Source organism: Camelus dromedarius, chromosome X, assembly GCF_036321535.1.
Source record: "Camelus dromedarius isolate mCamDro1 chromosome X, mCamDro1.pat, whole genome shotgun sequence".
Classification (NCBI taxonomy): domain Eukaryota; kingdom Metazoa; phylum Chordata; class Mammalia; order Artiodactyla; family Camelidae; genus Camelus; species Camelus dromedarius.
Window position 1 is genome coordinate 61,988,650 of NC_087472.1, and position 71,640 is coordinate 62,060,289.

The 71,640-nt window shown below is 50.7% G+C and overlaps 1 long non-coding RNA gene across 1 annotated transcript; it reads right to left on the reverse strand.

Annotated features, from left to right (window-relative positions):
- Window positions 1-30,959: 30,959 nt before the first annotated feature.
- On the reverse strand, window positions 30,960-52,681 carry LOC116150824 (uncharacterized). Its single transcript, XR_004134621.2, has 3 exons — window positions 52,579-52,681; window positions 32,465-32,575; window positions 30,960-31,447 (listed from the first exon to the last, which is right to left on the reverse strand). It is a non-coding gene; the product is annotated as an uncharacterized LOC116150824 (long non-coding RNA).
- Between the last annotated feature and the right edge of the window lie 18,959 nt (window positions 52,682-71,640).

Sequence of the window (71,640 nt, forward strand, 5' to 3'; positions counted from 1 at the left end):
GGGACGGGCAGGGGAGAGGGGAGGAGAGGGTCTCTGCTGGCCCCTCAGTGCTCAGAGATACCCCATGAGCACAGCAGCCAGATTTGCCAAAATGACCAGCAGGCCCCAGAGCCTGACAATGGGGCCAAATCTTGGAGGCAAAGACTCTCCTGGGTGACTGGGGGCGATGTGCGGCTCCATCTTTGGAAACTTTCCCTGGAAAGTAGGCTCTAGTCAGCAGGTTCTCAGCACTGGCTTCACATTAGAATCACCTGGAGAAGAAGATAAAAATGCCCACGCCTGGGCCCCATCCCAGAGGTTCTGTCCTAATTGATCTAGGCTGGAACCCAAGCCTCAGGTGTTCCTAAGGTGCATGCAGAGCTGGGAATCCTTGCTTTAGAGCAGAATTTCCCAACATCAGCACTATTGACATTTTCGGCCAGATCGTTTTTGTTGTAGGGGCTGTCCTGTGCATTTGCGGGAAGTTTAGCAGCATTCCAGGCCTCTATCCACTAGGTACCACTGGAAGTTACCTCCCTCCCCAGCCCCTCATTTGTGACAAGCAAGAATATCTCCAGGCATTGGAAATTATCCCCTGGTCGGGGCAAAGTAGTCCTTGATTGAGAGCCACTGCCTTGGTGTCAGGGACTGCCCTGAGGTGGGAGCAGCACACATTTTCCACAGGGGTGGAACCCCCTTCAGGGCAGCCCCAGAGCCCTGTTGTCCTCCTCTGAGCCCTTCTGGTGGTCAATGGTGACATAGCTTCTCTGTCCTCTGGGCCTGGCCCTGCTCTGGGGAAGGCCAGGCGCACACAGGGAATCTGACCTCACTCTTGACCCTGGGGGACACAGAACTGAGAAACCAAAGGTCACAGCCTACTTGGGGATCCAGGGACCCTGGGTGCGCTTTAGACTTACTCTGTGGCTTCGTGCACAATTTGACAAACATTTCTCAACCACCTGCCAACCACCAGCCACTGTGCTGGATGCTGAGGGCCCAGCAATGAACCCGACAGACACAGACCTTGCAGATGGTCTAGAGCAGGGTCAGGGACCTTTTCTGTAAGGACCACATGGTAGTCATTTGGGGCTTTGTGGTCTGTCACACTACCCAACTCTGTCACTGTGGTGTGAAAGCAGCCTTCAACAATACGTAGGGGAATAGGCATAGCTGTGCTCCAATAAAACTTTATTTACAAAACCAGCCAGGAGGCCAGACTTGGCCAGCCTCTGGTCTAGTGGGAGAGACAAACAGGTACCCAGGGATTTACAATCCAGGATGAATGATATGATATGCAGGTCTGCCAGGCAGTGAGGGAGAGTGGGTGAGGGAATCAGAGTCCACAGGAGGGGCATCTGACCCAGACTGGAGTAGGGGTAAGTCTGGGAAGGCTTCCAGGAAGAGGTGGCACCTGAGTTGAGTCCCAAAGGACACATATAGAGTGATGTATAACCTGAGCCCCAGAGGCTGAGGAGAAATTAGGCAGGTGAAGGATGAAGGGATAAGTATTCGGACAGAAACAGCAGCCTGGGCAAGGCTCGGGAGCAGAAGACGGCCTGGCACATCCAACATGGCAGGGAAGGAGGAGAGCAAGGTATGATCTTGCAGCCTCTTGAATTTTATTGTCAACCACTGGGGTTTCTGAGTGTGATGGTGACATAATCTGATTTGTCTTTGGAAACATTCCTTCTGGCTATCTTGTGGGTAAATGGGCTGGTAGCTGGGGTGGCGGGGAGAGTAGAAGCCAGAAGAGGGGAAGAGGCACCACAGGCAACAGATGATGAGGCCCGGACCAAGGTGGAAACCGTGGAACTGGAGAGAAGAAGGTGAATTCAGCCTGGGTTGGAAGTAGGGTGGGCAGGACTTGGTGGTTGATTGGTTGTGATAGAGGTCAGAGGAGAAAGATGGGCAGGATGCCTCCAGGATTCTGGCAGGGATGTCGTGATGCCATCCATTGAGAGAAGGGACATCGGTAAAAGTGCAGGCTCGGAGAGGAGGACAGCTGATGGCTTTAATTGCGACATGTTGAGTTTCAGGGAGGGAGGTAGGGAATATCCTGGAGGAGATGGCCTGTAGGCAACTAGAAATACTGTCCTTAAGGCCTGATCATAGATGTGCTCCCTTAGGGAGAGAAAGGCAAAAAAGAGAGGGGAAGGGCAGGGAAGGTCTAAAACACCGAGGGCTTCCCATAGGAAAGAGACTATGAAACAGTGGTCTAAGAGTTGGGGAGAATAGCTGGAGACTATTGGGGCCCCTTCCTCTCTCTGGTTCTCCTAGGCTCCTTCTCAGAGCACTGAAAGGGTTTCCCTCCCCCATCTCCAAGATCTCTCCCATTCTGCGGGCACAGCCTCTAGAGCCAAAAGACGAGAGTGCGGCAAAGCCTTCTGGGGGCATAGGAAGCCCTTCAGCTTTCAGGAACCCGAAGAGGCATCACAACTTTGAAGACGAAGGAAGCTTTCCACAAGCCCGGGTGGTGAGAAGGGGTGGAAGTGGGAGGATTCAGGCAGGGCAGGGCGGAGTACACGTTTCAGGCCAAAGGAGCCTGGTGGGAAAAAAAACCCAGGAGGCAGGACAATGCAGGGAGTGCCATGGAAATCCTTAGCATCCGGTGTGTCACAGCAGGGGCCCAAGATGCTGGGGGGAGGCTGGGAGGAGGTAGGGTGATGCTAATGAAGACTGAAGGGACACTGAGTACCATCTTGTGAGTTTGGATCCTGTGTCAATCCCACAGCTTTGTGACTTTGAACAAGTTACTGAACAGAACCTCAGGTTCTTCATCTGCACCAAGAGTTGCCCTCCCGTCTGAGGAGAGGATGAAAGAAGAGCCTTTTAGGCTGTGGAGTGGGCGTGACTTCAGCCTCTGGCTGGGTTTCTAGAAAGATCCCATAGATGTGAGACAGGAGGGAACAGGGCAGGGCACAACCACTCAAGTAATGACAGCAATTTAACACCAAAATGGTGGAAGATTCACCTCCTAGCTGGCCTTGAGGATTAAGAGGATTGACTTCTAATAGACCTTGAGCTTCATTATATGCTCATTGTAACAGCATGATCAAATAACATGCCCGCAGGCACCATGACAGCCCCAAGGCTAACGGCAAAAGGCCAAAGAATGGTCGGTGGCCCAATCTCTGGGAATCCCAGCCCCTTCCCCAGGGCAGTTGGATTGATCCTACCTGTAGGCGTGTGAAGCTACTGGAGAGCATAAAAAGTGACACCACCACGCCTAGTGGCCCTTTGCGCTCTCTCTCCCCTTTGGAGATGGCCGCACTCTGTCTATGGAGTGTGTACCTACTTTTACTTTAATTTGAGCACCCAATTCCCACACCTCTTTTCTTGTCTTACTCTTGCCTTACTCTCTATGTAGTATGTATCTCTCTAAATAAATCTACCTTAACTCAACGGTGGCTCGCACTTGAATTCTTTCCTGCGCAAAGCCAAGGACCCACACTTGGCGGGGCACGTCCCAGGGGCTCAACTGAGACCTGGGACTTGGCCCTCCTCATGCCCCACGTCCGTTTTCCTGCATCAGATGGGGAGTGTCAGGAACCCCCGGATGACAGCCAGAGCTGACCACTGAGTCACTCATGGGGACCCTGGCCCCCACCCCTGCTGCTCCTTCCTGTCTCCAATGACAACTAGGTCTCCTAGCCCACGAGGAGTCAGGAGAAAAGACTATAAACTAGGCTCAGGACAAGGCTGACAGAGGCCCCCAGGCAGTTTCTATTCCCACCCATGCCAGCCACCATCTGCCTGCCTTGGAGAGAAGGAACAGTAGGAGGGGCCTTTCATGGCCTGGGTGTGTACTGTGGGCCTCACCTGATGCTTTTTCACAACTGAGAAAATTGCCAGGCAGCCAGGCAGCAGCAGGACCAGGACCAGAACCAGTACCAGTCTGACTCCATCTGACCTGTCCTTCCCTGGTACATGCTCCCTCCAGCCCGCCAGGAAGCCAGTAGCTGCCCACTTTGCTGGGACCCAGACAGATGATGGTGGACTCACTGAAGTGCCCTTCCTCTGACCTTGAGCTCAGGCAGTGCCAACTTCCCTTGTGTTGGGGTGGATGACAGCTGGGTGGCAAGAAGACACAGAGAGATGCGCCATGTCAAAGCAAGCATGGCCAGGATCCCCCAGCCGCCTGCCAAGGCAGCTGCCTCCCACTTCTCGTGCAGACAGCTGGGAATACCCCTGTCAAGTGACCGGGCTCAGCCACCATCCTCCTTCCCCTCAGCCAGCCAGGAACACCTGTGCCAACTGACAGGATACAGTCATTTCCTACTGCCTCAGACAGATCCCCACGTCACCCCTGCCAGTGGATAAGATAAAGCCGCTTCCTCCTGCTTCTCTTAGACACTAAAGGATGCCTCCAGCAGCCACACACAGACGTACACGACATTGATGAGTTATACACAGACCTGTGAGAGACACGCAGAGCTCCCAGGAACCCTGGGAAGCCATAGATACAGGTGCCAGCCTCCCTGGGGCTTGGGCATTGATGGACACCAGTACTACCAGGCCCACATGCCAGGTCCCTTCTGTGGGCCACCGTAGCCGATGCAGGGAGGAGGCTGCCTGAGTGGACAGGAGTAATCTAGGCCCCTCCATGGCCCAGTCCACTCTTCCAATTCGAGCTGCGGTCCCGTGTATTCCCAAATACATTCCCATATGCCCTCACTCTAAGCTACCTCAACACACAGGTTGTGATACCAACTCTGGGCAAGGCCCTGGGCTTGGTCGTGGGTAACAGAAAGGAATCATAAAAGCCCCCCACCCTCACAGAGCTCACAGGCTGGGGGAGAACCTCTAGGTGATAAATCCGATGGGAAATTAGGTTCAGCTGCAAGAACCATTGCATGCGGAAGGAGCAAGGTGATGTTCTGGTCCCCTGCAGCCTTGCCAGACCCCACCAAGGGGACTGGGTCCAGTTATGGACCCCACACTGAGGGGTCACAGATCAGGCTCTGTGAGAACAGTCAGAGCTGAAGGAGCTATTTGGTTTGAAGAAAAGTAGACTTCGAGGAACGTGAACTCTGAATTCAGACCTCTGAGGAGCTGCCACAGGGAAGATGAGGTGTGTGGTCCTGGGAGACAAAGCTATGATCCATTGATGGAAGCCACAGGGAGACCAATTTCAGATGAAACTTCTAACAGATGGCTATGCAGAGAATACAGAATGCCATTCAAGGAAGTGAGCTTCCCATCACTGGAGGTATGCAAGCAGAGTTTAGGCAATCACTGTGCAGGATGCTGCAGAGGGGACTCAAGCTCTGGGTGGGGGCTCAGACTGGATGGCTGCTAAGGGTACTTCCAGCCTCTAGAGCCCATGATGCTGGGATTCTAATCCAACCACTTTATGCTACAGATGAGGAGACTGAGGCCCAGAGAGAGGCAGGGTTATGCTCAAGGTCACACAAAGAGTAGTACTCAGAAGACTAGACCAGGATTCCTCACTTGAAATCTTGGATCCTTGACTCCTCAGAAACTTTCTTGGAGGATCCAGAGGCTCCCCTCCCCACCCCGACATCTGGGTGGCCTGACACCCTGGTCTTCTTTCCCAGCTCTGGGCTTAGCTGATGGATGAGCTCCTGGTTGGACTGCCTCTGGCTCCAGCTCCAGCTCCAGCTCCACAGATGGACACTCTCAGGCCGGCTGGCTGAAAGGAAATCCACATTTGACCTGGAGCCATATGTAAAGCAAAGTGAAGTGGGGAAACTGGAGATCCAGAACCTGGAAGGAGACCAGAACCTGGGGGCCAGGCTGGTTCCCACAGACCTCGCCAACCCCTCAGTGCCTAGGTGTTGCTGAGTGAGGCAGTGAGCATGTTCTGGAGTAGGGGCATTGGAAAGTCCAGTGGGTAATGCTCAGGGACCCCTAGACCCCAGTTGAAATTCCAAAGACACGGGATACCTTCCTCATTCATTTCAAGCTCCCCTAGACCTCACCATGGATACACCGCAGGCCCTTCTTCCCTAAACATAACTCCACAATCCAGCCCTTTCCCTCTGCCTTCATCCTGCCAAACACAGAGGACTTCTGTCCTACCAATCAGGACACAAGAGGGCAACTTGCTAAACTGAGAAATTAGTTCTGTGGAAGAGCTTTTTCTTCTTGTCATTAAGAATATTGCCCCCCCCAAATCTATCCATGCAAGCAATCCTTCACATGTCACAAATTATAAAGCAGAGGTTTGGGGGTCGGAGAGTAGAAAGGGTTTGGCCAAGGTGACCCAGTGACAGGATGGAACACTGAGCACTCATCTCCCGGTCGGTGGAGATTTTCACACCATCCCTTCATCCTGTTCAGGGTGACAAACTGCTTTCTATGGTCTCCCGAGTCCTTTGCAATTACAGATGAGGTAAGCATGATTACTCTCATTTTAAGAAAAAGGAACCTGAAACCAAGAGACTCTGGGTGACTTTCCAGCTCCCTTTTCTTAACAACCAATTATGTAACGCATGTTAATTGTGGGAGAGGAGGTACAAAGGACAATGACTGAGAAAAGCCACCCTAATGGTGGACTTTTAGACACCATTTCAGGCCCAAGAGGGAGATGTGTGGAGTAGTCATTCCAAAACACCACACTATGGATAAGAGCCTAAGAATCACCTGAAGAATCAACAGATACACGTCTTTGTGTGTGTGCACATATGCGTGGATGTATTCTTGGGTTCTGTTCTAAATGACTGTGATTCCATAGCCATTAAGTTGGCCCAGGAACCTTTATTTTATTTTATTTTTTTCCCTGTTTAAAGCAAAAAGTCCCCATTGCACAATTTGTTTTCATCAAAGGATTTACTTTTTAATTTCATGAATGTATTTATTATGAAACATTGTTTGAACTTGAGCAGGTCTTTTTCAATGATATATTATGAGCATAAATTGGTGAACAGAGACAGACAAACCAGGTTCTCTGAGAGACCATGTATATGTATTCAATAATGTTGGCTAAACAAAATTTTCCATGAGGTTCTGTAAACAATGGATTTATCGTTTTATAAAGTAACAAATATCATTAGTGGTACTTTTAAGCATCACTAATTTAAGCATTGTATTTTTTATTTTCAATGAAGGAAAAGTTTGGAGTAATAATGTAAAATAATATATTTTATTCCTATTCTTTGTATCATAAATATTTCATGTTAAATAATTCAACTAATGATTTATTTGGATTTTTGTTTAAACAGCCAAGTGATAATATTGTTATATCATAAAATTCAACTATTATTTATTTAATTTTATTATCTTCCAATTGATTTGTGTATCTTAGAACCAAAAGTCTCTCTTTATTGCTCAGGATAATTAGGAATATTGGTGGGCTTATGTTTTAGTAAAAGGAACATTTATTTTTAACAAATACCTCAGGAGCGTCTGATGCATAGCCAGGATTGGAAGCAAGAGCTTTAGGAGAGCCTTACATTCAAAGGGCGGGGCTGAAATCTCTGGTGGACACATGTTCACATGGAATTTAAACTCCACTCCTAGTGCTAATACGAGACAAAGAGTGTGTCTGGATATTGGGTAGCTAACAGCCATTTGCCACCATTTCCTCTTTTCTATCAGAACCAGGCTGGGCTACAGGGGTTGAATCTTGGTTCATCTAAGCCTATTTGACTTGCCTGGAGAGTTTTTTAAAAATACCAGTAATCCGGCCCTACCTCCAGAGATTAAATTGTTCTGGGAGTACTTTCTGGGCACTGGTAATTTTTCAAAGCACTCCAGGAAATTCTCATGTAGAGCCAAAGCTGGGAATACTCCTCTGAGCCAGTCCAAGTAATTTCAACCTTCTGGGTTCAGCTTGGGTACGTGACACAATTCTGGCCAATGAGAGGCCTGGACAGAAAGCTGCTGAGGGATTCTGGGGAAGGTTGCCTTGTTTTGAAAAGGAGACAGAAGGGAAGGTTGTTATGTCTTCCAGTCTTTGGATTTTGTTCCATTAGAGTGTGATACTCCCAGCGGCCACAACCACCTCACGACCATAAGGGGGCAGGCCTAAGGACAAAAGCCAAGGGCTGAGAATGGTGGAGTGGAAAGATGGAAGGAACTGGAGTTCTAGATTCTGAATAAATCAATCATTAAAGCACTCATCTTTAGGACTTCCCCTGGGGGACAGTAAATTTGCTTATTGTGTAAGCCCTTTTGAGTGTTTTGTGTGTTACTTGCAGCCAAATGCCATCCCCGTCTAATGGAAGAGGAAACTGAAGATCAGAGAGGTTAAGTTACAAACCAAGATCTCAGAGGTAGTTAGTAGCAGAGCCAAGACCAAGGTTATACCCTTGACTACTAGCAAATATACACACACAGGCACATGCACACATACCCTGGCCCTCAAACCCTAGGTGGTATCGTGTAGTAGAAAAAGCATTGAGCTATGAGAGGAGGCCTGGGGTGGAGAGATGGGGATAGAGGCCACTTAGTGGTGATTATCAGGTCAAGCATCCTGTGGGTGTTCCCTGCCTCCCAGCAGGAGGGTGGCAGCTGGTGCCTGCTCTGGCTCCATCAGCCATTAATTACAACTTGACAAGAAGATTAATACACAGGGGACAGTTTTAATTAGAGACTCTTGGAACGTTAGAGCTGGCACAGCCCTAAGGAACCAGGTATGCCAGTCTCCTTATTATATAAATGGGGAAACTGAGGCCCATAGAAGGGGAGGGATTGGCCTAGGGTTCTTGAGGGAGTCTGTTGTTCAGGAGTCCAGGTGCCCGGTGTGACTCCCTGGCCAAGCCTCTTTCCTCTGCCCTGGGATGCCTAATATATGGGACAGCTTTAATTAACTTATTATCCCATTCAATTTGTCACTGATTCTCAGGGCCCCAGCAAAGGCCTACAACCAAAGTTCCCTTTTGTGCAAACTCTGCCTGGCCCCAGGGGGCTGATGGGATCAGGACAACCATGGAGGAGCCCAGGGCAGCTGAGTTTGACACCTACTTCCCAGGGTTTGGCCCGGCCAGGGCTCTGCACCTGGGAATGATCAGCCCTGGAACATTTCACCTTTTCCTTTTTCACAGGAGGGGTGGAAATGTCACTAATCAGTTACACCAACCTCTTAGTTTGCAAAATGCTGTCTATCATCTCAGTAGATATCCACATCAACCCTGAGCTTTACGGTTTTCTTCATTTACAGAATACCTCCGTGATTTTTTTTCGAAGAAACATGTTCATGGTAAGAAAATTCACACCATGTCTAAATGTATATGGCAAAAAGTTAAGTTCTCCTCATGCCCTAGCTCTGTCCCCAGCACAAGCACTGTTGACAGTTTGCCATCTAGCTCTAGGCTTTACACATGTGCACGCACACAGACACACAGACACACACACACGTTGCATTTCCCCCTATTGTCACAATCTGTCCCACCTTGAAGGGAACTCCAGGGCACAGCAGGAAAAGGTCACGGCAAGATCCTTCTCAGAAGCCTCCTGGAGACTGATTGCCTCTCCCTCATGCAGGCGTCTAATCAGGGCCCCCAGGTAGCCCATGTGGTGCCTGGTGCCAATTTGAAAAAGGTGCCCTTCTGGGTAGACAGTTGAAAGAGTGCCCCTCCTGAGGGCAGACGTTACTCTACACCAGAGCACACAGCTTGGCAGGAGGAGCGAGAGCATCTTATCCCTTGGCAGAGCAGTGACTCTGCCTTCATGTCCCAAATGTCCCCCATTTCTGCCACTTTCTGCCCACAGCCACTGTCACTGCCCTAAGTCAGGCTCCCATCGTCCCTCCTTGGGATTTCAGCTGCCCCAGCCTTCTCCCTAGTGTCCCTGCCTCATATCTGCCCCTCTGAGTCCCCTCCTCACCTCTCCCAGACAGATTGTTCTTTTAGGCAAAGCAGATTATGTCCCTCCTAGGCTAAGCCCCTCAATTACTGCCTCTCGCCTCAGGATCAAGGCTACGCTCAAGGGTGGCACTTAAAGACTTTTACACATCAACTCAGCACCCAGGCTCTGTACCAGCTGGCTTGGCTTGGGTATGAATCCTAGCTCTGCCACTTTCCAGCTGATGATTGCCTCGGGCAAGCCATTTACCTCCCTGGGCCTCCATTTCCTTATCTGGAAAATGGGACTGCTAATGACAATAATAGTATCTACCTGGTGGGATTGTAGGGAGGGAAAAAGAAGGTAATTCAGATAACAGAACTCCAGACAGTACCTATGAGCAGAGGCCCCAGCAACACAAGAGCACTTGCGGGTTGGGTCCCAAAGGAGCCTCAGCCACAGCTTCATGCAAGTCAGAAAACAGAGCTGGAGGTGGAAGGAGGGGTAGAAGGTGTTGTGAGAGAGGCTGAATGTGACCTTGTTTCAGGAGCTGAGAGGAAGATCTGGCCTTGGGTAAGCACTTCATGTAGAATGACAAAACTGTAAGCACAGGCTCCCAATGTCCCTGTAGCGCCTGCACCGGGTCCTAGGAGGGAGGGAGGCTGGAATGCTCCAGGGGCTCCCTGGTACCTCCTCAGCCTCAGTTTTCTCATCTGCAAAATGAAGATTCGAATGACTTCACAGAGTAGCTGTGAGATTAAGGGAATAATGGACAGAACCCTCCAACATAACAGCTGAAGCATCATAGATGCTTAATAAACACTTGGGAAGGGGAGGAAAGAGGAATGTGCAAACACCCAGGCTGGAGCAAAGGGCCAAATGCTGCCTCCATCCACTGGCCCTATAGGGAGGTGACAAGATGGGACACACCCCAGGTACTGCAGGAGCACTGCTGGGTTTCTATTGGAGCCAGGGTGGTGGGCAAGGAAGGGGTTTGGCTGGCCCAGGACACATCAGGCACCAGAAGGAGGGCAGCTGGGCTCCTCACATCTCTAAGCCTCAATCTCCTTATCTGTAAAGTGGGGATAATATAATCATGCCCACAGGGCTATTGTGAAGCTGAAATAAACTAATGAACAGAAAAGTACATCATACAGAAAGTGGGCAGTTATTGGTTTCTCATCAATGGAAGAAGTAATTTAGAATCGAGGTTCAGAGCACTGGCTTTGGAGTAAGATAGATCTAGGTAAAAGTTGGGGCCCCACCTTCCTACATATCTAGTCTTAGGCCAGTCACTTATCTTTCCTCATCTGTAAAATGGGAATAATAATAGGACTTACTTCACAGGATTTGGGAGGAAATTCAATGAGAGCATTTCTATACATTTCCCAGCCCAAGTAAACATTCAGTACATATGATTTTTTTAAGATAATATTATTCCCCAAGGACAGAGCCCAGGTCTTCAACTTCTAAATTTCTTTCCCCAACCCCACCATTTAGCCCCAGTCTCTGCATACATCTGGTAATCAATAAATTCTTGTTAGCTAAGAAATCCTTAGCTCCCCATCATTGTATGGCATTATGGACTATCAAACCCGGAGGGACAGTTGGAGATCATTTATGCTAACCACCTCATTATACAGATGGGAAAACTGAGGCTCAGTGAGCAGAAGTGACCTGCCTCAAACAAAGCGCAAGACTGTCACAGCTTGACCCAGAACCAAAGCCACCTGACCAGAAGCCAACATCCCACTCCCACCAAGGTAGCCCCTTCTCTGAAGTTCTTTCTCAGTGGGAGAGATGTCCCCCAAAGGCAGGGGGACACCTGCTATGGCCTCCTCAGAATCCGGCCAGCTTAGGACCTATTCATCTCTCTTGCTTCTCTGGCCTTGCCCCAGGCCACACCTAGCTGGCAGCCTATCCTTCCCTCAGCCTGCCCTCCCTCCACTCCGAGCACTTCTGCAGCCTAGGCAGGGTGGTCCGTAATTGCTTCCTGTCCTCACAGGCTCTGTTTGTTTGCTCTGTGGCTGCTTCCTCACACCCCAGCACACACCGGAGGCGCTGACCAGCAGTGCAGGACTCCTGGGGCCTGGCCCCCAGCCTGGTCTCAGATGTTGGGCCAGCCCTCCCCAGACCCACCACCTGGAGCCCAGGAACCCAGCAAGGCCCTGGAGACACCCTCCCACGGCACGTCCCCCAGCTTCCGCCTCCCCCACCCCTCCCTCCCCCAGCAGCTGGTCCTGCCCCCAGCTGGGGGAGAAGCCAAAAAATCAACAGGTGGCAGTCAGGAGGGAAGCTCTGGTAGGACTTGGACTGAGGAGGACAGGGCCCCGTTCCTCTATGCCACCCCCACTCACAGCTCCAACCCCATGGGACTCAGGCAGTAGGTCCAAATGACACCACCTCACAGCCAGACTTTGCAACTCTGCTGAGGCTGGAATGTGTGTGGGGGAGGAGGTAAGGGGAGGGTTACTAAGTTTGTCCATGAAGATCTCTGAGTCTAGGATAAAACAGCTCAATACACTGAAACAATGGACCTGGGCTTCAAACCTGCCACTCACTGTGGGACATTCAAGCAAGTTACTGAAATTTTCTCAGCTTCCATTTTCTCCTCTGGAAAATGGGGCTAATATACTCTACCTCCTCCCCAGGGTTGTAAGGTTGACATGAGCCATCCTGGGCCCACTGGCTGGGATGTGGGGTGAGTGGGGACAGTGACCAACCATCCTGGTTTACCTGGGACTGAGAGGTTTCTCAGAATGTGGGCCTTTCAGTGCTAAAACCTCCACAGGCTGGAGCAAACCAGGATGAGTCGGTCACCCTGAGTCACTGTTAGATGAGAGTTTGTTCCTGAAAGCAGGCCCCACTGCCTACCTCTGAAGACCCTCTCACTTCTCCACCTAAATCCACAGCACCTGCTGTTCCTCAATTTGAAAGTCTCTTCTCCCCAGTCTGCCCTCCATGCTTCTTTGGAAAGCTTCGGGGACTCACGTCCTTCAGCACCTTCTTTTACATCCCCTTCCTCCGAGTTAGTGTCCACGGACTCTCCCATGCTCTCCTGCCTTCTCTCCTTCAGCCCCTCGGCCACCAGACCCTATTCTCTCTCCCCTGAACTATGGTCCCAGCCTCCTCCAAGCCCCCTACATCCCTTCATCCCCCAACCACACACCCCCACATAAATGATCTCCTTTCCACTTTGTCTAAGCACCCAACCCCACCCACACTACCACACACATGCACCACACAGCATACACATCACAGGACACCCACACTCTGTCTGAGTCTCAGTACGGAGGATTTCAGTTTGATTTAGGAACCTTCTGACAGTGGGATAAGGCCTCAGAGTAGGTGAGAGGGGGAGGTTGAGAAACTTTACCTCTGAGGGTAGGGATTTTAAATATAGAACAATTGCAAAGGTTGAGGTGTTATCTGGACGGCTGCAATGATCTCTAATGCATTCTTGCATCTACTGCCTTGCTTCAAAGGCCCCTGGGGTGGTTCCCCTCCCCAAAGCCCCTGCCCTTGAGGCCTAGGCAGCCAGGCCAGGAGAAAGAGAACCTAATTCCACTTAGTTGGCTCCAGGCCGTAGATACTGCAGGGAAGTGTGTGCATAGTGTGTGTGTGCGCGCGCACACGTGTGTGTGTGTGTGTGTGTGTGTGTGTGTGTATGGGGGGGGAGTTGTTGGTGAGTGGAGGAGGCCGGGTGAGCAGTCCCTTGTGGCCTGTTCTTTTTTTCCAGCTGGGGAGACACTCCATGGGCTGAGAGGCTTGGAAGGCAGGGGCATGAGCATGGAAAGGACACTGCTGTCTCCTTGGGGCTCCTGGCCGCCAGCTCACACTGCCCCTCCTCAGCCCCCGAGGAAAGCGCCGTCAGCAGAATTCCTCACGTCCTGCTGCTGGGGCCATGTTTATCCAGCCCAGCAAACCTCCCCAGAAGCGTCTAGTGGCAGCCTCCAAAACACAGCCTCAGAGCAAGCTAGAGAGCCCTAGGGAGGGAGGCCCGTGGGAGAGACAGAGACAGAGAGACAAAGAGTGAAACTTAGAGATAGAGGGTGAGAGACAGAAGCTAAGAGGGCACCCCTCTGGGGCAGCAAGATGGAGATGAGGGAGACAGGCAGGACTCCGGGACTGAGATGGGAAAACAGACTATGAGGAAGAATGGGGGTTGTGCGGGAGATGATGACAAAACCAAGACAGCAGCAGACAGAAACGGAGCCAGGCAGAGAGCATAAAGAAAAAGGAGCAGAAGGGAAAGGGAATAAAAGGGATGGGAGCCGGAAGAGTAGGGAGTGGGGAGACAGAAACAGGGCTAGGGTGGTCAGAGAGAAGTGAGAGGCAGAGGGGTGGGCCGGCTAGGGGCCGTTGCGATGCCCCCTCCATGCACAGAAGCAGGGCCAGCCCAGCCCCAGCCCCAGCCCGGGCTGTTTGCAGAAGGAAGCCAACTCTGTGGTCAGGGCGCCCCAGGCCCGGCGGCGGCCGCCCCCTGCACTTAATGAGATTCTTGTTCGGAGCTGCGGGAGATGGGGCCGGGCTGTGGAGGCCCCGCAGCGCCTCTGCTCTCACCCGAAGGGGGCCTGGGCCGGGGCTGGGGCCCTGGCGGCTGAAGGGGCTGTACAGGAAGACAACCAGACAAAGCCAGGCCGCCGCTGAGGCCACAAGGCATCGGGAATCAAGGTGATGGCGATGGCATAGGGGCCTTATCACCTCTGCAGAGTTCTGGGGAGGAGGGCGCAAGGGAAGGGACATGGGGCTGGTCAGCTGGCAGGAGGCCGGGATTCAAATCTTAGCTCCATCCCCCTCCCCTGGCGAGGTGACCTTGGGCAAGTGCCCTCCTTTCTCTCTGGACCTCCATTTCTCCATCTGCCCCCATGAAGGGCAAATTCAGGCAGGTGGGGACCATGGAGAAGCAGAGTTTGCACCCTGGCTAAGAGGACAGCTGCCACTCAGCTCCAGCTGTCACCTTGTGAGAAGGCGGGCCCGGTGTTACCAGATTGTCAGGTTTTTGAGAGGTTGTAAATCGGGATTTTTATGTAAAAATCTCCTGAATTTTAAATGATGGCAGCTAATTTCTTCTCAATGTAGGGACTATGTGAGCCAAAGAAAACACTTTGAGGGTCTTAAGTGGCCCGTAAGGTACTTGTTTATGGTAGTCTCAAAGGCCCACACCAGCTCTGACAATTGCCAAATCTGTGGCTCCACCACCATCCTGAGTGGAGTCCAAACCACACCCAAATCTTATGCCCTTGGGGAATGGCCAGAATGTACCACCAGGAGGAGGCTGCCTTGCCTTGGCATTGGTGGGGAGGTCGGGGGGAGACATGACACAAGAAGCTAGGCTTCTGAATGACCTGTTTACTGGCCGATGATCTTGCTTCCAAAGTCCCCATGTCTCCCTACCTCAGCTGAGCCCTTCAAGGCCTTCCTTAGAGAACACATTCTGCCTGTGCCTGAACTAAGGACCAGGCAGGTACTATGCAAAGCTGGAACTACCATTTGCCCTCAGGCCTAGGCTGAAGAGAAGCAGTGCCTCAGAGCCAGGTCTGTCCTTACTCAGACACTCTGACTCCAGGGCTTGGTAAGCACCACCCTGGCATGGGATTAGGGAAGGTGGAAGGAGGGAGCAGGGAGGGGAGGAAGGGGGCGGAGCAATCTGGTGTGTGTGTCCCCACCCCTTCCCACTCCACAGCCCTCGAAGCCCAGCCAAGCATGACTAGGGTTAATTGGATACCCCCAGCTGGAATCATAGAATCATAGGGCTGGAACGGACCTTGGAGGTCATCTGTCAGGGGAAGAGGAGAGATTTTAATTACTCAATTCAGCTGGGTTGGAAGCCCCCCCCAGGCCCCACCCCCAGCCCAGGTTGTTTATTGAGGAGGAGGGAAGACTCGGAAGAACTGTTAGGCTGGGAGCCTCTGAAGGGTAGGGCCTGGCCACTTGGGTCACATTCCTGTTAGCATTGCCCCTACTCCCTGTAGTGCTTCACTTCGGGGTGGGCACATAGCCCTTGGCTGAATAATTGACTAACAGGCAGGACTAATGTTACCATGAGTGACAAGACCCTGAACCAGGAGGCAAATGACCAGGGCTCTAGGACTGGCTCCATTCAAGGTTACCCAGCTAGGAAGAAGCTTCATTGAGCACTTTCCCATGATGCCTCTTTTCATGAGACTAAGGCAGGAACCTCAAGCGGAGCCAGGAGGGAGGGGCCAGCCTCCTCAGCTCCCACTCCAGCAGATTCTGAGCCCCTTCAGGCTTCCTGGCCCAGCTAGTACTTCCCAGTCTTCTAAGCTCCATTCTCAGTGGCATCTTAAACAAGAAAGCATCCCTTCCTGATTCTCTGGACAAAACCAGGGGAAAAAATGAGTCAGTTACAACTGGAAGGCTTAAAGTCAGACACCAGGGAGAACTTCCTGAAGGTGGAACCCCACAGATGCAGCAATCTAGGTGGACTCTGGAGTCTCCTGCCCTGGAAGCCCAATGGGGGATGGGGAAGTAACATTCAGAGCCCAGCAAAGGCTGGCTGAGTGATTTTCCTACTTGGATCCCTCAGCCTAGAGCTCAGCATCAGCAGGTGGTGGGGGTGGGATCCCCAGATTGTTGAGGGGAATCAGTTCACCTCATTTCCTATCTACTAGTCTGGAGCTAATGGCACATAGGAATGTTCCTAGTCTAGTCCTGAGGCTGCTGATTAGGGGTGGGAGCTCAAGGCCACCACAGCCTCTCTTTTCCCATAAGCTGTCTGAGAAGCACAGATGAGACAGACAGACTCAGGCCCATCCTCCGTCCTCACTATAGAGAAGCCCAGAAATCAATGATGGCCCCTTGGCTCAGAGCCCAAAATGGGGCTAGGCTGGAGGATAGAGAAGAGAATGGTGGCCATGACCACAGACACAGTGTGGAGGCAGGGTTGGGGGTGGAAGTGGGGGATGGGGGAGCCACATGTCTCCATCCCAAGGCAAAGTTGAGTGAGAAAGACACAGAGCTCTCTTGGGAACTCTCAATGTCGCTTTAAGGGGTGTCATAGTTACCTTGTTCTCTGCTTTAAAAGTCCTGAGGGTTTAATAACACTTTTAAGTGGCATCTTCTGTGGGTAAGTTCCCATTGGCTATAGGCCCAGCCTGTGTCATTTCCATCCCAACCCCTTTCCCACAGCAAAGAGGTGCATTTATCCCAGCCCATGAATCAAAGCTCGAGCACTCTGGAAGTTCCTCTTGATATCTATCCTCCATCCTTCCTGCTGCAGTACCCCACATTTTTTCCTCTTGCCCTGCCCCCAAAGGGAAATGAAGTCCTCCTAGGTTCCTGAATGGACAAAGCTCAAATTAGAAAACCCCCTGCTGTTCAGGAGGTCATCCTGGCACTCCACCACCTGTCATTCTCCACCACTCCCATCCCCAGCACATTCCCTCCAGAGAACTGGCCTAGGCTCCGGGGACTCAAGGAAGGGCCTCGGATAAGTCAGGCTGAGGACCCATTCCTGAGGATAGCAGGGAGAAGGGAAATGAGGGAGGGGTGGAACTTGGTGGCCTTTGGGCTAAGTCAGATAATAAACCTGAGCCACCTGCCATTTGAGCCCAGAGTATAAATCGGCTAATCGGTTTGAGACTTGCACATCCGCTAATGAATTTCTCTTTATTCCCAGAAGGTTATCTCCGGAGCTGCCTCACTGGCAGGGGGCCAAGCAGGGAGTTCCTGGGGCTTGGGGCAGCTCTTTGCATCCTCCAGCCCCGCTTCTACCCACGCAGCCCCTTTCGGCCCCTCCCAGCCCCTGTCCTCCATGCCGCTTGCTGGGTCAGAGAGCTCACAGGGAGAGGGGAAGAGAGGGGATCAAAGGCAACCAGTGCTCCAGGGGCCCCAGACAATGGCTCCCAACCTGGCCCCTCTCTTTTCTCTGTGCCACCCCAATGCCCAGCTCAGCGGCTTTTCTAAGTCTCTCTGAGAGGCTCATAGGAGTGATGGATAGAACACTGCCTATGGGCTGAGGCCAACCTAATTAGGCTCCATCCCTGCTCAGCCTCTTGTCTCCCGCATGGTTTTAAGGGACTAACACAACCTCTCAGGGCTTTGGTTACTCCATCATGGAGACCATTATGCCTGCCTCATGGGGTTGTTTGAGGATTCAATAAAATCATGTCAGAGAATCCCCGAGCCTCCTGCCTGGCACATAATAGGTGCTCAATTCGTGAACCTTATCTCTGTCTTCTCCTCTAATATCATCCAGAGAGAGGGGCCAGCCATTCATGGCCTCCAAGAAGGAAATATCAAAACTGGAAGCTGGAGGGGAGGTGTAGCTCAGTGGTAGAGCACATGTTTAGCATGCATGAGGTTCTGAGTTCAATCCTCAGCACTTCCATTAAAAAAAAAACCTAATTATCTCCCAAAAATTAAAAAAAAAATTTAAGACTTAAAAAAAAAGGAAGCCAAATGAATCTGGGCAAGAAATGAAAATCTTTCTGTTCAGGCCTGCCACCCCACCTCCAGCTTTGACTTTTAATGTCAAAGCAGCTCCCCCTCCTACCTGCCTGGACTTCAGAAGAGGCTGTGGGCCCCAGAGGTGAGGGCTGGATGGACTGACCTCTTCACTTCCAATGCATCTTGTGGCCTCAGGACTATGGGCACAGTTCTCTGAGTAACTCCTGGGCACACGGAGGGTACCTAGGCAAGGCCCCAAGTCACCACTCTTGGGGAGAGAGCTCCTCCAGTGTCAGGAGGTTACGGACGGCCACAGCAAACTGAGGCCTCCCCATCAGACCTCAGGCCCGCCACTCCCTGTTCGTGAGCTCAGCTCCAGGGTTGTTTCCAGGTGTGCCTGGTGACGCTGCTGCAGGAGGGGCAGGGGTCAGGCTCCCCAACTAAGCCTCAAGCTATGCAGTTGATGTGGCTAAAAATGTTTTCAAACCTTTGGCTTAGAATAACCTCTCGTGGGTCCTTTCTGCTGTAACATGCTAAGATCTGATTAGGGCCTTGCCAGGAAGTTCATCTACTTATCTAACCTCTACCTTATGCATCTTCCGCTTCTGCTCACCCATAATCTTCAGAAAAGCTAGACTAGAACTAACTCATCTTCACATCCCATCCAGCAACGTGGAAGAGATAGGCAGTATGGACTAATCCTTTCTCCCTTCCTGCCCTCAGTGTCTCCATCTGTACCATGGGAAGAAATGGATTCCATATTTTCTGAAGGCCCTCCCACAATCAAATTCCTTGTGCAGGCAAGAGAGCCAGTCTGAAGGACTGGCAGGAGCTCCATATTAGATGCTGGCTCTGTCTTTATAAAGCTAAATTGAGTAGCTGGTTCTGAGTCAGGAGAAGGTGAGCCCAGTTCTGCCTAACCCCAGCCTCTGATGGGCCAGCCTCCCCTCCCTGTGACTCTCCCAGCAGGTGCCGAAGTCAAATGCACATTCTCCAGGGTGTTGATAGATACAACCCAGGCCCACAGAGGGCTCTCTGCAGCAGTGCAGCCCAGTCTAGCCCTGCTCTAGCCAGAGGCCCCACCAAGCCAGGGCAGCATGAGAGCCCAGCTGGTCCTCAGTCCCTGAGGAGAGAGATCTGCTAGAGGAAAGTGGTGAGGACTGCAAAAACAAGGAGGTCAGAGGAGGAGTTCCCAGCTCCTCCATAGCTAAATGCACCTTCCTTCCACCTACGTCCATAGAGACCTCAAGACAATCAGAGCTGACAGGGGATATCTAGTTCAGTCCCCCATAGTACAGATGAAGAAACTAAGGCCAGAGACAGGGGGAGGGGCTGCTCCAGTCTCCTGACCTTCCTGCAATAATAATAGCTGATGTTCACGCTAGAATTTCGGTGGCTTAAGTCCTGGCATATGCACTGAATCCAGGCATGCTCAGTGAGGTCACACAACAGGGCCATGAAAGAGATTCTACTATTACCCCCATTTTATGAATGAGGAAGCCAGGGCTCAGAGAGGAACTGACCCGCCCAAAGCAAGGCAGCCTGGAAGAATCTGGCTTTGAATCTAGGGTCGTCTGCCACCTAGTTTACATTCTTAGTCATTATTGTCCCAGGGCTCCTCCTGGATTTATTCCCACCTCTGTTCCTGCCAGGTCATGGACCTGCTGATGCACCAGGTACCAACAGAAGTCTGGCAGGACCTCAAAGCTCTCCAAGCTCAGATCCCTATCTTCAGGGTGGAGTAAGGGGCAGTGCAAAGAATATTTAATGATACAGAGAAATGCTTATAAGTTAATAATATACGGGAGATTCAGGGTACAAAAAAGAATGGCCAAAAGAAGACATCCAAATGGACAACAGGTATATGGATAATGCTCAGTATCACTCATCATCAGGGAAATGCAAATCAAAACCACAATGAGGTATCACTTCACACCTATGAGGATGGCCATTCTAACAACCACAGCAGAAAATAACAAGTGCTGATGAGGATGTGGAGAAATTGGAACACTTGTGAACGGGTGCAGCGTTGGTGGGAATGTTAAAGTGGTGTAGCTGCTGTAGAAAGCAGTATGGGAGGTTCCTCGAAAAATTAAAAATAAAACTCACATATGATCCAGTAATTCCACTTCTAGGTATTTATCCAAAAGAATTGAATCAGAATCTTGAAAAAATATTTGCACCTCCAATGTTCATAGCAGTATTGACAATAGCCAAGACATGGAAACAGGCTACGTATGCATCAACAAATAAATGTATCCAAGCAACTGTGGTAGATACATACCATGGAGTATTATTCAGCCTTAAAAAAGAAGGAAATCTTGCCATTTGCAACAACATGGAGGAACCTGGAGGACATTATGCTGAGTGAAAAAGCCAGGCACAGAAAGACAAATACTACATGATTCCATCCATGTCATGTATCAAAAGTAGTCAAACTCTTAGAAAGAGAAAGTAGAAAGGTGATTGCCAGGGAGTGGGGGGGAAGGGGAAATGAGGATGTTGTTCAGTGGGTATAAAGTTTCAGTTATGCAAGATGGGAAAGTTCTAGAGATCTGTTGCACGATGTAATGCCTATATTAACAATACTGTACACCTACAAATTGGTTAAGAGGGTACGTCTCTGGTTATGTGATTTTACCACAATTAAAAAAAAAAGAAACAGAATGGGCAGTGTGATCTCTTGTGTAAAAGAGGGGATTGTCTGTATATGTGCAGAAGAATAAGAACTACTAGAAAGAAAGATACCTAAAAGTTAACAGTGGTTCTCCCTGGTTAGTGGGATTAATAGGTAGTTTTCTTGGTAATAGTCTCTTTGGTTTTCAGATTTTCTAAGGTGTATATGTATTGCTTTTATCATGCTCCTCTCCGTCCTCAGAATGAGAAAGACAAAAAGAAACAAACCAGCCAAGAAAACTGGCAGATGCTTTGGAGCCTGACACACGGAGGCTCGTGGCCGTGCCTCCACCAGCCATGTGACTGTGGACAAGCCTCCAGGCTCTCTGAGTCTCAACCGCCTCCCCTCTGGGATGCGTGTAGTATCGTATTTCCTTGTCTTTGCTGTAGAGCCAACTTATATTTTCTTTTAATCCTTCAAGGGAGATCAAGAACAAAAGTGGAGAAACTGGCATCCTTAGCCCCAGACAAAGCCACCAGGATGCAAGCAAGTGCTGGTGTGACCATCAGTCTCAACCAGAACTGCTTTCTCCTGCTAAACTAAGAGAAAGGGGAGGATGTCGCTGGGACGTCTTTACGGTTTCAGTTTACCAACATGGAAAATGAGCACTGTGAGCAGGTCCGACCTCAGGACCATGGGGCTGGGGACGGGGGAGCTCCTGGGCTGGGCAAAGCCTTCTGCCCCTCCATGGGATCCACCTACTGGGCCACAACAGCCCTCCCCTCCAACTCAGAATAAAACCTGTGCCCTGCTGGAGTAGGAGTGGGAGGGGAGGGGAGGGTGGGCCTCAAGATGAGGTGGGAGGAGGAAGCACAGAGTGCATTGGAAAGGACCTGCATGGAGCGACCCTCACTTCTGCTGAACCCTGCCAGCCAGGCAGATGCTCTGTCATCTTTGATGCCATGCATGCTCCAGGTCCCTGGTGCCCTGGGCTTCAGCTGTGTAATCTCTGTGGGTCGCTCTCCGCCAGCACCACAGGACGACAGGGCTCTATCAACCCTCCTCAAACTGCCCCACTCACTGCTGGGAACCAACACCAGCCCCTACTACCTTCCTTTACTTTGTGATGGAACCTTCAGTTGCTAGAGTAGGGGGCAACTCTGTGCCCCATGGTGGCCAAGATGCCAGGCTGCCTAGAGGAAGCACAGCCATTAGGGTACCGAACCCCGACCCTGCAACCCTCCAAACACCTGTAAGCGGACTGGCAGGGCCTCTGCGGTGATTCTGGCAGTCCCTCCTCCTGCAGGCAAGCTAAGCTCTCCTCCACCCGCTGGAGCCTCCCTCTGCTCAGGACCGAGCAGGCCTTCAGAGCTTTCTTACATCCCCCACTCTCAGACACCCAGTTGTGTTCCCTTCCAGAGACTGAGAATCTAACTTTTTAGCCTCTCTCCAGGGGGAAAATATATATATATAAATAATAAATAATATATAAAATATAGATATATATATATATATATCTCCACATGGAGAAATTCTCTGCTGGCATGTTTCTGGACATTGAAGGATCTCATTTTCTCCTGCTTTTCCTTAGATGAATTGTAGAACATTAGAGCTGGAAGAGATGATTACATTCAACTCCCTGACCCCAGCCCTCCCCAGCCACATCCATTGTACAGAAAGACCTACTGAGGCCCCCAAAAGGGAAAGGCCCCACTCCAGTTTCGAAGCCAAGTGGTGGTTGAGCTGGAACCAGAATCCAGAGCTCCCAAGTCAGGCCCTTTCCTTAGCCCAGGTGGCCTTCCTCACCCTCAGCCCTAGGGCCCCCCTTCTAGGGCACTCTCAGCCCTGCTGTGAAGCAGCAGGAGGCTGGGGAAAGCCCCGGGGCTTCTCCTGGCCAAGGAAGTCAGCGACTCTGGCATGCTGACCCCATCTCATCTCTCTCCCCTACCCCGAGGGGCTCAGTCCTGCCCAGCGCAGGTCTGCACCCCCTAGTCCTCCACTTTCCTTCTGCACCTCACACCTTGGTGGGGAGGCAGCTGGAGGAAAACTGAGTTGCTTTACACCTCTGGTTCACAGCAGCACTGACAGTTGCCCTTTCTCTCCACCTCAGCGCTGTCTCGCAGGCTCTCCCCACCTCTCTCGCTCTCTCTCAAACATACAGTATCGCTCTCCCCCAAATCTTGCTGTCACCTTCGTCTCAGTCTCCCTGTCTCTGTCTCACATACACAAACACACGCTGCCAGTCTCTCCCCATTCTCAGTTTGTCTGCTTTGGTACCCTCTGCTTCTCCATATCTCTTCCACTGTTTCCCTTTCTTCTGCTCTCCCGGTCTCACTCACTTGCTGGGGATGGGGCAAGGGAGGGGCTCTCTCTCGGTCTCCTGATCCATTGTGTACTCTCTCTGCATTCCTCTTTCTCTCTCTCTCTTTCTCTCTCTCTCTCTCCATCGTTCCATGAGGGCTGAGGATGACCATGGCCTCATCCCTCCCTGGAGTGAGCAGGGGCATCTGGAACAGGTGCAGGTGATGCTTTCAGAGCCCCAGACTCCTGCCTGGGGTGGGGGATCCAGCTGAATGAGGGCAGGGAGGAGGCAGCACTAGGCTCAGCTCTGCTTGGGAAACCCCCTCCCCCATGTCAGGCCCTTCCTGAGTGGAGTCCTGGGAACCGTCACCCCAATTAAACCCCAGGGCCTACCGAGAGGGAATAATGTGCCTGGCACTTTGTTGGCCCCCAGAGGCCTGGGAGTTGGTGCCATCCACTCCCCACTTCACAACTGGGTGAGGGCTCTGATAGCGTCTGAGTGGACCATCCCTGGAAACCTCTGGCGGGGGTGGGTAGAGCAGAGAATCTTCTGCCTGCTTCATAGACAAGATCCCCGAGTTCCAAGATGTCAAAGGACTTGGCCCAGAACAGACAGCCAATGATAGGTTTAGAGCCAGGGTAGAAACTGCTGAGCAAAGATCAGTGGCTCTGAAATGTCCTGCTCGAACTCTGCTTGGACCAAGGAGTGAGCAGGAGCTCTCTAATGCAAAGGCTTTGTCAATAAACACTGAGGCCCCACTTTGAGTAAGAACCCAGGGAAATGCAAAAACAGACATGAATACACTCTAATATCTGGCAAGAGTTTGACTATTTCTGAAGCACTCTCTCATTCGCCACCTTCTTAATAACCAAAGTAAGTGGCGATTAACCTTATGCCCAATGTCAGCTAGGGAGTAGATAGCAGAGAGAGGGTTAGAGCCGTCCTACAACCCTCAGTCCTGGGCTCTGTCTGCCACCCCCGCCCCTTGGCAGCCAGAAGCCCAAGCAGCCCAGACCCTCTGCCACTGGGAAGGTTGGTGTTGGCCATGGTTGAGGTTACCCTAGGGCCAGCTCAGGCTGTACTCACAGAACAAATCTCGGTCCATCTCAAGCAGGCAAAGCCCAGTGGACAGGGTAAGAGGGCGTTCTCATTCCAGGACCCAGACCCAAGGAATTGGTCACTGCAGTCTCGCTTGCAATTCTGAACGCAGCCCAAACTGGCCTAGAGCTGGCAGAGGAGCTGCTGTGGGGAAAGGACAGAGGCCTCCTCTCTGAGACCAGTGCCAGGGAGAAGTCCTGCCATGGCCCAGAGACCCCTGGCCTTGATTCCTGCCCCCATCCTCAAACTCTGGTTTGTAGAAAAAAAGTTACTTGCTTACTGCTTCTTACTCCCCTCACTGTAATGTCAGCTCCATGAGAGCAGGGCTTTTCGCATTTTGTTCACAGCTCCATCCCCAGTGCCAGCAACAGTGGCTGGCACATAGCACGTACTCAATAAATCACTGAGTAATTATTCAATGAATAAATAAATATGTTCAATATATGCATATAGTAATATGTTGCTATAATGAAAAACCATTAGCAGATGAATATATGTATGCATCTGTGTGACTGAAACATGCTAGAAACCAGAAATTGACACAACATTGTGAACTGACTATACATCAATAAAAAAAGAAAGAAGAAAGAGAGAAAGAGAGAAAGAGAGAAAGAGAGAAAGAGAGAAAGAGAGAAAGAAAGAAAGAAAGAAAGAAAGAAAGAAAGAAAGAAAGAAAGAAAGAAAGAAAGAAAGAAAGAAAGAAAGAAAGAACTGAGTGAATAAATGAACAAATGTTATACAAGAAGCCCTATAAGTAGGGATAGGGAGGGTTTCATAGCCAATGATTGGCCCACCTCCTTCTCCTGGGCAGAACAGGAGAGGGCAGCCTTTTAGCAGAGTTCAAACTCTGCCCACTCCAGAGCACCTGGCACAGCTCAAAGGAGAAGGTGTAAGACCCCACCTTCTCCTGAAGGCTCGGACCAGCCTAGAAGATGAGGAACGAGGGACTTCCTGGGTGTTCCCACAGAGCACAGTCAACAGCACACCCTGTCCTAACTCATAGCCTTGTAAGGTGTCTGGCTGAGCCCATTCCACAGTGGGGGAGACTGAGGCCTGCAGAGAAGAGTCAAGGAGCAGACCAGGGTCACTCTGGGTTGGTGTGGAGCAAGGCTTGGAGGCCAGGGCTCCTGGCTCTCCTGCTGGGCTCCGGTAGGAGTCAGAGAAGAGAAGGAAAAGGCAGGAAGGATGCCCTCAGGACTCCCCATCCTGGGTGCCCTCACTAGACCTACCATCTTTGGCATATTTGCCACCCTCTATTTCAGACCTGTATCATACTTCTCCCTCCCTTAGCAGCTGTCATAGGGGCCAAAGTGGCTGTGACTAAGGACTTCCATTTCTGCCCAGGCCCCAGGCTTGACCTTCTCTTGTCCCAGCCCTAGCCACACATCCACACTTTCCCTCTCCCCTCCTCAGATGGAAACCCTATCTCCCCTCACACTTGCTCCCTTTATATCTCTCCGTTTAGTTTTATGGGGCGGCTATGGCAAGAAAGAATTGGGGAAGGGGGTGCTGCGGCTCAGAGACTGTCCTTTATTAGTTCTCTCTTCACGGGAAATGAGGGGCTGCAGCTGGCCGGCGATATGGGTGGGGTGAGCTGGCCTCTGGCTGCTGGGAAGACTGCACATCTGGGGGTGGAGGCCTGGAAGGGAGGCTGAGATGAATTACCTGTGTGTGCTGGGGGAATCAATTGGGCATGCGGGCACGCTGCCTGCCCTGCTGGAATTAGGGAGCAGGGCTGAGGGCGCCAGCTGGAGACCCAGGAGCAGGCAGAGTCCCATAGATGGGGCAGGGGGGCAGGTAGTGTCAGAGCCTTAGGGAGAAAGCCCTGCCTCCTTGAAAAAGAGAGTTCTTCTCATACTCAGAGGATCATCTCAATAAATGGAGCCTGCCCTTCTCCATGGCAGTCTTCTAGCCACACCATCAGACCCCGTATTCCCCATTTCCCTGCCCCCCTATCCCAAAGCCACTTCCAGCTAGGCCCTCCCATCTCTGTTCCTCTGCCCAGGTGGCGTGGGTGCTCCATGATGCATCCTGGCTCCTTGCCCGACACACGCATGAGCACACACACAGAGGCACAGACACATACGCACGCATTTTCGCTTTCTTTCTCTCAAAACATTCCTCCCTTCCTGCCCCATTCCAAGACCCTCATCGACAACTCTGCCACTTATTAGCTGTATGTGACCTCGGTTTTCCTCACCTGGAGAATGGAGCTAATTCTTCCAAAACAGACCGTTTTGAGTTTTAGAAATCATTAAGAGGTACTACGTGGCCCTCAGCGTGTGTCCATTGCTGGCCATGGGGTGGAATGGGCAAAGCCTGGGCTTTGGAGTAGACAAGAACAGGGTTCAAATAAAATGTCTGCAACTTTACTAGTTGAGTGAACTTAGATATGTCACTTTTGATCTTCCTGGACCTCACTTTCTTTATTTGTAAAATAGGAATAATAATACTCACCTTGTAACATGGCTCAGAGACTCTATAGTGAACAAGTTGGGAAGAGCAAGCCCTTTCACAAGTTGGGAAATGTGCTGCCAGGAGGTAGGGCCCTGTCCCCCTGTCCTGATGATCCCTTCCTCCCTGCCCTCCCACCTGGGGTCCTGAGAGGCCTCAACAGGAATGTGTCTCCTTAGATTCCAAGGCACCAGGAGAGCTAGGAGGCAGCTAGGGGTCAGGAAGCCAGGTGGGCTGACTGGGGCCTGAGCCTTGAAGGTGGCTGCCTGCCTAACTGCTGGGGACAGTGGAGATAGCCTCATCCTTCCCACACCTCCCCACCCCTGCCCCCATCTCTGCAGCCTTGAGTTTGTTCAGGTCCCTTGCTCTCCAGGAGGCAGCCTCCTCTCTGACATCATCTGCAGTCAATTCCCCTGAGGGCCATCCCAATTTTCATTTCCTCTCACTAATCCTCACACACAGTCCCTTTGCACAGCCGGAACAGCCTCTGTCCCGGGGCTGGCCCCGCTCACCAGATACTTGTTGCAGCTCACAAACCTAGGTTTCTCAGCTGAGAGGGCCTTGCAGAGTTCATCATCTCCCGTCCTCTTCCTCCAAGGCAACGATGGGGATGGGACATGGTAGGGGCGGAAGGAGGAGAGCCAGGACCCCTCCCACCCATCCAACACCTCTGTGGTAATTAGAAAAGGGCATCCCCTGTTGGCAGATGCGGTGGGCACCAGTGTGCACATGATTGGTAAAGAGAAGGCAGACTGGATGTTAGCCCCCATTCATACCCTGGGTCAGACACCCTTGTGCAGTTTGCAACCTGTACAACCATACATGGTGACTCTGGAAGACAGCCTGAGCCTTAGAATGCATGCTCAGAATGCCTAGACTGGGCTGTTTTAGAGACCTTGCTGCAGAAAAAGCCAGGAAGATTATACTAAGTTCTGGAACAGTTCAAGAGATGGAAAGGCACCAAAGGAACATCCTCTGTTCACTTCATGGCAGGCTGCGTCCGAAACAAACGTGTGGACAACAGGGCCGTCTCTGGGTTTCTGGCGGTTAGAGAGGGGATGCAGGGATAAGGGCAGGCTGCAGGGGGTCAGAAATAAAGTTCACAATGAGAACCAAAGAAGTAAGCCCTGGGGTTCTGTTTGGAGAACAGGAGTCAAGGGTTGAAGTTCCGGCAGTGTGGTTAGGGTTGAGGATCAATGGAAGAATGGAGAGGTCGGTGCTGTTGGTCTGAGGAGAGGGCGAGCCAGCCATCCTGTGTCAGGTCAGATCACTATTAGAGTCGGGTCAGTGGGTGGTGGCCTACCAGGTCTGCGTGAGAGCGGGTCCAGTTTTCCCAGTCCAGCAGTGCCCGTTCATCTGCCTCCTTCCTTCTAGCCCCAGGATCCCAAGGTTGTAAACAATCATTAGGACATTAGAACACACCGGTTTAGCACTTTCCCATTCCAGCTCCCCTGTGCCTTGCAGGGAGAGAATCTCTAGCCCTTTCAGTCTTTACCCTGGCAGAGCTCCGTTCATCTTTCAAGCCTAGTTCAAATGTCACCTCCTCTGTGAAGCCTGCCCTGAACCCCTGCCCTGATATCCTCTCAGTTCTCATGGCTTCTTGGACTCCGTCACCACACAGATCACACTGCACTGTATCTCTCAGTTTTCGGTCTGTCATCCCACTTGACTAAGGGCCCCTGAGAGCAAGGCCTCTGTCCAATTTGCCTTTGAGTCCCCAGGGCCTGGCACTGAGCCTGGTGCTGGGAGGAGCTTAAGAAATACATAGCAGCTGGATGAATGAAGCAAAACGAATACGCGTCCACACACAGGTCATAGGTTGCTGGGTCTGGGAAGCGCAGTGAACTTGACAACTGAGTCAGGGAGTAGAGATCCCTGACTGTTCTCACCGCAGGCCTCCAGGCCATGTCTGATCAGAATGAAGACATGCAGCAGGGGATGGGGGATGGGATGGGGCAGTGGCCTGGGGAGGGTGATTTCTGCTCATCCTTGGCCCATTCTCCTAACTGTTTTCCCTCCATCTGGCCTCGAGCTCTGGACAAGCTCCAGGAAGCCAATGCAGAGGCTAGCCAAGTGACATCTGACCCACCCTTCTGGTGGGCACCATGCCAATGTCCTGTCTTGCTTGTGATGTCAGAACACACCCAGCTGCCCCTTCTTCTCTGGCCATCTCGGAGGGCTCCATCTCTCCCAGTACTTGAGTTCCTAAAGGGCCCTGACTGGGGGCCCAAGCCCTGCTCTATATGGCCCCTCCCACTCCCTTCCTGCCAAGCTGGGATTGAGACAGCCTGACCAGGCCAAGAGAACTGAGGCCAGGCCCCCTGGCCTCTTGGATTCTTGATGTAGCTTTGCCACAAAACTGATGGATGACTGTGGTCCAGTGTCTGGCCCCTGCTGACCCAGTATTGTCCCCGCTGGTGTGTGAAGGTCCCTGAGAGGGACAGCGCCTCCTGGGAAGGCCAGAGGGAACCCACTTGGGTGCAGAAACATGGCCTTCACCACACCCGGGGCATCTGGAGAGCTTTTAAGGAAGGGATCAGGACTGGGCACGGATGGTCCCACAGGCGGGACTGAGGCAAGCAGCGTCCAGCGCCCATCCGTCCACCCGCCACCCGCCTGCCCGCCCGAGCCTGCACCCGCCTGGCCACAGGCTGAGGAGGCATAATCATGCTGGGCTATTTCAGACCTATTATCTCAGCTCAGCTTCTGCTTCCTGAGCAGGCCCCGAATTAGCCTGGCGCTTTGTTCTCAAGTGCATTTGTCAGATCGCTTGGCCTGTACCTCGGGAAGGAGGGAGAGGAGGGAGGGGAGGGCCGGGGCGGAGAGGGGGCGGAGAGGGAGCCGGAGGAGGAACTCGACGCTAATTAAGTCTCATTAAAAAAAAAAAAGACGACAATGAGGAATAAGGAGAAGAAGAAAGAGAAACGAAGTGGAGGGGGAGGGAAGGCTTGCTGAGGAAGCAGAACAGCCGCCGTGAGACACACACACACACACACACACACACACACACACACACACACACACACACACACACACACACACACAGAAACGCCCAGGCACACACACGCCCACAAGAAGACACACAAACACACAGAGCTCTCCTTCCTGGCAGCCTGCGCCCCTCTTCCCAACACTCAGCCCTGTCCTGGCCCAGCCTGGCCAGGATAGAAGTAGGCACAGAAACCTGGGCCTCCCTGCCGTCAGTGCCCAGGGCTGCTGGGCTCAGGATGAAGCCCGGCCCTGCTTCCAGTCCTGGCTCCACAGATCAGGAGCTCTGTGGTCTTGGTCAAATCCCCTCTCAGGCAGGACCTCCGTGTCCACGTTTGTCACAGGAGGTGAACCCTTAGGCCCACTTCGCAGGGCTGGTGGGATGAATCAGGAGCCCTCTGTGCAGAGCCTGGGCACAGAAGGGCTCCTCTGCTCAGGCATAGCTCCCCCACCACTGGCCTCTGCCTCTGGCCAGTGCCCTCCCAGTCTCAGACCCAGCTGAGCTGTTCTCAGAGCGGAGGTAGCAATGCCCCATGGCTGGGGGCCTGCTGGCCAACCTGCGCTCCTGCCTCTGTTGGCCTGTGCCCCATCACCAGCTGCTTTAATGGAGTATTGCTTGGGCAGGGAGGCCTCTGTGTCTCTACAAAGGTCCCAAATATTCCTAATGAACTAACTCTAACTTGTGCTCTCTCTCTCTCTCAGATTCTTGGTCTCTTAATAACCTACCTCTCCCAAGGCATCCCCCTCACTGGCTGACCTCAGCCCTCCCATCTGCAAGACAAAGTGACCTGCACTCCCCAACCCACCCCGGGACAGGGGCTGCCTGCTGTCTCCAGGCAAGAGAGTACTTCACCCTACCCAGAGGGAGGGGGCCTTTGCCAGCTCCCAGCGGGTCTTTCAAAGATTTAACTTCAATCTGTGCCTTTGGGGCTGGCAGTGACACTCTTCCTTGAGTTCAGAGGCATGAATTAGATGCCATTTCCAAAGCTCTTGTAGCCAAGCATTCCTAAAAACCAGCTTGGTGGCAAGAACCTTCATTTGGGAGTCAGATGGTCCTGGATTCAGATCTCTGCTCTGCAAATCACTAGTCATGGGACCCTAAGCAAGTTACCTCTCCTTTCTGAGCCTTGGTTTCCTCCTCTGTAAAATAGGGTTCATTTCACAGGTACCTCGTAGTATGCCTGCAAGGATGACATGAGATCATGTGCGCAGAGCACTTAGTACTGCGCCTGGAACATGCTAAATGCGCAACATATTGGGCTATGTTTTAATTGAGATGTAATTGACATAAAACATCATTAGTTTTAGGTGTACAGCATTATGATTTATTTATATACATCTGTATTGTGAAATGACTACCACAATAAGTTTAGTTACCATCCATCACCACAGTTACAATTCTTTTTTCCTTATGATGAGAACATGGTGGGCTATTATTATTACCTGCCCCCACTTCCATTTCCCCAAATCTCCCCTACTCCATCTGGCCCAGCCCAGACCCAAATACCCTCAGAGCAGCCCAGATACTCCTATGCCTGGTGGGGCAGAGGAGGCGGAGGGAGTCCCCAGTCAGGGGAAGTTGGGCCAGGACTGCAGGGGTCCATGTCACCCCCAGGCACGTCTTGGGGATCCAAGATCACAGGGGCCTGGGCACTGAGGTCAGGGACCGGGGCTTCAGCATCAGGAGTAGTCAGCTCCGGGAGCAGGAATGGGATGGCATGGGGTCTGGTCCCCTGGCTGCCAGTCTCAGATTTGCCCACGACTCCATGTGCCCTTGTCTGAGTCCCTGCTTCTATAGGGGTGTCAGCTGGCACCCCTTCCCCCAGCGGTGAGGCTGCAAGAGCTCCAGGCTGCAAAAGAGGAGGTCACTGTTAAGGCTTCATCTGGGCTCAGGGAAGTCAGCTGGCAGGCCCCAGTCCCACCGCCCTCCCCCCGCACTCCTCCACTCCCCTCTCTGACAGAGCTTTTTCTCGAAGCCACTTCTGCAGTGCACCCTTCAAGCCTTCCCCCCACCCCACATTCCTGTGCAAGCCTTCCAGCAGTCCCAGACTGAGCTGGGGGCTCGGGTGGGATATGCACTGTGAGCTGAGTTCCCATTGTCCACAAATCGGGACCAGCTGTGAGCAGCCTGAGAGCCCCGGGCTCGTGGCCACCCCCACTCCCACTATAGTTACAGAAGAAGGGAGTGGAGGGAGCCCACCGCCTGCCCGCCTGCCCGGGGCTCCCCCCCGCCCCAACACACACAGCATGATCAGCTCCCTAGCCAGAACAATCAAGCATTATGAATAAAGATGTGCAGCTGGACAGAGAATTCCTCCACACCCACCTGGCCCACCCAGCAGCTCCCAGCCTCCCTCCCCCAACCAGACCCTCTCCACCCAGGGGTACCCCAACCTGGCATGCGTTCATGCAGAGACCAGTTTCTAGGGGCACAGGACTACCTCAGTCTGGCACTGCCTTCAAAAGAGCAGCCTGGTCCTCTGGAAAGAGGTTGCTTGACCCTGTCACGTCATAACTTGGGTGGGCTTGTGTACAAAGCTGCTATGACCTCGGCCATCAGGACTGGTGGGGAAGGAGGAGGCCAGACCCTGGGGAAGCTGAGGCCAGGAACTTGATTCCAAAGCAGGAAGCTTGATCCAATGGGGTGTGGACCCTGATCTTAGTAAGCTCAGTGTTGGGGCAGGTCCAGTGACAAGAGGCTAGGGGGTGGGTGACGGTCTGTTGGTAGCAGAATCATAGGATTCTAGATATTCTGCACTAACAACAGCCTTCTAGTCAGGTCCTGAGCACACGGGAAATTGCAACCAAGGCTTTGTGTGGGAAGTGGGCTTTGGACAGAGCATCAACCCTGGGAGAAAGAGACGTACATGTTCCACTGGACAACATCGTAGTTTGGACCCATGTCTTCTTGGGGATGGCATTGAAGCCACAATGGACATGTTTGGCTCAGGATTCTCTCCAAGCCCCAGGCACTACAGCTGATAAAATAAGAGAAGTTTCAGATCCTTTCCCATCACACTGCCCCTCTCTCACTCCCACCCCTATGTCTTGCCTCTATCCCAACCTCCATTCCCTATGCCTAGCCCCAAAATCCGGTGGGACTGAGGTGGCCCAGGTCAGAATTAGCTTCAGACCTGAGGGCTGGGTCTCTAGGTCTATGATCTCAATCCCGGCTGTGCAATGAAATCACCTAGGGAGCTTTAAAAAGTCCCTAAGCAGCAGAGCATGCCCCAGACCAACTGAGTCGAGATCTCTGGGGATAGAATTCAGTCATCCATCACTATAAAGTCCCCCAAGTGAGTCTAACTGTGCAGCCAGAGTAGAGACCACTGTGCCAAAGAAGAGCAGTTAAGAACAGGAGATCTGTATGGGGAGGGTGTGGCTCAGTGGTAGAGTGCATGCTTAGCATGCACGAGGTCCTGGATTCAATTCCCAGTACCTCCATATAAAAAATAAGTAAATAAAGAACAAGAGTTTGAAAGCAGAGACAATCAGAATCCCAACCCTGCCACTTCCTTGTGTAGAAGATTACCCAACCTCATCAAACCTCAGCTTCCTTATCTGAAAAATCTGACCTCCATGATTGTTGTGAGGATTACACAAGAAAACACACACCAAAGATCTTAGCATGGTACTCAGTAAACATCATGATTAGCCAGAAGGGCTGATTCAGGCAGAAGCTGACACATAAATCGGAAAGCATTCCTTTTCATCCAGAGTCTTGTAAACTTAAGTTACAGGTTGGCAATGTCAATGGTGGCAAATCCATCAATGGTGAAGGCATAAAGTATCAGGATGGAGGCATTAGAAACCATCAAGTCCCATCCACTCATGTTACAAAGATGGAAACCAAGGTGTAGGAAGGGAAGGAGACCAGAAACCTGGTCTCCCAACTCTTGGGTCCATGTGTGTGCTCAGGTCAATACACGTTTATCTACTATGTAGATAAGTACTGGGCACTGTATTGTCATGGAAGAAGCATGGAGGAGAATATGTTGGAATCCCTGCTCTCAGAGGGCTCAGAGCTGGGCTTGTAGATCTGTCAATTACAAAGGATGGGAAGTGGTCAGTGCCATCTATATAGAAAGTTCTCCACTTCTCTCCAAAGAAGACTTCAACAGGCAGAGATGGGCCATGGAGGTGTTTCAGGCAAAGGAGACATGGGTAAAGACATTGAAGGTTTTGGAGCAAGGGTTAACCTTTTTAATCTTTAGGAAGAAGAACTTAGCTTTTGGGTAGAGGCTGGAGAAAAAGGTAGAAGCAGGGAGGGGACTGTAGCTCTAGCTCAGGGTTCAACTGATGACGATAAGATTCAGTCCTGGGGTGGAGGGTATACAGTGATAGAGCGCGTGCTTAGCATGAACAAGATCCCGGGTTCAAACCCCAGTACCACCATTAAAAAAAACCAGAGAGACACACATTACTATATTTAAAATAAACATCAAGGACCCACTGTATAGCACAGAGAACTATATTCAGTTTCTTGTAATAACATATAATTGAAAAGAATTTGAAAAGAAAAAATACATATATGTGTACATGTATAACTGAATCACTCCGCTGTACACCTGAAACTAACATTGTAAATCAACCACATTTTAATAAAAAATTTTTTAAAAAAGATGCAGTCCTTCTGTTTCTTCTCCAGTCCCCACCCCTCAAGGCTGATAACCTCATCTCATTATGCATCGAGAAAATGAGCACCATCATACAGAAACTTCCTTTTATCCCCATAAATTCCACAGCCCCCTTGCTCCTTCTTCCTCCATAACGGTGGAGGACAAGGCCCTTCTCCTGTCTCAAACCAGCCCTTCAAACTGGACTCCAGAGCCTACCCTTCTCACCTTCCCAAGGCTTTTTTGGGTAGCTCTTTCTACTCTCGGTTTCATTCCCTTTAACAAAGACACGTGTTCCATATCTTCATTCTTAACAAAAGTAAAGGGAGGGGAGGGTAGAGCTCAGTAGTAGAGGGCAGGCTTAGCATGTGTGGGGCCCTGGTTTCAATCCCCAGTACCTCCATTAAAAATAAAATAAAGGGGTGAGGGAAGGGAAAAGGAATATTTTTTAAAGACAAGACTTTCCTTTGATCCACATCTCCCTCCAGCTCTGGCCCCACATCACTGCTTTCCTTCCCCAGAGGATTCTACCCTCCCCTCTAGCTCTGCTTCTCCACTGTCCACTCATCTGTCAACCACTGCATTCTGGCTTCTACACTCACCCCTTACCGAAATCACTCTTATCAAGATCACCAAAACCTGCCAGATTACCAGATCCAGCAGACATTTCTTGGAGCTGACATTACGACAGGCCGGCCAGTGCAGTGGTTAAGACAGGGCTTCTGGAGCCAGCCTGCCTGCGTTTGAACCCTGGCTTTACTGCTACCCAGCTGTATGACCTTGAGAAAGATACTTAAACTCTCTGAGACTCAATTGCCTAATCTGTAAAGTGGAGGCGAGCAGCACAGCACCACCATCGTTGGGTGGATGTCAGGATTCAGTGACGTCATACCTCTTCGGCAGCTGCACCCAGGGCTCCACATGAACTGGCTCCATCCGTGGCCTCTATCTGACCTGACTTCTCAGCAGGCATCCTAACCCTTATCCTAATCCTAATCCTCCTCCTTCTGTAAAAAGTATCTTCTCTCAACTCTGGGACATTACACTCTCCTGATTTTTCCCCCACACCTCATGGGCCCCTCTGTTCACCCCTCCTCTCTCCAAATTCCCCTCTCCTCTCTGTACTTTCTTCCGAGGTGAGTGCATCCATTCCCACAACTTCAAATGCCATTTATGTGCTTCTTACTCCCCAATGTTCATGTCCATCCCAAACCTCCCCAATCTCCAGCCTCATTTTTTTAAATTGAAGTGCAGTCAGTTTACAATATTGTGTCACTTTCTGGTGTACAGCATAATAGTTCAGTCATACAGATACATACATGTATTTCTTTTCATATTCCTTTTCATTATAGGTTACTACAAGTTATTGAATATAGGTTACTACAAGATATTCCCTGTGCTTGTTGTTTATCTATTTTATATATAGTAGTTAATATCTGCTAATTTCGAACTCCCAATTTATCCAACCTAATGTAACCAATCACCTACTTGTTAGCTTCCCTTGAATGCTTCAAGAAAAATCCAAATTAAACATGTCCAAAGAAAATGTCTGCAGTCAGCCTGAAGCCTGCCCCTCCCCTAGTCTTCCCATCTTTAGTAAATGGCATCATCTACTAGTTGCTCAGACCCAAGCCCCAGGAGTCCTCCTTGATTCTTTCCTTCCCCTCACTCTCCAAATTCAATCTGTCAACAGATTCTGTTCTACCTTGAATGTATCTCATCTATCCATGTCTCTCCACTTGCCCTGCCATCACCATTTCTCTGACAAGGACACTGGACAGCCTGTCCCTTCTTCTGCTCTCTCTCTTATCCTGCTACAGCCCAGGCTCCTCACCATGGCCAGAGTCACTGGGTTTTTTTAATTATTTTTTTGGGGGGGGAGGGAGGTAATTAGGTTTGTTTGTTTGTTTGTTTAAATGGAGGTACTGAGGATTGAACCCAGGACCCTGTGCATGTTAAGAACGCGCTCTACCACTGAGCTATACCCCTGCAGAGTCACTGATTTTTTAAAATGTATTATCAGACTATATCTCTCTCAAATTTCAAACCTTGTGGTGGGTTTGCTTGGAATAAAATGCAAGTTTCTTACTCTGGCTTACAATCCACCCCCTAAGATGTGGTCCCTGCCTCCCTCTCTGACCACATCTTGTCCCACTGGCCCCCTCCTTCTCTCCACACCAGCCACACTTATCTTTTCTGATCCTTAATATACTCAAGCTCTTCCTGGCCTCAGGACCTCTGCAGTTGTTGGTCCTTCTGCTTGGAAAGTTGACTCCTCAGCGCTTCAAACTGCTGGCTCTTTGCCAGCCTTCAGGTCTTAGCCTAAATATCATCTCCTTAAAAAGGTCTTCCCCGAACCCCCTTACCTAAAATAGCGCCCCCCTATTTTTCTCTATCTCAGCCATGCATTGATTGCCTTCATATCTCCTTCTGTATTTATTCATTTGTTTCTTCACTGTTTCCCTCACTGGAATGTAAGCGTCATGAGGGCAAACACCTTGACTGTCTCATTCACTGTGGTTTCCCCAGAATCTGGCACGGTGACTGTCACTGAAAATGCAACAATTGCTGAATGAATGGATGCATGAAGCCAAACAGAAAATGGGCCTAGAGAGGAAGGGATACATTGGAGAGATACTAAGGAAAGTAGATGTGATAAGGCTTGGTGATGGATTGGAGGTGGTGGGTGAGGGGAAGGAAGGAGACAGTGATGACTCCCAGGTTTCTGGCTCTATTAACTGAGTGATTGGTTGTACCATTTATGAAACTGGGCCATATGGAAAGGGACCAGTTTGGGGGAAAAGAGGATGCCGGCAGCTTGTTGCACTGAGTCTGAGCTCCCTGTCTGACATAAAATGAACATGCCCAGTAGGGGCCTTGTGACTTGAACTTCAGTCTGGAACTAAAGGAATGATCAGGACTAGAGATAAATAATGGGACATGATCAGAATGACTGGAAGTGGGAGAATGGACTTTACTGCTCTGGAGAGAGCAGAGAGAGAGAAGACCAAAGACAAAAGCTAGAGCCAAGCTACCCATGTATGGCAAGAGTAGAGACTAAAAAAGCCACATGATGCAAGAGACCTGGAGCCATTTAGTGTCTCCAAAGCCAATGGAAGAGAGAATGGCAAGCAGGAAGGGACAGGTGGCAGGGTCAGATGTGAGACTGGGAAAAGGTTATTGATTTGGTGACAAGGAAGCCACTGGTGATCTTTAAAAGGGCAAAGTCAAGCGAGAGGGTGAGAGGACGTAAAGCAGTAGACTGAGGAGAGTGGGAGGTGAGGATGCAGAGATACTGAGGGTAGACAACATTTCCAAGAAGTTTGGCTGAGAGGGGAAGGCCAGAGAGAAGATGATAGCTTAAGAGGGAGGCCGGGTCAAGGGAGGGTTTCTTTGAAGGATGGGAGAGTGCTGAAAATCCTTGTAGGCTGAAGAGGAAATAGCACTCAAAGGAGGGGGAGAGATGGAGATACAAAAGAAAGGGAATAATTGATGGAGTTAGAGGTTAGGTATGGAGCAGAGGCTAGACATATCTTCCTAGGAGACAAAAAGGAGAGAGAGGAAGAGAGGGAGGGAGGGAAGGAGGAGAGAGAGCGACTGGGAGGGAGGACATACAGAAAAAATCTGAGATGGACAACCTTTGTCTTAGCAAAATTGGAAGCCAAATATTGGGAGGGGTGTAGCCGTGAGGCTGGAATGGAAGAAAAGTGGAAGATGGGAATGGCAGTCCCCATGGGATGAATTAAAGGACTGGAACATCAGCATCAGCAAGAGCCTCCTGTTGAGGCTGGCAAACTTAGAAGGGCTAGGAGCTAACTGGCCAGGACTGGGGACAGTAGCAGATGGTGTGCAAAGCTGGAATGGCTTCACATCATGAAGGTCATGGCTGGCACAGGGTCTAGAGTAGACAAATTAGGGAGGTGAGGGAGGCCTGAAGAGGACTGAGGACTGGGAGAATATGGTTGTGGATGGGGATGAGGGACTGAAATGCTCAGGAGTTGAGGGGACCAATTTGGTTTTGTTTGTTTGTTTGTTTGTTTTTCATTTATCCAACAAATGGTTACTTAACTGCCCAGTCCCAAGTACTGGAACCAAGACCAGGCTCAGAAGGGTTGAAGGAGCCAGTTATCTGAGGGGTGGGAGTAGAGGGGCTGAAGATTGGAAATCTTGGGGCTGAAGCCTTCCCAAGTAATGGCAAGGCTTGGGATGTTGCCAAACCAGTGGGAAGCTTCTACAGAGAGGATGTGTGGATGATGCCATGGAGGTTGTAGGATGGCTGCGGGCCAGGCGGAGTGGACATCCATGAGGATGCTGAAGCCAGTGGGGGAGGCAGCAGGTGCCAGGGTGGAGAGAAAGGTCTGGGGACTTGGTGGTGTGAGAACTGAAGACTGACCAGTGTTTTCTGGTCAGCAGTGGGGCTGAGAAAGAGGAGAGGGTCTTCTAGTCAATAACATATCTTTCTTGGGAAGAGGGGGAATTTAAAGTAGGCACAGGAGCCCGGGCCATAAACAGCCATTGCAAACCTGGACAACACCAGTCTCCCTACTGCTCCTCAAAGCCAAGCTGGGAAAAGGTGAAAGCAGAGCATCCACTGGAGAGAGTTACCAAAGGGAGTTGCAGGTTTCAGTTCTGATCTGAGGGTAAAGGGAGTTTTTTGGAGAAAAGATGGAGGTTGGTGACTTTGTTTCCAATACAATGGGCTTCCATGGAGAACACTCAAGGTTGTTGGTGGGGTAAGATCAGACTTGGAAAGGAGGATGTGGGATTGGGGTGGCACCTGAGAGAGCCCTCTGTTCTTGGAACAGTCACCACAGGGGGTAGATGCAGGGGTCAAGGGAGAGGTCCATCAGGGAGGTAATATTGACCTCTGGGAGTATGACCACAGCAGCTGGTCCACCATCTTCCCAGCAGAACCAGATGCAAGAGGCAACAGAGAATAGGGCTGGCTGGGTCCCCGAGGCAGACCCACACCAAGGGTGTCAAGCCTCCCACATTTCCCTGGAGGTTTCTCAGCTGAACCAGCCGCTTGACTTCATTTGTCAAGAAGTTGGCCCAAGTAGCTCCTGAATAGAACTGAGGTCTGGTTTTGGTGGTGTCGGCAGAGCACCATATTGGCACAGAACGGCGTACGTTCTATTTGGTTGCTTTTCTCTCTGAACCTCATCACTTTCTTCCTCACCTGAAAAACCAGAGTAAGAATGCTTTCCTCACAAGATGGCTATGACAATTAACTGAGAGAATGCTCTGAGAAGTTTTTGTAAACCTTTTAGTCGCTGCAGAGATGTCAGTCAGGAGCATCTCATTACCACTGAGAGGAGGGCTATGGCCCCAAGGCACTCTGATGAAGGCCAGTGGACCCATTAGCTTGTCTGGCTGTCCAGTGGCCCATCTTCCTTCTTGTCAGTACAGGAAGCTGTCAGTGAAGGGCCTGTGCCAAGCTGGGAACCTGCTGCTCCCGGGCAGGTAGGAATCCAATGGAGAAAAGGATGGGAAACGAGAATGCTGGGGAGAGGGAAGCATATATTTGGCTACCATCTAACCCTGTCCCCTGGGGACTCCAGGACCTGTAGGATCTGATTTCTTGCCTTTTTGGCTATTTGGGGGCCTCTGGCTGGCCAACTAGATGCTGGGCAGGAAGTCCAGAAGACCAGCCTGAGCTGGGAGTGATTTCTACAGGGGACCCTGAGGAGCTGGGAGAATGCAGTGGGTGGGAGAACACTGGGCTTAGCAAGGAGGGGCCTGCAGCCCTGGGTGACACCACGGGGGAGGGAGGGGATGTGAACGAAAGAGCTGAGCTGGAAATTGGGGAAATCAAACATAAACCACCTCAATAAACCTGTCAAGGCCAACAAACTCCCTCTTTTGTTCCCATTGCCTGAACTGTACTTGGCTTGGAAGGGGACAGCAAATTAACTCTGGTTCTTAGGCTGGGCCTCTGGCACCACACTGCCCAGGCTGGAATCCCGGCTCTACCACTTACTAGCTGGGAGACCTTGGACAGGTAAGTGAACCTCTCTGTGCCTCACTTTACTCATCTGTAAAATGAGGGGAGGGAGTTGTGGGATTAAAGGACTTAACATTGGTAAAGCAGTTAGAATGATGTCTGCCATATAGTAAGCACACTTAATGTTTCTAGAGCTCTACAGTCTGGGCAGCAGAGGTTTTACAGAAAAGGCATTGGACTTGGATTCTGACCGATCTGGGGGCAAATCTTCCTTTTTTTTTTTTTTTTTTTTTGACGTATTCAAGCCACCATATATTCTTTTTCTTTAAAACTGAAGTATAATCAGTTTACAATCTTGTGTCAATTTCTGGTGTACAGCATAATATTTCAGTCATACAGATATGTATATTCGATTTCATATTCTTTTTCATTATAGATTACTACAAGATATTGAACATAGTTCCTGGTGCTATACAGTAGGTCCTTGTTGTTTACCTATTTTATACATAGTAGTTAGTATCTGCAAATCTTGAACTTCCAATTTATCCCTTCCCACCCTCTTTCCCCCCGATAATCATAAGTTTGTTTTCTGTCTGTGAGTCTATTTCTGTTTTGTAAATAAGTTCATTTGTGTCTTTTTTTTTAGATTCCACACATGAGTGATATCATATGGTATTTTTCTTTCTCTTTCTGGCTCACTTCATTTAGAATGACATCCTCCAGGTCCATCCATGTTGCTGCAAATGGCATTATTTTATTCTTTTTATGGCTGGGTAGTATTCCATTGTATAAATATACCACAGCTTCTCACTTGACCTCTCTGAGTCTCAGATTCCTCACCTTTAAAGCAGCGGGTGGACTAAACTCTTAGCCCACAGGATGGTCTACAGGACTAGATGAAGAAATGCCCATGGTTGTGACTGGCCATCCCCAGTACTTAGTAGGTGCTCAATAAATGACAGCCTCTGGAAATTTCCCAAACATTTAGCACCATTTCCCAGAAACTACCTCAGATGCCTAAATAATCATCAGGACAGTGCAGGATCCCTTCCATATGCTGCAGCCTGCCTGGTTCCTATCTTCGTGGGGGTTGGGGAAATCCAAGGGCCTGACACTTTTCTGCAAGAGCTTCCTGCTTCGTGCATCTTAGCGCAACTCTAGAGTCTATCAGAACCACCTGGAAGGCTTATTAAAACACAACTTGCCAGCTTTACCCTTAGAGTTTTTGATTTAGTAGGACTGGAGCAGGTTCTAAGAATTTGGATTTGTAACAAGTGCTGCTGCTGCTGGTCCAGGGAACACACTCTGAGAATCCCTACCTTAGCACAGCAGCTATATTGTATGTACGGAAGGCCTGGGGAAGTTGTGCAGCTGCAGATTCAGATTGAGTGGGTCTTGGGTTGAGCCTGGGATTTTGTATTTCTAAGAAGCTCCCAGGTGCTTCTGCTGCTGCTCCACTGACCACACTTTGAGTGGCAAGTGCTTGACTCTGAGTTTCTTACCAGCCTTTCCCAAGCAAAGGATTGGCAGGTAAGCGGAGGCAGACAGACCAGGGAAGGGGAGGTTCACACTCACAGCCAGAAGTTCAGCCAAAAGGCAGTAGAAGAGAGAAGGTGGCAATATAGTGGTTTTGCTGGCAAGGTGAGGACAACAGTGAGGGCAGCTGGGCTGGATTCTGGGAATGGCAAGTGACCTGCATTTAAGGAACTAACAGAAGTGTGCGTGCGTGCACACATGTGCAAGTGCAAGTGAGAAAGAAAAAATTTTGAAAGAATTTGATATATTTTTTCAAGCATCCAAGTAGTATCTTGGGAAAAATCAAAACTTTGTTGGACTTCCTTACACGTACTTTACGGGTTAGTATTGTTTTTAATTTTAATTATATACAGCCAGTGGGGGGCAGGGGCTGTGCAGTCTGTTCAGAGCTTAAATCCTCTAACGGTCTTAAAACTCAACTCTGGTGGCCACTGAAGTCTCTGTCCCAGAGCCTTGGGGCCTGAGGTTGTGGCCAGGCGTGTGTTCTGCTGGCTCTCCTTAACTTCTCCCCAGGATCTGCAGAGGAGATTCAACTTTCTTAGATGGAGTACAAGTCATCATCAAAGGGGATTCAGGATTCTTAGATGAGGTGCAAGATGTCCCACCAGAATAAAGAGGGTCCAAGGGACTGGAGAGATATCAGCGTCACTGGATTGAGGAACAAAGGAAAGGCACAGGTTCTCCATGGACTCTCCAATCAGCACACACCCACACCAGCAACCCTTGGTCACCTGCACCTGCCAAAGGCAAAGAGGCTTAAGATTCCAAGTTACACCAACCTGCGCGTGAAGTCTAGTCCTACCTCTTCTTAGCTGTGTGACCCAGGACAAATACCTTTCCATTCTCAACCTTGGATTCTTTTCAGTAAAATGGAAATAATAACAGTTCCCACCTTTAAGGGCTCTTGTGACAACTATAATAGGGTGTTTAGAATAAGGCCTGGGACATCGTATGCCCTCAAAAATGGTGCTGATTATCATTATCTAATAGTCATCCTAGTTATAGTAATGGCACCATCTCCATAGAAACAGAGATGAGTTTGGGCACCAGGAGACATCAGTTCAAGGAGACAAAGGGGCAGATGTGAGAGGCAAGTTGTGTTCAAGACGTGTCTAGAAGGAGCCTGCCAAGATTGCTCAGGGACACCTCCCACTGTCCAGTCCTGCCAAGTCATGTGGGGACGGGTGACACCATCAGCCAAAACCCAGAATGAGTCCTGAGTGACCTGGAAACCCCAGTGATGGAACAGAAATCCTTGAGGACACAGGGCCTATTTTCATCTCTCTTCCTAGTTGAAAGTTGTTAAAACAGAGCTCTTTTTCCAAAAGAGCACATCTGTATTCAGATGTACTTGGGAGTTCTGAATCATCTGAATGGTTCTCATCGTCCCCAGGGCACCAATGTCGGCTACAAGGATGGCTTGAGAGGGTGATGAAAGGTGGCCTTCTGGTTCCTGCCTCCACCCCACCCCAACCTGTGCCAGCCCATTCAGGCCAGCGCGTCCCCCCTTAGCGTCAGCAGGAACCCCTTTCACCAGCTTCTTCAGACCTTGAAAGATTCATTCTCCCAAACACAGAGAACTGAGGGAGTAACAATTTATTTGTCTTCCTGGTTTTATCACACAGACATCCTGGGCTGCCAGTCGAAGCTTCTGGCTAGCATGAGACTGGCCAAGAGCACATGGAGCTGCCCCTGGCATGGCAGCCCAGACCCGGGACAGTCTTTCGGAAGCTCTGCGGCTGATTCTCAGATGCCTCTCCAGCTCTTCTCTTCATGGACGCTGGCTTGGGATGGGAACCATGGATCATGCCCCATCCCTCCGTGTCCCAGAAATGGCCAGTGACTAAACCAAAGGTGCCCAGGGATTTCTGGGAAAAAAAGCCAGGTCCCCAGCCTACCAGCTCTGTCCTAGAGCTATGTTACTGGATTTCCTCAAACTTTCTCCAACCTTTCTCCAAGTGTGTATGCAGTGCCTATTAAATCAGTCTACTTGGTCTGGTCAAAGCCCTCCTCCCCCTTCCTCCAGGCCCTCCGTCCTGCACCACAGACCCCTCTCCCCTCCAGCTTCAGGGCCTAATCCCTAGTGTCCTTTTCACATCCGCACCCTCCCCCTCCCTCCCAGCCTGTTCTCCAAAGGAATGGGCCTCCTCCAGCCTTCCCATCTCCTGCTTCCCACCTCCCTCACCCCCAGCCCCATAGAGTGTCATAAATTCTAACGAAACCCCATCAGGGGAAGAAAAGGAGCAAAAAGTGCCTAATTGGCAGGGGCCTCGAAGCTCTTGGTCCCTGTGGTGGGATTGATAAGGTTCCTGGGAAGCGGTAGGGGTTTGGCAAGAGGAGGGGGGGGCTGGGGGCCTGCCTGCCAAATGTAGCCAATTAATGTCAGTGCTGCCTTTCATGCCAGCCAATTAAGTCCCACATACTTGTCACCAGCCTCAGGAAGGGGGGCAGGGAGGGGCGGGGCAGGGGGTTTCAAGGGAACAACTAATTTCCCTGCAGCCAGAATAATGCAGCCTTCAGAATGGGGAGAGGGTGCAGGGAGAGCTAGAAGGTGGTCAGGGGTTGCAGGGGGCAGGCGGCAGGGGAGGGGGCAAGGTGCAGAACACTGGGGCTCTGTGGGGACTTTGTTCAGAGCCCTGGGAGAAATGGAAGATGGGATTGGCTTCAGGGACCAATCACTGCTGGGAACTGGGAAGGGAACGCACTTTCTCACTTTGTGCCCCGTGCAAGCAGAGCCAGGCACTTGCCGGTTATGTTGTTGAGTCTTCACAACTCCCGGGCAGCTCAGAGAGGTTACGGAAGCTGCTCAAGACAGAACAGTTGTAAATGGCCAGAGTAACGTGCTATTAACCTGGCAAGGTCCATGGTAAATATACCTTAAGACCCTTGCAGAGCAGGGCCAGTGGCTTAAGCATCCAGGAGCCCTTGCCACCCACCTCTTCACCTTCACCAACTAGACAGAGTGTTCTAATTGAGGGCAGCACAGCCCAGGCTACCAGACAGCAGGCTAGGGTGGGAGATGGTGAGAGACCTTTCAAGACAGGGATAAGGACAGGGAACAGTGTCTCAGTGAAGGAGTATCACTGTGAAACTAGATATCCCCACTGTTAGCTCTCCAAGGATGCAACCCGCTACAGATAGGAGGGACATTTCCAGATAGTCAGAGGTACCGAGGTGGTCTTGGCAGCTCTTCCCTTGAACATTTGATGGTTAGGGAAGTTGCCTGTCTTGCTGGCTTGGGGGAGAATTCTGAGAGCTCCTGAAGGAGAGTCCAAGAAAAGCCTGGTCATGGCTCAGGAGCAGGCTGGCAGAAGGCTTCAGGGACAGGGAGAAAGAGGCCCCACAGAGGCCCCTGGGAGTGAGCAAGGCTCCTGGGGGCAGCCCCTGGCTCAGCATCAAACACTCACCCTTGGGAGCCAGTCTGTTCTCATGCTTCCCTCAGGGAGAAAGTGGCTGAATGAGACAGAGCCGAGTGCTGATCTTGGCTCTACCACCTGTGAGCTAAGTGATCTTAGGGGAGTCCTGGCCCCACTCGAAGCCTCAGTTGTTTCATCTGTGAAATGGGGAGAAGCAGAATACGGACCTCCAGGGCTGTGGAGAAGCTCACGGAAGAGACAGTTTGGGAAAGGGTTGGAACCTATGACTGACAGGCCAGGTCAGAGATGCTTCTGAGCAGGCTGTTGGGGTCAGGGCAGATGTGCCCAGGAGCTGGGCCACGCAGTGCCACCAGCTGCCCCTCTGCCCTGGGTGCAGGCAGAGGCACCACAATGCGCACATTGTCATGCAGATGATTTGCCAGCCCGCCCACCCCCAGTGGGCCCACTAATGACCCTGAGAGCTGGTTGGAGGCTGGGGCAGGCTAATTACATGGCCCCAAGCCCGCCAAGACCCAATAATTACACAGCAACTTGTACAGAGAGGGTGGTTAATTGTGTGACAAGCTGTGAGGGGAGGGCTAGGGCGCCCCTCGAGCTAATGAGCTTCCCCCAGAGTCCATGGGGCAGGGCCAGGGTGAGGGGATGTGGCACACAGGCCCGTCCCATTCCCAGCCCCCCATGGCGCCTGGCTCCCGGGAGGGTGGCAGGGCGTGCCGGAGGGAGGCGAGCAGTGATTAAGAGCCAAAGCTCGCCTCGGACCTGTCTCCTCTTGCCAAGTCTTGCTCAAAGCTGCACCTGGTCAGGTTCTGTGGGCCTGCTCAATCAGGAGCCATCCCCCTCTCCACACCTCCATCACCCCAGGGTGACTTCAACTCTTCCAAGCTTCTTTCCTGCCCCTGTCCCCGACTGGTTGGCAGACTGGCCATGGCCAGGAGTCAAAGACAGATCTGGGAAATCCTTGACCATCAGAGCTAGCAGGATCCTCCAGGATCCACTCGCCTATCCGCAATCCAGCTCTGGCTCCTCACAGGGGTGAGAAACCAAAACCCAGGTCAGCCAGAGTCCTGGCAAGCTGGTGAGCCACTCTCTCACCTGCCCGACTGAACTTGTTTCTTTTTAATTCAAAGCAGTCCTAGATACTCTGAAGGCCTTGGAGTCAGCCAGTTCTCTGTTCAAATTCAGCCCTTTCACTTTTGAGCTGCATGACTTTGGGTAAGTCATTTGATCTCTCTGAGCCCAGGTTACCTACCCCACCTAGAAAATGACAAGGTTACAAGGATAAAACAAGTTAATTCCAGTGAAACCTAGAGCTCAGTGCCTGGCATCATGTGACCACATCTAGTGTCCTCCTTGTGCAGGTTCCTGACATCCCACCTGAGACCGAACACCACAGAAGAGCCTGAGGCCCCCCACCAACTGTCCCCTCCTCCTTTCCAGGCCCAGCCCCCACCTCTATACACCAGAGGCCACCCCAACTGCCCGAGCCCACCCCAACCACCAAATCTTCCCTGAATACTTCTTTCTTTTCCCTGAGACTGGAGCAAAACTGGAGAGGTTTTTGCTCTCAGGGGTGTGAGGGCGGGGGGTAAATTATCCCATCTCTCTCCCCTTCAGATGTGGCATCCTGTGGGTGTAAAGCTTCAAGGTGGAGAGAGGCCTGGGCACCTCCTTCCTCCAGAGGCCGGTTTCTCAGACGACCTCCCCCTCTCTAGCCCGCCCCTCAGCTCCTGACATTTTTGGACCCCCCCAAAAAACAAGCAGGAGACAGAAGCATTGAAGTGGCTGCTGACAAGTTGGAACAGCTTAACAAATTACTACTAATAAACTACTAGGGGCAAGAGGAGGGGAGGCCGGAAGCCAGCCTGCTCCCAAACAGCACCTCCATCTGTGCCCTGGTAGGCCCGGCCACTCCCAGCACAGCCAGAGGCTTTCCCACAGGAAGGCCTCCACAGGGAGCCTTTCCAGTCACCCCATCCCCTCCAACACCAGCCCTGAGATCTCAGGTTCCTCAGGCCTCAGAACCATGGGGCTCCCCAGGTCAGAGGTCCTCACCTTTACCGAATCCCAAGGCCTCAACCTCACTCAGCCAGGCACAGGGGAGGTAGCAAGACCTGAGCGCTCTCATCCCCAGGCTGTCTGGTTCAGGGGCTCAGGTTGGAGGCCCCCGACTTATTTGCTACCCGGCCATCCTACCAGCAAGTGTGTGGGCAGGATTCCCTCTGTGGGCACAGCTCTGGCCGCTGACTGAGACAAGTCATCTCTTCTCTTGGCCTCGCTTGCTTTCTTGTCTTTCACACAGAGGCTGCCAATCCCCCAAGGCCCCAGAGAGCCCTCCGAGGGCTATCCTACGCAGGAAGTAAGATCATGGACAGGAAAGCACTGCCTCAGTTTTCAAGCGCCATACCTGGGTTGGTTGCTGGAATGGCTGCTGAGTATTATTATAATTATTGTTATTAATTCTTGCCCGTTCTGTATTCTTCACCTCTGGCCTTACTTGGACTGAGCCAGTGGGAGGCAAGGGATGACCGACTCTACCAGCAACAAGGAACACTTGCAAAGTGCTTTCACTTACATTTTGTTTAAGCTTGATGTCAGTGCTTCAGGGAGGGGTTGCTATCCCCTTTTAGAAAAGATACAGAGGGGCGGTTGGCCTCAGACCAGCACGGGCTACAGCCTTTCAGGCTTCTCTTCCCCAGGATTCTTTGCAGCAGTCATGGTAATACTTCTGAGCTCAGTAAGCAGGCCCCTAGGGGAGAGACTTGGGCTAGGGTGGAGGGGAAGAGGCTGGCCACAGACAGGCTCAGACTGAACACTCAGGCTTAGAGAGGTTAGATAATTTACCTGAGGTCACACAGCTAAGGAGTGATGTCACAACTGCAAATCTATGTCCTTCAGATTAGCTCATTTAGTGGGCCTGGACCTGGCTAACCTGGACAGGCAGAGGGCCTCCACAGTGGAGACTCAAGATGCCAGGTTTCAGAGTGGGTCCTGACCACAGGGTGTGGACTCCATCCTGGAGAGCCCTGGAACAGGGACATTTTCAAGGGGATCTGGGCACTGCTGGGACCGACCATGTGCCGAGGCCTGTAATCTGATTAAGCCATTAGAGCCGCTGCCCCAAGCACGTGCTGCCAGGCCGCCAAGCCCTTCAATTAATCCCCAGATTAATCTGCTCCTTATCCCTGTCCCCTCCCCTCCACCACACCCCCCGCCCCCCAGCCCCAAGAAGTTGTTCCGGTCTGGAGGGGAAGGGAGGCTAGCCCCAGGGGCTTGTGGAGCTAACAGCATGGGCACCAGACAGCTCCCAGGTGGCCATCATCGCTGCCCCTCAGAGAAGGGGGGCCCAGTCTGCTCTGACTACTTCACCTTTGGTCTGTCTTCTTCTGCAACCCACCTCAGACCTTCCACTCCTTAAAGTTCCGCATTCATTCGACAACCGATTGAACTCTTAGTGTGTGCTAGGCACTGATCTAGTGGTAAAGAAGATGACAAGTTCCCAGGGGCCTCCAGGGCAGGGGAGGACAGAGAGAAACGCACAGCTACTAACTTCCCTGTGTGCTCTGGACTGTAGCAGGGGGCCCACCAACAGTTGTTGAAGGAGGTCCAAGGGAAAAAGAGGGTCACTCCAGGTGGAGGACACCTGTGCAGAAGTACAATGATGCAGTGTGAAGACGTACAGTCTCGGGTTGGGATGAGGATGGAGAGAGGCAGAGGCTAGTGTAAGACAAGGCTGCGAGTGGGCCATGGCCCATGGTGAAGGCTCTACATGTCTACGTATGTGATGGTGTGAGCCAAGCATCAGTGGCCATGTGTGCACATCACTGGAGGCATGAGTCTGCATCTCAGCTTGTGCACATGTGCAGTGATGGCCACGGGGATGGGCATTTGTATCTGAATGTGTATCTGAAGGCTTTTCCTTTGCTGATGTGCCTAGGTGTGTTTGGTCTCTGCAACTATGCTGCCAGCACCCCAGGGGCAGGGACTGGGGACTCCTGTAAATTACTTGCCTACCAAGTGCCAAGGACCCACAGATTCTGACAGAGAATCCCTAGAACCTATCTCTCCATCAAATAGGCCTGACGAACTGGACGTCCCAAACCTGGGTTCGTATTCCCTTCTTTGGAAGGCAGGGGGAGGTAATTACTTTTATTTATTTTTCGACAGAGGTACTGGGGATTGAACCCAGGACCTCGTGCATGCTAAGCATGTGCTCTACCACTGAGTTATACCCTCACCCGCCTTGTATTTCCTTCTTAGACAGGGCCCTTCGCTCTGCTCTAACTAACCCTAGCCAGGGCCAAACAAGCCTGGGAGGCTGGCAGTGATGGGGCCTTTCACCTGCCTCTCTACTGCCATCCTGCCCAAGCTCCCCACCTGTCTCACCAAGATTGCTGTAGAGTCTCCTCATGGCTCTCCTGCTTCCTGCCTTGACCTAGCCAGAGCCTAATGTCCACATACCAGTCGGGGGTCAGCAGGGTGTTCCATTCAAACTAAGTCAGATCCTGTCAGAGCTCTGCAGTGGCTCCCACCTCACTCAGAGTAAAAGCCATCGTTCTTTTCATGGCCCTCACTATAGCACGGCAAGATATGCCCTCCCCTGCCCTGTCATTACTTTTCTGACCTCTCTCCTAACTCACCCTCTTGCTCGCTGCCCTCCAGCCACACAGCCCTCCTTGTTGTTCCTCCAGCAACCAGGCCCTCTCCTGTCTCAGGGTCTTTGACTTGCTATTCCTCCTTCCCGGAGGGCTCTTCCCTCAGATATAGACAGGGCTCACTCCCTCTCCTTCGTTTTTGACTCATATGCCTCCTGTCACCCTGTCAATGAGACTCACCAGGACCAATCTAGTTAAAATTGCAGATTACTTCCCACCCTACCCTGGCACTCCCTCTTCTCTGTAATCTAGTCCCTTTGCGCTCCATAGCACTGATCACATTTGAAGGCACTGTATGATTTACTCATTTATTATGTTTATTATGTGTCTGTCTCCCCTCACTAGAATGTAAACTCCAGGAGATCTTGGTCAGAGGTAAGCACGGATGTTGCCCCGGCTCCTAAAATAGTTTCTGACATCTAGTAAGCACACAATGAACATTTGTTGAAAGAATGCATCCTGGGGAGGAAGCCCCAAGGGCCAAGTTCTGCCTAAAGCTGCTTTGAGATCCAGGAGTTCCAGTCCTCATTCCCAATGCTACCCAACCCTTCTCCTCCCAATGAGATGCCATTTGGTTCTTCAAAGGCCCAAGTGGGATGAGAGTGACTATGCGCACAAGTGCCCATGCGTGCATGCGCGCTTTGCCCGGATATGGGCACTGAAATCAGGTCCTTTGGCTCCATTGCTGGCCCACAGAACTTCAGAGAGCCCCCAGGCCCTGCCCTTCCCCTCCCAGGTTTCTCTCAGCTGCTGTTCTTGTTCCCCCAATAACTCCCTTTTCCTCTCCAGGCCCCATAGCTTTTGTCTTTCTTTCCTCAAGGTCTTCATTGTCCCTCCTCTGACTCTCACCCTGGGTGCCTAGGCTTTGGTCCCTACCCTTAGTGTTTCCCTCAACCCCTGTACCTCGCCCCTTGGTATGCTCAGATCTGGATCCTTTCCCTCATCACCTCCAGCCACTATGCCCTGCTCTCAAGGTCTCTCCTGTCCCTCTCCCATCCTTTCAGGGACCCTCGCTATCTCTGCCCCTCTCTGCTTGGTGTCCCCAAGTCCTGCCCTCTCCCTGCAATGCTCTCCCTTCCCGCTTGCTGGCAGACACCCAGGCTTTGGCTCTCATAGCCGCTATGTGTTTCTGCCTGGCCTTTGTGCCACCTGCGGGCCCGGCGTCCCCAAGGGCTCTCCACACAGCCACTCACTAATTAGGTCAATTATGAGGTCAATTATCTAATCCTCTCCAATCCAGCTCTGCATTGCTCCACACACTCACATCCTCAGGCACGTTCAGAAGCCCCAGGCAACAGATGCTCTGGCCCTTGCTACCTCTCATGTGGCTGCCCCTGGCCTGGCCTCCTGGCTAAGCAGGTTCTGCTCATCACAGAAAATTTTGGAAGGGATGGAAGGCACTGAATAGTGGCTAGAAATACAGTGATTCCCAAAAATGATGTGTGAGGAACCCCTCCCTAAGCAATGCTGATGTCACCCACCCAGGGATGTGACTTCACTGGGGTCAATTCCAGTGCCTGGACGTGTGTGTGTGTGTGTGTGTGTGTGTGTGTGTGTGTGTGTGTGTCTGTGTCTGTGTCTGTGTCTGTGTCTGTGTTGGAGGTTGGGAAGTGGATCCTGCCTGGAGACAACAGGATGGACAGAAAGAACTCTAGGACAAGGCTCCTTAATCTTTTTGTGAAGTCACGTGCCTCTTGAGCATCTTGATGAAGGAACTGGGAAGAACTGGTTTCCAGACCCCTGGAAATGGGCCAGAGATCCTAGTCGTTAACGTGGATCCAGAAACTCTGATTCAATGGCTCTTCAATGGCTGATTCAATGGTGCCACCCCCCGACTCAGGAAAGTTCACCCCTTTAGGATGAGCTCAGGAAATCCTCAACTTTCCCCACCTCTTCCCGGAGCCTCAGTTTCCACTTCAGGAGTGTCTTGCCTGCCCACCCAGTTACCTGACAGCTGGTGCCACAAAAGCCCAGAGTTACTGTAGCTGCCGGGGCAGCAGGAACTGTCCCAGGGCCCTGGCATCTGTGGCAGGTCTCTGCTGGAGCACCCACCCTGCAGCAAGGCCTCATATCACTGGCCATCTGAGCCAGGAAGAGAGCCAAGGAGAAGCAGACCAGATAAGGGGCAGGCAGAAGTGAGGAAATGAAAAAGGGAAATAGGGAGTCCAGGGAAGGGCAGAGATGAAGGCCAGAGAAAGACACTAAAGAGAATGAAAGCAAAGAAAACACTCAGTGGGGACAGTGCTTCCATTGTCAAGGAAAACCAAGAACTTCACCAAGTCTGATCTCTTTCACTGCACAGATAGGTAGATTCAGGTCCCAGAGACAGAAAGGGACTTGCCTAAGACCACACAGCCTATTGCTGGCGGAGATCCGAACACCCAAGCCCAGAATGTTACTGCCCCACTTCAGCTGAAGGGCCCTGGGAGGGGAGGGAGCCAAGAAGCACAGGGCTGACAGCCTTCAAATTTCTGTCACTAGCCAGGAAGATACTCATTACAACAATCATAACAGGGACATTTTAAAAATAACTTGAATATCCAACAAGAGGGGATTGATTCTAGTTTACCTCAAGTGTTGAATGCTTTGTAACAAAAGGAACTTGTTGATGAAATTTAGTATCAGAAAATGTTTACAATACACTCTAAAGACCAGTTCATAAAGCCAAACCAGTAAATACTGATAGGGAAAAAAAAAAAGACCAGAAAGAGGAAATACACCAAACTATTACCACTTGTGATCTCTGACAAGGGTATTGCAAATCATGGCTGTCTTCTTTTTGCTTGTTCGTATTTGCCGTATTTTCTTTAATAAGCATGTAGTATTTTATAATGAGAAAAAGCAGTAAAATGTTACCTGTCAGATCCTTTTTAGCATATTCATCTCCAGCTCAGACTTTCCTCCCGACCTCCAGGCTCCGAAACCCACTGCTGGTTGTCCCACCAGCCAGCCAGGCCAGAGCCAGAACACAAGGCCATTGGCTCCTCCCCTTCCTATGGCTTATCAACTTTAGTTGTCCCCACCCCACGCCCTTCCCAGCTTCCCCACAGTCACACCCAGCAGGGCTCCTGCAGCCTCTGGCCTGCTCCACCCCACCCAGCTCTCACTGATAATCTGGGCAACTTTTGTTAAAATGTTCATCCAATAATGTCTCTCCCACCTGCAAAGTCCCCATTGGAATGGCAAAAGCCCTACCTAGTCTCACCCGACACCACCCTCCCTACACACATGCCCTTTATTCACTTTCAATCCACTTCTCCTGTCTGCCCTCATTTGGGTGCTGGGTTCATCTTTCCTGGCCAGCCAGAGGCTGATTCTTGTGGTCGGGGAGTAGACTCTAGCAGAGCCCAGCCTCCGGATGGAGGCAATTCCAAAGGGCAGCAGGGTGAGTCACAAAGTAGGGGCTGGGTGTAGGGCAGAGAGGACCGTGGGACTGTCTTGTGAGACTGGTGAGCTCAGAATACATACTCACAGGCAGCCCTGCACAGTCTGCATATGCCCCAGCAATAGCCAGCCCAGGGAGCCCTCACACCCCTGGTGCACAGGCCTGCACCTCCCACAGGCCCCACCCACACCCCCCACCACACCCCCACAACCCCACCCCTGACACAGAATGTGCACATTCTCTCTGTTCAAAGAAGCTTTTCCCCAGGGGTGGGTATAGCTCAGCAGTAGAGCTGCATGCAGGATGTCCTGGGTTCAATCCCTACTACCTCCATTAAAAAAAAAAAGCTTCTCCCCAGCCCTATCTCTCAGAGTTTAAAGACTTGGGGTGCACACCTGCAAACAAGCACACAACTTCACACCCTAGGATCTGCCCACCCTACAGTGGCTGTACCCTGCTGGGTATCGGGTGAGAAGCTTGGTAGTAAAGAGCTGGGATGTGGAGCCACACGGGCTACCTACACAGCCTGTCTCCCCTTGCACTGGCGTGTGGCCTGGTGTCAGTTTACATCACCTCTCTGAGCTTCTGATTCCTCAACTATAGAATCGGAATGAAAATAGTACCTACCTCATAAGGCTGTTGGGCAGAGGAAATAAGTTAATATACGTAAAGTGTTCAAAACAGTGTCTGTCATGGAGTGCTGTATAAGTGTTTGTTGTTATTATTATGACATGTCATAAAAATGGATACCTATATGCACACAACTCAGAAACTTTTTGCAAGAAAGAGGGGGGGTGTGTGCGCGCGTGCATGCGCGTGCAAGCTCACGCATGCGCACGTGGGACCTTATGAATAAGTGATTCTCTAAGTGGTATGATTTAGAGGGGACTACCCACACCTCACCCTTAATCAACACCATTGCCCGAAATTCCACCAATATAGCATATATCATCTGAGTCTTGAAGGCCAGTTCTTTTCAACAATCCCCTATTAAAATGCACATACCCCTTGGGGGGGTGTTAAGCCTTATCAACTAACACCTTAGTTGTCAGCTAACACCTTAGTTATCAGCTAACACCTTAGATATCAGTTAACACCTTAGTTGACAGCTAACACCTTAGTTGACAGCTAACACCTTAGTTGACAGCCAGCTGAGAGCAAGACCCTGCAGGACGGGCTTTTGGAAGAAGGAGGACAGGGATAGTAGAAATAGAGGGGTTTTGATAGAGTCGAGAGGAGGGCACCAGGGCCAAACCCCACCAACTTCCCAAGGTATGGAAGGGACCGACTCCTTCCTTCTAGCTGATGTCACCAGGTGTGGGTGGGGGTGAAGCAGAAGGAAAGGGAGATCATATGCCAGATGTTCCCCACAGCAGCTGGTGAGTGTTGGTACAGCCAGCCTGAGCCTTCCTGCGAAGGTGGGTGGAGGTTGGGAGCTGGAATCTCTGTGTCCTACTGCCTTTCCAGCAATTCCAGCCCCTTCTCTACCCATCAATCACTTGCTGGGGGGTTAAACTAAGGGAGTTGAAGGGAAGGAATACAGGTAGATGGTCTCGATGACCTCCCCACCCCCAATTCCCACCACCCAGAACCACTGCTCTGGAAGCCTTGGGCTGGTCTCTGATTGGGCCCTAAGGGGCCACTTCCCTCCCATTGACCTTAGAGGTCAGCACTGCCAGCTCCTGCTCAGAGCCATCCGTGTCTCTGGCATTTATCATTCCATCCAAAGCCATTCCTGTTTCCTGCCTGGACCACTCCTGTTGTAATGAAAGCCATAAGCTCATTAAGTTGGGGTGAGGAAGGACTTCCTTTGATTTGTCCTCAATTTACCTCCTTCAAACTTCAAAGAGGCCTCCCACATCCACAGGACTGAAGCTTCAATGGCCCAAGTAGAGGACCCTCTGTTCACAATGCTCATGGTTGGAACATTTAAACTCAATCCATTTCTACAAACGTTGGAGACCAAGGATTCTTGGAATGATCATCTCTAGAAAGATGATCAGAGATCATCTAATCCCCTCTACACTCTCTGCTTTCCTGAACTCCCACCCATTACTCAGATCATGCAACTGAAGCCCAAGGAGGTTATTAGTCCCTGATATATATACACATGCTCATAGAGTGGACAAAGCTCTTGAGCACAATTCCCACATGGCACCCCCAGAACAATCCTATAATGCATGATTATCATGCCCAGGTTAGAGAAGAGAGAATTGAGGATCAGAACTGCTTAAGACCTTGCCCAAGACTTCAGAGCAAAGATGTGGCAGAGGTGGACTCCAAACCAAGTTTTCAAAGGCACTTTCTGGGATGAGGGAGTGGTTAATAGCACGGCCTTTGGAGCCAAACAGATGTGGGATTGAGTTCCAGTTACGCCACCCCCTAGGGTGTGGACCTGGACTTTTGGCAAGCTTCCCAAGCCTCAGTTTCCTCCTCTGAAAACCAAGAGTTATGACTACCACTCTCATGGGATTGTCCTTAAGAGGAAGGGAGCTGATGCCCTGTGAAGTGCTTATTCCTGCAGTCCACAAATATTTAGTGAGCATCTGCTTTGTGCCAGGCACCGCTTTAGGCCACAGGGATACAGCAGTGAACAGAACCAGACGACAACCCCTGCCTTCATGGAACTTACAGTCTAGCATGGCAGAAGTGTGTGAGGACGTAAATGAGCAAGATAACATCAGCTAGCGATGTATGCTCGAAAGGAAATAAAACAGGGCTGTGGGATAGGCAGGAGGTGACTTTAGACTTTGGTGACTTTTGAGCTGAGACCAAAATGAGAACAGAGTCTCGGGCAGAGGGAAAAGCAAGTGCAAAGGCCCAAGGTAAAACCCTTGATCCCCTCCACATTTATATCTCTTGCCCTGACTGTTCTACTGAGCTCCAGACAGCTGCCTTCCTTGCTTAGATGTCTAACAGGATCTTCAAGTTAACGTGGCCAGAGCAGAGATCTTGAGTCCACCCACAAACCATTTTTCCCCAACTGCATCCCAGCTCAGTAAATGATATCACCATCCAGCCAGTTGCTTTAGCCCCGATCCTGGGAGTTACCTTTGAATCTCTTCTGTTTCACACCTCCTACATCCAATCTGTCTACAAGTCCAGCCACTCTATTCCCCCATATATTCTAATCCATCCACTCCTCAGCACCCCCGCTTCCATCAATCTGGCTCAAGCCACAATCCTTGCTCACCTCCATGGACCTCCCTTCACCCCCACCGTCTATTGTTAATGCAGAGAAACCAGAGTGAGTCTTTGAAAAATGCCAATCAGATCAGGTTACTCTCTTGCTTTCCCACTGGCCTCTCTTCTGGCTTAGGAGAAAACCCCAAGTCCCCCACCCTCTGGCCTGCAGGGCCCTGCCTATCTTGGCCCTTGCCTGCCTCTCTCACTCAGCCCTTGCCACTGCCCCCTTGCTCGTTCCCCTCCAGTCCCACCAGCCTTCTCCTTGCTGAGCCCCCAGGCATGACAGAGCCCTTAGAATGGAGTAATCACTCAGATGTAAGGTGGTGGGTAAAAAAAAGAGGGAGAAGGAAGGTGGTTGGGGCAGGGAAGAGAGAGGAGAAGGAGGGACACTGGAAGCTCAGACTCCAGACACAGCGGCTGAGTGAAGCCACGGCCTCTGGCCTGGGAGAGGTCTGGGTGAGCCTCCTCTGTCTCCCACCTCTCTCCTGACTGAAGAAGGAGCCCACCTCTTCCTGGTCCAGCCTCACAGGCCCACTTCTCCTTCACCCGGTTGGACAGCTGAGGCCACAGGCATAGATGAGTTTGTCAAGGTGAGATCCTGGAAGGAGAAGAGGAGGACTTCCAGGGAAACTGTGGAAAAGCCTGGGAAGGCGTCACAGGGAGAAATGAGGGCCCAGAAGGCCCCTGGAGTTCTGCAGAAGCCCAGTAAGGAGGGACCGGACGACCATGTCAAAACCAGCAAGTGGCTGGGGTCCAGGACCAAGCTCGGAGAAGATGACTTTAGTCATACAGACATGGCTGGCTTCCTCAGTGAGAGGGGAGTGGAGGGCAGGCCAGGCCAGAGGACAGGGAGCTAGATGCTTGGTGGTGAGAGGGGGAGGTGAACAGGAGGTCGGGAGTTTGAGGATCCTGGAGGAGAGGATTTTTTTCGGATGGGGAAAACTGGGATGTCTTTGCAGGCTGAGGGCAGGGAGCCAGCAGAGGGGAGAGAATTAGTGGAGTGCGGTCCCTGTCCCCAGGGAAGGGGCTGGTTAGACTCAAGAGGAGGGTCACGCCTTCATCTGAGGAGGGTGGGGGTGGGGAGGGGAGGAGGGCAGTTGAGAAGGGGAAGGGGGAAAGGGGAAGGAGGGAAATGGGGCTCAAGCTCGTGGCCATCGGCTTCCTGATATATCCCTTCCTTTCCTTGCCCTGCCAGCCGTTAACCATCAAGGGCAATGCCAGCCAGCTGTTCCCCAGCTCTGGCATTTATCTTCAAGGGATGATGGGGGAAGGGGGTAGGCAATGATGTGGGGTGCTATAACCACCCCATTGTTCTGCCCTGGGGCCTCTGGGCACAGTGGACTCAGGTGACCAGGACAAGTGGAGCTTGTACCTGATGCAATCTCTCTCCCTGACTCCCTTGCCAGATTTCCAAGTCCCAGATCAGCATGTTCGACTGCCAATTCCCACAGCCACCCCCTAAAATCCCACCTCTGCCTCAATGTACAGGGGAAGCTAAACCTGGCTGGAGACTGGGGACACTGTCGGGGATGCCACTGGATGGTCTACTGCTGCTCCAGGCCCACAGGTTCTGTGCCAGGACTTTTGCACATATGAGCAGCCACAGTTAATGCCCCTAAAGATCTTATGGGCAACATTGTTTTATTATGCTTGTTTTACAGTTGAGGGAACTGAACTTAAAGAGATGCCACCATTTGACTAAGGTTACCCAGAACTATTCACCAAGAGAAAAAGTCCCCAGGAGTTGTCTGTCCTAGATCTTAGTGTGTGTCCAAAGGCAGCAAGCAATAGTCACAGAAGCAGGAAAGGCACTCTGAGCTCATCTTAGGGCCACCAGTCCCAGTGCAAATGGGAAAACAGAGGATCTGGCAGGGAGAGTGACTTGGCCAAGGTCACACAATGAATGGAAGTCGGATCTGTGTCACCTGGCTTCCTGGCTGGTCAAGCTACCTGGGTCAACTGGCAGCATCAGGATCAGTGCCAGCCCAATGGGGCCATGGAGGACGAAGGATAAATGAAGTCATGGAGAACAGCCAAGAATGCGTGAAGTTCAGTAGCCTAGGAGAGCAGGGACATGTCTGCCTGTTCCATGTCCTAATAAAATACCCGGCATGAGAGTCAGGGCACAGTAAATGTATGTGGGACGGACGGACAAATGGCTAGGTGGACACATGTCTGGAACAAACCCAGAGGAAGGCCCAGCCAGGACACTCCACACTGGTCCCACATCTTCTCCTGCAGCCAGGACCCCACTCCCCACCCTGGCTGCCTGCAGGCCAGACCCCAGGGATCTGACTCCCCCTAAGCTGGAGAGGGGTGAGGAGGAAACTTTGCGAAAATTGGCCTGGGGTTTTGATGGAAAAACCCACAGAGGCACCATCAGTAAGTCCCTCATTCTTCTTTCTGACCTCACTCCAGGAATGTCCTCTGAAGCCCTCCTTTACCCTGTCAACAAAGCAGAAGCCCCTGCTCCTGTACAAATGTGCCCACCACACTGCTTTCCTGATTGGGACGCTAATAAAGCAAGCCCTTTTCAGCCCCCAGAGCCTACAGGGTACAGCTTTGTGGCTGGGGCTGACACGTCTGACCCACCTGTCTCCAGGGCCCCTGGCCTGCTTAATTCTCTGGGGCCCTCCCTCCTTCCCATTCTTCCTATCCCCTTCTCACCCACCTTACCTGCCCATCCACCCCCTGCAGGTGCTCAGGGAGGACGAGTTTCTGCTCTGCAGCAGGGATCAGTAGGCACAAGTCCTCACACATGGACACCAGCCCACATCCTTGCTCACACACAGGCACACACACTCCCCAGGTTGTGCACACTCAAATCAATGCCACTGGACACACGTCCTGGAACGTGTCACTCCCCAGGCACACACACAGACTTGGGTCAGAGATAGACACACATTCAGCTAGACCCAGGTACACACCTCTCCTGCCAGGGCCAGGCTGTGAGGTTTCTTCACTGGGTGGACCTGTCTTTGTTGATGTGAGAGAGAGAACAGAGGCTGGGCAGGATGGCAGATATAACTGTGTCTTTTGTGGTTGGAAAAGTTCTAGGATCCAGAGAAAACAAGCCAGGGTTTGGACCTAACTCCCCTCAGCCTCCCATGCCTTTACCTCTCAGTTGGGACTTCTTCCCCAAACTCAGCTCCCTGCCCAGGGCCCAGCTGGTGTTCTGGCCTAACCTGGCTCTGCCCAACCATGTCCTCTGGGAACCACACATGTGGCCAGGGCTCAAGTGACAGGCCTCAACTGGCCCAACCTGGGAAGCTGTTCAGTTGTGGAGGAGGACCCCCCCAGGTCAGAGGTCATCTTGTGCTCCCCTCCTGAGAGAGGGCAGCCCAGAGCCTCCAAAACCTTTGCCAAAGAGAAGGCAGGAGGTTCCCTCAAAGAGGAAGCCATATTTCCCAGGATAGCCAGGCCCGGCATGGCTCCTGTTAAGAGGAAGTGAGAAAAGCTCTGCGTGGGGCCGGCAGAGCTGTGGGTAAAGGGTAGGCAGCACTTCCTGGCCCCTGCTCTGCTGAGCCCTCACAAAGAATTCCCTAAACCCCTCACTGCCCGCACCCCCACCCCATCTCCCCCATCCTGCCTCTCCTGTCTTCACCATCCTTCTCCTGATCCTCTCATGAAAAATGGATGGAGCTTTTATTAAACTGTTTTCTCTTCAAAGGAGCTTTCAATTTTTAATGTTTTGCTGGGGTCGGGGAGACAGATTGGCCCAGACAGAACGTGGGTGGGGGCAGAAGAGGTCTGCCCTGGACTGGGGGAGAGATAGGGAGAAGGAGGGGCTCTAGATCTGGCTGAAGGTCAGAGAAGCCGGCAGCAGAAGAGATGAGTCTTTGGGGGTGGAAATACTTTCTTGGGTGGGACACAACTCTGCCCTTTTCCCCACTGCTCTCCACCTTGGACTGGGAGATCTTCAAGGGAAGTGGACCAACTCATGCTGAACACCTACTGGGTACCAAGCTAGCCATTTGATGTACAGATGCCCCACTGACTCACAACCCCACTCCAGTGATGGGAGACAGTAAAACAGTGATAAAGAGCAAAGACTCTAGAGTCAGCCCACTCGGTTTCAAATTCTGATCTCGCTGTTTGCTTGCTATGTGTTGCTGGGCCCATCACTTAATGCCTCTGAGCCTCAGCTTTTCCCACATGTCAAATGGGGGAAGGAGTAACTGTCTTGTAGGATTGCTCTGAAGATGTGGCGAGATCATGTAGATCAAATGCACATACATATCTAACACTTAGGAAGCCCTGGCTACATCCTTATGGTGATAGTGTGATCATCATTGTCTACATCTCACAGATGATGAGGCTGAGTCTCTAGGAGCCTAGGGGTTGACATTTAAAGTTGCAGGGCCACTAAATGGTGGAGCCATACATCACACTGCCTTTGAAGGGTAGAATTCTGCCTTCTTGAGCACTCCCTATGGCTGACACAGAGTTGGCGGTAAGAAAACATGTGCTGAATAATTATTCCTGCTGTCTGAAATTTTGCTCTTTATGCCAACCTAGTCTCAGTTTACTGTGTCCCCTTAGATGAATCCCTTTACTGCTCTGGTGATGGAGATCCCAGTCCCACACCTCCATCCTGGGCTGTCTTGGCAGATGTAGCCAGTGTGGAAAGGGGAGGGATGGGAGGAGCTCATTTTCTTAGCTGGGAGAGTAAGCCCCCAGTTGGACTAGACAGCCCAGGACAGGGACCCACAGTCCCAACTCCATGGTGCCTATCACTGTGTCGGGTATTTAAGTTTGGTTCTGCATTAGAGTATGTCCTTTTGTAAAAATTTCACTTTTTTATTGTAAGATTGTTGTTTGCTAATTACAAAAGTCACACACGGTCATTATAGGAAATTTGGAAAATACAGAACAATCTTTAAAAGAGGAAGAAACCTACTTTGAATCCATAATGACTACAGGGTTGATTTGACCTCAACTAGTCAACATGCCCCTCTTGGAATTCTGAAGCTGGAGGATCTGGTTCAATACGGACATTGGGGTGCATGTGTGTGGACAAAGGTGGCAGGAGACCCAGCTGAATTCAATTCATCCATGGACCCTGCGGTGCTCTAGGTACTTCCAGGAAGGAGGAGATGAGGACTTTTGTTCTAGTGTATCTGATATGGCTCCAAGTGAAATGATGAAAAAAAAAAGTTGGTTCTAAATGATAAACTAGAGAAAAACCCATACTCCTAGTCACTGGTTTTCCAGGTACTGGTCATTTTGATTTACTGTGAGATGTTTTGGCAAATTTTTCAATAACTGAAAGCATTTTTAGTGCATTGTTCATACAGAGGGAGGAGTTTGGGTTTTGTTTGTAGGGTTTTATCTCTGATTTATTTAAACTATTCTTTCTGGTCAGCTGTACTAGGGGCATTATCTCATTTTGGTGAAAAGATCGATGCATGCAGAGTCAGAGAAGCAAATACTCTGGGCCTGCGATCCAGACTGCCGCCACCCAGGAGAGAGGCCCAAACCAATTTTTGAGGGAGGGCTCATGTTGGAAACACCAAGGGGCTCGGACAACATAGACCAACACTGAGGCAGCAGTACATGGGCTGCAATGAACCATTTGCCCTGATTCCTTCCAATGGCTTCAGATATGTCTCCTTCATCTCACATCTCACCTAGTGTGCCGTGTGCGGACATTATGCCCACTGGCGTTTTCCTTGCCAATACTTTCAAGCACCATTACCCAAACAAAGCTCAGGCTAAGCCCTTCCCTGTCCCGGAAACCACATAGCACTTCAATTCTGACAGTGAGCAGCATTTCCCAATGGGAGCAAATGATTACCACGGCACAGTCAAAGATGCTAAGCAAAAGCCGCTTACACTGAAAAGGGGTGGATGTTGAAATTGGTGAGAACATGGGCTACAGAGAAAGTTGGCATCACTTGCCAAAATGCTTATTTGAAAAATTTAAAGCCAAATCACTTGAAAAGCAGATTATATTACATTTTTAAAAAGTTTTGTTTTATTTTTTGTTGCTGCTGTTTTTGGGGGGAGGTAATTAGGTCTATTTATTTACTTATTTATTTTAAATAAAATTACTGGGGATTGAACCCAGGACCTTGTGCATGCTAAGGACACAGTCTACCACTCAGCTATACCCTCCCCCTATATTGCATTTAAAGGTGATATATTCATTCTAGGTTGCACAAACTTAGGGAAGTTGGAACCAACAGATGGAAACATTTCAGTTTCGACTTGTTTGCTTTGAGGGGCAATTTGCTTAGAACCAGCAGTAAGATTTCAAAGTTCAGGGAAACATTGCTGAACAACCCAAGCAGGAAGAGCGAGTGGCAAAAGAAATCCCAAAGTATTCTTCCCCCCGTATACAAATGGAAAAATCCAGAAAACAAGCAAACATGCTTAAGGGCTCCAAAAAACTTCCCCATAGTGCCTGGAAATTACTATTACATGGAAAACCATTGACTAGAAATACTTCTTTTCAACCAATTTATAATTTCAACTAATTTGCCGTTATCACCACAAACTTGTTGAACAAGTTTATTTCTGACGTGCTAGCATATCCTCGAAGGTATACTGGTCTCAAGTCTGAGATGAGGCCGAAGACGGCTGGCGAGCAGACACCACGTCAGGAAGCAGACAGAACACTTCCTAGCTTTGTACCCTGTGATGCAGCCACTTCCCCTCTCTGAGCCACAGTTTCCTCTTCTGTGAAATGGGGAGAAATGACCCATCCAGACTCACTTCCAGGACTATTACAAGAACCATACAAGACGGGGGGGGGGCGTTAAGAAGGTGTGCTTAGGACAAATGAATTTATTTATGGAACAGAAACAGACTCTCAGACATAGAAAACAAACTGATGGTTACCAAAGGGGAAAGGAGGTGGGGAGGGATAAATTAGGAGTTAGGGATTAGCAGATACAAACTACTATATACAGAATAGATAAACAACAAGGTCCTATATATAGCACAGGGAACTATATTCAATATCTTATAATAATCAATAATGAAAAAGAACACACACATATATATATATATATATATATATATATATATATATATATATAACTGAATCACTCTGTTGTACACCAGAAATTAACACAACATTGTAAATTGACTATACTTCAATTTAAAAAAAAAAAAGTGTACTCAAGAATCAGTCTACCTAGCTCTGCCACCTAGATTGACCTTCCTAGGCCTCATTTTCCCTATCTACAAAATAGGGGCCACATCTTTTTCAGTTGACATCTTACATGTAAAATGCCTGGCATACAGTCAATGTTCCATAAATGTTTGTTCCCACTGTGGATGGAAGACTTGGAGACTTATGATGCATGGTCATGATCTTCATATCTGTCTCCCCACACAGTGCAGGAGCTGGGGGAAGGCCGGGACGCACCCATCTAAGTATCTCTCACCAAATGGAGACACAGGAGTCACCATGGCATGAAGCTTTGAGTCCTTCTCCCTCATGAACCCTCTGGCTGGCTGGGTCTCTTAAAAAGATCTAAATGAGTCCATGTATTCATTTCTGATGAACAGAAAGAGGAGATACAAATCCATATTAGAGACATCTGAGGCACACACTTCTGCCACCCTGACCATCCCTGCCCTAGCCTGAGCCACAGCCCCTGCAGAGAATGACAGGCTGTGGGTGCCCAGCCCTCCAATTCCAGCTCTGCTCCTGACTTGGAAGACTTGTGCCTTCCAAGACCAAGTGCCTGGCCCTCTCTGGGCTTCAGTGAAAGGACTGGACCAGATCAGTGCTTCTTAGCCTTAGAATGGAATCCACACATCTTCCCTCTCCAGGACAAAAGTTTCAGCCCAATCAGCTCCTGAGAAGAAATTCTTGGACAACTCCACCTCTAGATCTGCATGGCCCCCACTGGAGAAACATCTTTAGAATTGAACATAGGCTATGAAAATGTCTTCCAATTGTGAATTATAGCTATCTTTATAAGTGTCAGAAAAATAGCGTTCAGATTATCATGAAAAGAAGAACATAAAACTTCAATGCTCCAAGAACCTGCAACCCCTGAGAATACATTAGCAGATCCCCCCCAAATGTACAAATCCCAGGCTGAGCATCCCTGGGCCAGATGTTTGCCAGCATGCTCTGGGCCTATGCCTACTTTTATGGGCTCTTGACTGTGTATCTGCCTTAATTCCATGGACCCAGATGTCCCCCCTCTCCCTGTCCCTTCCTGTCACTCTCAGCCCCTCTGGCAGGCCAGACAGGCCCTCCACTTCCCTGCCAGGGCCCCCAGAGCAGACATGTGGTTGGAGGGGAAGACAGGCCTAGGCAGGAGTCAGCTTTCACCCTGCACTGGGGCTGGCCAACGGGGTGGAGATCCCACATCCAGCAGAGGAAATGGAGAGGACAGTCTCACCCTGAAACTTCTGCTGCCCCAGATCCCCTTCTAGGTTTCTCCCAGAAAAGAGCCACTGGGTTCCCAGAGCTCCTTCTCCTTCTGTGGACACCACTCTCCTTCCTTGTCAGATGAACTCACCTGGGGAAGAGGGAACTTGTTCTACAGGTGCTGCTGACAAGGGAGGGAGAGGGGGTGGGGCGGGATGGGCAGGAAGCCAAGGTCGGCCATATTTCCATCTACTCTCTTTCCTCTGAGAGGCTGCTGAGGGCAGGGGGAGCTCTAGACCAGCACAGGGGGCAGGGGTGGGAGGGTCTAAGAAAGGCACTGGGTGCCAGGCTTGGCATCTGTCATAGACTGGCTACGGTATGACCTCACCTCCTTGGATGTCAGTTTACTCATCTGGGAAGTGGGCGGGATCCCTGTCATTGAGGCTGGGAGGAGAGTATGGGGAAGAAGGCCCTTTGTTTGGCTCTTTTTTTTGTGCGGGGTAATTAGGTTTATTTAATAGAGGTACTGGGGATTGAACCCAGTACCCTGTGCATACACTGAGCTATACTGTACCCACCCCCCAAGAAGGCCCTTTGAAGACTGTAAAGCACTGGGCCCTGAGCACATGTGCACATGTGCACATGGACACGGAAGAAGACACCCCAGCATGATTTGGCCCCTCCCGTCTGTCCCAATGCTTACACTTGAGTATGTGTCAGACTCACCTGGAGGGCTTGTTAAAACACAGATTGCCGGGCCGCACCCCAGCAACGTCTGATTCAAGAGAACTGGGGTGGAGCCCAGGAATTTGCATTTCTGACAAGTTCCCAGGTGATACAGATACCACTGGGCCTGAGACTGCAGTTGGAGAACCTCATGCAAAGGATGTCATGTGCAAATGGTATCTGTGTATGCTCTTGCTGTGTGTGTTACTCTAGGTCACAGTTACTATGAACCACAGGGGCTGACCAGGGAGAGATCTCTTAGATAGCTTGCCCTCTCCCTGAGGAGCCCCCTGTGCAGAGCATGAATGAGCAATCAAGAGTTAGCCAGGAACCCCTCCCCACACACGTTCAAACGTATTCACACGCACAACCATCGTGTACACACACTCATCTGACACCTGTATAACCTAGTGGCTAAATACCAAAGACTCAGGAACAAAGCTGCCCAAATCTGTCAGTTCCCCACCAACCCCCTTCCTAATGTGTGAACTTGGACAAGTCACTTGACCCAGCTGGGCTACAGTCTCCTCACCAATAAAAATCGGGGTAATTATCATGCTTCATAGGGTTGTTAAGAGACTCAATGTGATAATGAATGGCAATCTCTTGGAAAAATGCTAAATGTTAGCTATTTTTAGCAGTGGGCACCAAGCCCCCAGAAGAAGCTCAGTAGGAAAACAAAACAAAACAAAAATCCAGGGCAGTTTACAACCATGAACAAATTCACTTGTGTCAAAGCAGCCTTGTGGCTCAACAACGATCCACTGGGGAGGCAGGAGACCTAGACCCCAGAGCCAGGTGTCTCTAACTCACTCCCCAGGTGCCCATGGGTCAGTCCCTGGCCCTCCCTGAGCCTCAGCATCCCCATCTGTCCCATAGGGGCTGACTTGAAGCATTTGTCAGGGCCCTCTTCCAGCTCTGCCACATGGTGGGTTCATGCCCAGTGGTGCATAGCATAGGCAACAGCCGCAATGCCACAGGCCCAGCGCATGGTCCAGTTTCAGCCTTTCTGGAGCTCAGAGAAGCTGCTCACCCTCTCTGGGGCACAAGACTGCCAGCAATTCTCCCACGGCCGTCTCTTCCATCAGCTCCTCCAGCGCAAAGAGACTTGCAGCTGCCAGAGGCCTGCGAAGGGATGCCAGAGAAGACTCGTGACAACCCCTTTACCTCTGGGCCCCGCACAAGAGCAAATGGAGGCTCTGGGAGGTGGTTTCCCGCCCAAGGTACCAGGATTTGAACCCAGGACTGCCAAGCCCACTGGCCCAGGCTGTGAAAGCCTGTGTGAATCAGACACAGGAAGAGTCCCCACATTACCTCTGCTTTATGTCTTCGTGTTTGGGCTGAATGTCACCTTCTCAATTAGGTCTCAAGCTAGCCCCTGACAATCCTAACCATCCTAGTCGTGCTCTGTTTTCTCTTTGTCTGTTAGAAGCTCGAATCACCTTGTAACATAATATATAAATGGCTTATTTATTACGTCTGGTGTTTATTGTGTCTCTGAGGGTGAGGAGGTTTGTCCATGTTGTGTATTGCAATATCTCCAGTGCCTACAACCATGCCTGGCACTTAATGAGTTCTCAATAAATATTGGTTGAAAGAGCAGCACATACAATCGAGGCTCAGAATGGGGCAGTAGAAACCACATCTTAGCTGGTCTCCTTGCCTTTGCCCTCTACACTGCTCTGAGGCTCTCGGTGACTTTCCCAAACCCCCAGCTGATCATGTCCGTCCCCTGCCTCCAACCTTTCCAGGACTCCTCATCAGCCGTGACGTGAACTCCAAATGCCTTGGCCCTTCAGGATTTGGCCTCCTTCCCCCTCAGCTCTTAGGCCACCCGACACACCCCTTGCCTTCCAACCAGAACAGGTTATTTGCAGCTTCTCCCCACTGGCCCGGTTTCACCCGCCTTTGTGCCTTTGCCCATGTGATTCTGTCTGCCCTCTGGCACCTCTGCAGCCTAGCAAAGTCTTAATCGTCCTCTATCCTTTGCTCGACTCTTCATCTTGGAAGCATTTCTCAATGAGATGATGACTTAAAGTGTTTCCTGACTCTTGCTGACCTCCTGCCCCTGCTTCTGTGCCTCCCAAACACCCTGGAGAGGCCTGGGTTCCAGCATCTGTCCCCATGATCTCTAGTCTTCATGTGTGTCTCACTCAGTGAGTCAGGAGCCTGTTGAGGGTAGGGACCCATCATACCTTAGTTGCCTCTGTGTGTCCCCAGTGCCGGGCCACAGAGTAGCTGTGTGATGACTGCGTGCATGAATGAATAAGGGTCCGCAAAGGCATTAACGAACAGCCATGAGTATCTCAATTTTCAAAAGCCCTAAGGGAGAATGAACATTTCCTTATGGTAGGCTTGTTCAGGCTAAGACATGAAGTTCTTTTTGCCTTGGGCTAGAATTATATCACCTCCATGAGGCAACCCTGGTTATCTTATGGAAAAACCAATCATATCTTTCATCTCACTGTCTACAATCTATGCCTATCTTCCCTGCCTCTGTCTGTTTATCTCATCTATCCTCTATACACACATATTCCCTAGATACTTGCCTGTGTACCTACTTTTCAACTGTCTATCAGAGGCACACGGCGGAGTGAGGATACAGCTCTGGACTCAAACAGTGCAGCTTCCGTCCTAGGTCTACCAAGCCATATGACCTGGCATGAGTAACTCAGCCCCTCTGAACCTCAGTTCTCTCCTCTGTAAAAGAGAGATAATGATAATGGTCCCTTTTGCATTGGGGTTATTGCGAGATTAAATAAGCTAATTCTTGGTAAGCACCGGTAACAGGAAACATTCACTACATGATGATGATGGCTCTTACAACAGTGATTTAAGGGGGAGGGTACAGCTCAATGGTAGAGCGTGTGCTTAGTGTGCATGAAGTCCTGGGTTCAATCCCCAGGACCTCCACTGAAAATAAAAATAAAATAAATAATTATCCCCTAAAAAAGTCTGTAAGTTAAAAAAAGAGTTTTTTTTTTTTAAACAGCGATATAAAATAGTGATTTGTATCACCAGCTTTTCATCAAATGATTTGGGACAGCTGAACAAATGTCATAAAATAGAAAAGGATCAAAATATGTACTTGAGAGAAATCATGATAAAGAAAAATAAGGTAGGAAAATACTAAAGCCAGAAGTAAGATTGACACACACACGCATGCACACACACAAAATGCCTTCTCTAAATTTCTATACAGCTACTAGAGCCTACATTTGGCTCTCAGCTCCCCTGGTAGCCACATAAAAGAGGGAAACATCATCAATTATAAGCTTCACAGCATCTGTAACATCGAAATAAACCAAGTGTTCAGGGAAGCATGGCTTTCCCTGGTCAGAAAAGAAATCACATCTTCCCCTCAGTCCCTCACAAAAAGAGGATACTGGGAGAAGCGACCACCCGGTGTCCTCAACAACAACCCTGCAGCCAACGAGGACCAGGCTAACTTCCTCACAATGTTCCCTCCAGCTACCTGCTACCAGGACCTGGGGCAATTCTCCGAGAATAAAAATAAACAAGGCTAGCCACCATTTACTATATGCCAAGCATGGAGTCCTCCCAAATAAACTCAGGGGGTGGGCACTGTTATTATCCTCACTTTACGGAGAGTCAGGTGAAATCACTTGCCTGAGGACACACAGGCAGGAAGCGTTAGGGCTAGATGCAAACACAGGTCTGTCTGTTACCAGAACCAGATCCATAACCACCATACTTTTACCAGAACCAGATCCATAACCACCATACTCTCCTGCCTCCGGAAAGACCACAGTGTTGCACACCAAGTACCCAGCCCCTGATGAGCTGCCTTAAGCTAAGGATAATAAGAGACTCCAGGAGATAGGTGGACCGTCTGCTCTGCAGACAGCCCACCATAAATATTAGTTCTCTGGAATGAGCTCTTGATAAGGCTGGGGCATCAGGGGCTTCAGGGCTGAGTGATCTGGAGGGATCCCAGAGTGTCACAGTTGTGAGTCATTAATGCTGGGCAGAGCCCTGTGCTTGCCCGGAGAGCCTGGCAGAGGGGAGGGCTTAGATGAATGGAGAGGGCCTAGGAGCAGTTCACACAGAGGCCCAGAGGGATACCCATGGGTGAGGACAAGTGTTCCCCTGAAAACAGTTCTGAATCCCCTCCAATGTGCAAAGTTCTCTGCTATGGAGCCAGGCCTGCAGCCGTCTCTGTCTGGAACATTTTCAAAGCAGGCGTTACCAATTGCCACTGTGGCCATTTAAAAACTCTCAATAAAACACCCCTAGAACATCTAATTTAGGCAGTATAGCTTCCTGGTGAACCCTCCAAGATGAATTAGTTGCAAATTGCACCCCCAGGTAACTGAATGATTTGACCTGTTGTATTAAATTGTTGGGGAGAAACCAACTGAATGCTGGGGGCTCTCTGCCAATGCTGATGATCAGGGTTTTTGGGTAGTTGATCTTAAGGCCAGCTTTCTGACAATAATTGGGCAGTAGGATCAATTGTCTGTTGCAGTCAGTCCTAGAGCTTGAAAATAAAACCATATCAACAGCAGAGAGAAAAATACTGATCTTTCTGTTCTCATTTGCAGGGGGACCAGCCCCGGCATCTGGTTTACCCAGAAGTCCTATTGAGTCACTCAAACTCAAGTTCAGAAGTAGCGGGGGCGGGAGAGAAGGTAAAATCCATACACCTCTCAAATGTGGTATCTGATTTCCCAGGAGACCAGCCTTTCCTGCTGGTTCTGCTTTATATTTTTTAAATGCAAAGTGTTTAGTAGACAAGATCTTCCAAAGCTTTCAAAGATTGAGCACAGGGGGAAGAGAGGAGTGAGGAGGAATAATTCCAAAAGACAGTGCTAGGTGGTGAAATGGTTAAGGACCATTGGCTCAGGGCACCTCTAAGGCCCCATACAGCTCCACGAGGGTGGTCACAACTGAAGTGTCCCTCTAAACCTCTCCCTGAACCCCCACACCTACACACAAACCCCATCCCTCTGCGTACTTATTTTGAATCCATTGGCTTTGGAGATGAGTTAAAATAAACACCTGGAGAGGTGAAATCTGTGTGTGTCTATGTACATGCAGGGATTTTTTTTTGTGTGTGTGGTGGTGGTGGTGGTGGGGAGAGGTCATTCCAAGTGGGGGGAACCTGCCTAAGCCAGGGCTTGGAAGCAGGTGAGTACCCTTGGTGTTCTGGAAGCAGTCATTGCGTTCTCAAGGTGATTCGTGTGAGGAGGAGGAGGAGGGCAGCTTAAGGAATTTAGACCTTAACCTGTAGGTTCTGCAGAGACTGTTTCTAGGGAGGCAAAATGGCCAAGTTGTTGAGGCCAAACTCTGGAGTCAGATTACATGGCTTCAAATGCTTGCTCAGTAGGGTACCAGCGATGTGAACCTTGGCAAGTTGTATAATATTGGTGTGCCTCAGTATATTGATCTGTGAAATGGGAATGATCACAGCGCTACTTACCATGCAAAACTGCGATGGAGGCGAGATGCACTCTCTCACACATGAAATGCTTAGAAGAGTGCCTGGCACAGAATAACCCCTCACTTGGTGTTAGCCTTTTTTATTATTAACAAATTGGATGATAACAGAGGGCTTCTCCGACTCCAGGCATGGGCCTACATGCTTGACGTACATGCTCTCAGCATTTCCTCCCAACCCCATGAGATAGGTCTGATTTTTATCCTTACCTTACAGAGGAAGAAGCTGAGGCAGAGAGAAACTCTGTAACTACTCTGGATCTGGAGCTGAAGAAGGTCAGGCTGACTTCAGTGTAGAAGACAAAGGTGGTGTGGGACCAGGAAGGAGACGGAGGCAGGGGTCTGAGTGGGAGGCGGGGGAGCCAGGCCACTAAGAGCTGGGAGAAAGCAGAGATGGAGGGGTGACATGGGCCCCTGCTGCCCAGGAAGGGCTCAAGATCTCATGAGACCTGTCTGGAACTCTATTAATCTTCATGTAGTTTTGTCCCAGAAGCCTCATGTCTCCCTACCGAACACAGCAGGTCTCAGACCTCACCAAGGGGTGGGACGTGAGGACCATGTGTTGATCCTCCAGCCAGGACCGACCCAGCCAGGAGATGGAGGACCTGGGAAGAGCTGTTGGAACCAGGGGCCACTGACTGAGTCAAAGCTTTGGTCAGTCTCCTCATCCAGGGCCCTCAGTTCACCCAGCAATGAATTATGGAGGCGGTTCCATGGTGTTTCTGAATAGCAGTGAGTGAAGGCGTGCACGCCAGGGGAGGTAGAAGTGAAGGGAGAGGCAGAGGAAGGGGCCTGGTCGGGGGTGAGGGGATGGGGACACACTTCA